The sequence below is a fragment of the Sorex fumeus genome, unplaced genomic scaffold, assembly GCF_029834395.1.
Source record: "Sorex fumeus unplaced genomic scaffold, SorFum_2.1 ptg000128l, whole genome shotgun sequence".
NCBI classification, from domain to species: domain Eukaryota; kingdom Metazoa; phylum Chordata; class Mammalia; order Eulipotyphla; family Soricidae; genus Sorex; species Sorex fumeus.
The window spans coordinates 59,041,548-59,112,537 of NW_026606185.1; the positions used below are offsets into that span (position 1 = coordinate 59,041,548).

The 70,990-nt window shown below is 51.3% G+C and overlaps 1 protein-coding gene across 1 annotated transcript; it reads left to right on the forward strand.

Annotated features, from left to right (window-relative positions):
• Positions 1-8,391: 8,391 nt before the first annotated feature.
• Positions 8,392-50,824, forward strand: ONECUT2 (one cut homeobox 2). Its single transcript, XM_056138192.1, has 2 exons — positions 8,392-9,646; positions 50,207-50,824. Exons 1-2 carry the CDS (start codon positions 8,392-8,394, stop codon positions 50,491-50,493), a joined length of 1,542 nt encoding a protein of 513 aa, XP_055994167.1. The 3' UTR covers positions 50,494-50,824.
• The last annotated feature ends 20,166 nt before the right edge of the window (positions 50,825-70,990 follow it).

Here is a 70,990-nt window from a genome sequence, read left to right on the forward strand (position 1 = left end):
AGCGTGGCGGGTGGCCAGTGGGGGGGGACCTGATGCGGGGCGGCAGGACCTCGCCCTTCGCTGCTGGGCCTGGCCGCGCAGGGGACACGCGTGCGGGACGCCGGGTCCCGGGGCCGCGGAGCGCGGGGCGGCCGGGCCGGACTCCAGGCCCCGCGCTCGAGGTGCGGGCACCGGAAGCGCCCGCGGCTGCCCTTCCGCCGCCCGCAAGCCCAACGCCAGGCCCGGAGTCTTTTTTTTTTTTTAATTTATTTTTTTCCCTTCCCCCCTGCCGGGCCGGAAAGGAGCCCCCGGCTGCGCTTCTGCCCTTTGTCTTCCAGCCCCCGCCGACCCCCCGGGAGCGAGCGCCCCGCAGGAAGCCCACCGCGCGGGGCCAGGGACCCGGCGACTACGCGGCCCGGTTGCAGGGCACCCGAAGGCCCAGCGCCCACGCCCGCCTCCTCCCCCACCCCCGCGCCCCGCGGCCTCCCCACCCACCCACCCCACTCCACTCCACCCCCCGCTCCTGCCCGGAATCAATAGTGGCCGCTGATTTTTCACGACAATTGCAGCTGTCTAATTCATCAGTGAATAATTAAATCAGAAGCAGGCCGGCCTGCCCAGAGCGGGCCCGCGGTGGCGTCGGACACTAGCGGCTGCGGCCGTCCGTCCAGCTCCGGCCCAGGCCACAGCGGGCGTCGGTGGCAGCTTCGAGGGCGGCGGGACGGGGCCAGGCTTCGCCCCGGTCGGGGCTTGGGCACGCGCCCGCTCCCCCGGTGCCTTTCTGGGGGGGTTGGGGGCGCGGGGGTGGGGGGCAGCCAGAAGTCAGGAGGTGGAAGGGCGTGGGGGTGGGCGACCTGGGGCCTACAGGAGGACAACGGGAAGGGGTCCAGCAGGGCCACCCAGTCCCCCCGTTTCCCTCCAGCCCGGTTGATTCCTGCTGCCCCTTGTCCCGGGTACCCCGGCGTGGGCCGCGTTGCCCGCCCTCTCCCCGGGACCGCGCTCTGGCCTCGCTCTGACCACGCGAAGGGAGAGGAAGCCCCCCCACGGCCCCCCTTGGGAGGCGATTTGCCTTTGAGGAAGATGGAGAGGGACCGAGAGAAGCGCCTAGAAACGGCATTGATTTAGACATCAATCCTGCCGGGCTCCCTCCGCCTGCCGAGCCCGCGGGGCCGTGCAGCCCCCCTCCCGCCGACGCTGCGGGGCCCCGGACCCCAAGGTCGGGACGCGGGCAGCGCCAGGGTGCGGGCGGCCCCCTACATCCGCGGCCAGGACGCCGGCCTCGTCGGACCCCGCTTCCCCGAGCCAACAGGTCGCCCCAGCGCCCCGCGCGTCCTCCGCGGCGACGTCCGCCAGGCTCCCGGTGGCCTGTGGCTGGACGCTGGCCCCAGCCCCGGGACCCTGGAAGCGGCCCGACCACCTGTGCCCGCCGCGGCCGGGCCCCGCGCGAGCTCCCGCGGGTCGCGGAGACGGGGACTCCACGGCCCCCACGGTCGCCAAGGTCCCTAAACGGCCGCCTGGGCACCCTGCGGACAGGCACACTCGCTTTTTTCTTACACGTTTGGAAGCCACACAATTTCAAATTCCTAGAAAGTGGCACCGAGACCACTTTCCCAAAGATAAGCCGCTCCTAAAATACGTGATCTGAATGCGCTGTTACTTTTGATTAAGTTCAATCAACGCTCAACTCGAATTCACTTGATCATTTCTTTGGGAACTGATAACACGAAAAATATTTTGAAAATGTCTTTTTTTTGTCTTTACAAGAAAAGATCTGTTTCGCATGAATATTTGTAAGCCCCTCGGTTAGTTTTGTTCGTTTTCAAAGAGAAATGTCATTGGAAATCGAAAATATTTCTCGAATTTAAAATCTGACCCATTCCTTTTAAAAACCTTTCTTTCTTTCAAAAAAAATCATTTCATGGGAGAGAGACAATTGAAATGGTACAAACTGGGATTAAACTCTCCTCGTTTTCATAGACAGGGTAAGTAGCAGGTAATTGTATTAATGCCTAAACAATATTGAATCCTCAATCAAAAATGGTTATGTCCAGAGCAAATAAATGATCGTTTTAAGACGGTAATAAATAAAAGGCGACGTCGTGCTTCAGTGTCTCAGGGCAACTTGAAAACAGTCCCACTTTCAGAGAGTTAAATTTGTCCCTTTTACAATCAACTGCAACTTTTGCCTCCCCTTTGAGAGGACAACAAAAAGATTTCACGCACAACTTGGCCAGAACAAAAGGACCTCACGCCAGTTTTTCTTTTGTGGGACGACAACTGGAGGAGAGGAAAACTTTATTTGAGGCGCACTTGGATGGCACTTTTTTGAAAACGCAGCCCCTCTGAGCCACCCGGCTTACAATCAGGCCGCTCTGGCTTTGGGGGAACAGAACGCTTTCTGGAAGTGCAACGGTTTGGGGGGCGAGGAAAAGCGTCGTTCTGCTGATAGGCGCGTTTCCTGCTCCCCTACACCGCCCCCATACACACACCCCAAAACAAGAAGAGAAATACTCTGATCTTTCTGCAGCTTGAAATTTTCATTCCCTTTAACTATTTTTTAAAAAAACGCAAACCGCCTCCCAGCAAGAATGAAATTATTTCACTCATTGCTTCCGCACCAGTAGCCGTCGCAAAACAGCTGAACTAAAGTGGGGGGTCCCCCAAAAGGGGTCTGCAGTAGACTGCGAATTCGGGGGGTGTGCTGTGGGGAGAACCTGCCGACTCAGCACCCAGATCTCCCATCCTGCCCAACCAAGAGGCCCACTTAGGTGCAGACAACCTCTGGACAGGAGCCCGCGGGAACCGAGAAGGGGGTGGAGGGGGGGGCGTGTGAGTGTGTGTGTGTGTGTGTGTGTGTGTGTTTTCTGTGTGTGTGTGTGTGTGTGTGTGTGTGTGCGCGCAACCCCCCACCCCCTGTCCAGTTGGGTCTCCCTGACAGTACTGGGGACCGGTCAAGGTCTCCCCGCCGACCCGGCTTTCTTTAAAACCAAACGCAGAGTTTGGCAGAGCTGAGGCCTCGCGTGCAGCGGCCAGTGTAAACTCGCCCCAACGGAGCAGGTGCCCGTACTCCCGGGATGGGGTCTGCGCCCCTCCCCCAAGTCCGCCCACTCCCGTTCCCGGACCACCGAGGCTGCGGTGTGAGTGGACGCGGGTGGGGAGTGCGGCCGGTTCCGGGGCGCAGCGCCTCTCCCCACTTGCGAATTCGGACCCAGGCTTGGGGGGGGGGTCTCCCCCGGAGGTCGGGTTACGGCCGCACCATTTTCTTTCCACCAAGAGGTTGGCAGGAGGGTTGGGGAAGAGACCAGCCAAACCCCACTCCACCTCCCCCCTCGTGGCGCTGAGTGGGGGTTTGTCAACCCAAAAGTTAGGGGCCGGGCCCCGCCAATCCTGCTCCCTGACCCGCATTTTCGATTTCTCTCCACACCGAGGCGGAGCGAGACGCAGAAGCACCCGTCGGCCTCATCCCCGAGAAAAACTTTTTCTTCTTTTTTTTTTTTTTTTAACTTTCCTGGAATCTGTAAAGTGTCGGTGAATTTCCCAGTCCCGAGGCCGAAGGGAGGTCTTGGGGGGTGAGCTTTTGAGTGTCGTTTTCTTCCCCCCCCCCCCCCAAGCTCAAGGTGCCCGAGATTTCGGGGCAGAAGAAAACTGAAGCTGATGGAGATATCAAATAGCCACAATGGCTAAGACTCCCATGTCCACCCTGAGCAGCCACCGGGCTCTGCAAAGCAAACCTACACGTGCGGGGGTCCTTAGCACCCCGGCCAGCCTGGAGATCTGGGGAGCGAGTGGTCTGCTGTGAAGAGGAATCCTCGATGAGCATAATTATTATTTGTATACAGCAAGAGAAGAATGTCCGCCCACCCCCCTCACAAAAATTCCCCACAATCCTGCACCAGCATTGGTTGTCTGATTCATACAAACGCTTGAGGCCTTTCTAGAAAACCATTACCATTCAATGGCCAGAAAATTGCTCTCCTTCCTCTTAAAAAAGGGGGGGGGGGATTGGGGGTGGGGGCACACCCGGCTGTTGCAACCTCAGTAGCAGCGGCGGCGACAAAAACTTTCTTCCGAATAATCCTCCCGCCCAGAATGACAAAGAAATGATATTGACTTACCCCTGAACGGATGATGTGTTTGATAAGGGGGGGGACTTTTTTGAAGATTTCTGTTCGGGAGCAGCCGAGACAGCTGCGATTCATAGGCGACGCTGATTGCCAGAGACGCTATGGATTGGCATGGTGTCCTGGAGCTCACGGATCCTGATCAATACCCCTACACTCACACGCCAGATGGTTTGGGGAAGGACAAAAATAAAATCGTCCAAATCAACCCACCATTATGTCTTTTTTTGTATTGCTCTGATAAACGTAGTTGTGGCACAAAAGTGTTCAGTCCAACACAAAACCTTCAGGATTGCGAACACTTGGATGGAAATAAGCCATCTCTTCTTGCTGGGATCTGGCCTGTGGTTACTGTTGTTTAGTAAAAGCAAAGCTCAGGGACTCCTTATCCAGATCGGGTTTACTTGTGGTCTGTTTATTTTTTTTCTTGAATAATTTATAGGGCTTCTGTTTTAATTGAACATTCACCTCTCTCTCTGTTTCTCTCTGTTTCTCTCTCTCTCTCTCTCTGAGCTTCGAAAAAATTTAAAGTATGAAGCACATATGAAAAGCTCTGCTCATAAATATTTTCAATCTGTCCTTTGCAACTGCTAATTCAAGTTCATATTTTTTTCTTTCACACTGTAATAGCCTACAGAGCCTAGTGTTAATACCACATTTCTTTACGTATGTCTTTTGATGCAGTTCAGTGTTGGATCTTAAAGAAAGTAGCACCTGCAGCTCTAAGATCCTAAGAAATTAGTATCCTGCTTCTGAGAGAATGACTTGTGCAACTGTTTGTCCAGATTCTGATAGTCGTGAGCCAGCATTTCCACCACCACATTTCTATACAGTGAACCAAATGCTGAGGGGAAGGGAAAATGGGAATATAACTACGAATATAACTACGTATTACACGGAAACATTCTCAGCCGCAGAACTTCAGGAGGTTGAGAAGACAGAAAGAAAACAGCTCCTGCTTTAATTTCCCTAACTATAGAGGGAAAAAAAAACAAAGATGATTTCAAAACATATTTGAAAATCTAATTAGTACTGGTACTCTTTAAAATAACCTTGAAGTAGAAAAGAAATATTTCTTTTTTTCATTATCAGAAAGAAAGGGGAAAGAGCACGCAAACCTCATTCGGTAAATAATACTAATTTAAATAAATCAGGATGTTGCCGAAACAAGCACATTCATTTTCCATTTAAAGGGGCTCTGGATGGAATAGAAAAACCTCAAACCACCATTAGAAAAACAACATGAAAAATCTGCTTTAATCTAGCCCAATGAAATTATACACAAAGAAGCCAATACGATTTCATGATTTCCCTGAGATCGCCAATATTGATCGAGGAAGGAGGAGGGATGGTGGGAGTAAGAGGGAGGGAGGGAGGGAGACAGAATATGCAACTCACCTTTCAACTCCCCGGCACGTGACTGCTCCCAGCACACCGAAATGCAATTCCCAGGAGCAGATTTATCTCGGTGGCCTGGTAAATGACTTTATTATTTTGAAAAATTATTTAAATGACAATTGATATACTTAAGTTTCTGCAGGGGGACAGTGCCTACGAGTTGTGGTCAGCCTGAGGTTAGCGGCTACTGCTTGGCCCTGAAACCAGGGCCGAAGAGACTGAGTTCCCAGCACACCAGACAGATCTTTCCCTTGGCCTTACTCCTCTCCGGCCCTCTTGTAGTCTCTGAGTACACCTGCCCTAACAGAAGGTTGTAATCTGGAGAACTTTTGCTTAACTTGGTGCATATTTCAAACATTAACTAATCCAAATTCTCCCACGTTTCCTTCTAGCCTAAGATGCAGAGAGGGGAAAAGAGAGAGACAGTACAGAGGGTGAAGGGCCCGGGTGGGGAGGACGGGGAACCAGAAAATGGAATTATTTCACTTGTCAAGTATTGCAACATTAAAGATCTGGGCAGCTAGAAATGTAGTTCTTGTAAAGCAAGGCTTCTGCCACTTTCTTGTCTAGGCTTTGATAGTGCAGCGAAGAAGCTATTTGGAAGAATAATTGGCAAGGTATTGGCCAGAGCTCAATAAAGTTGATCTATGAATAACGTCACCGCGCATTCCTGCCACAGGATGGTGTGTGTAACAGGGGTGGAGTGGGGGGCTGCCCTGTAGCTGGAAGAGAGAGGAGAGCAGCTGTAAAAGGTCACAGCGAGGAAGAACAGTTTTCCAAATGAATTAAACCTTTCTCTAGAGCCAGGAAGACACACACATGCAGTGTTCCAGGCTATGTCCTTGTTTTCTTATCAAGTTTTCTCTAACAGCTGGAAGTGGTTGGAGGGGGCTGTCTTAAGAAGACCCCCTGCTCTTCTTTTGACAGCTGATCAAAAGAAAATAGGTCACGCTTCTCAAACTTATGTCCACCCTGTCTTTAATTACTGTCTCTTTAAACAAAGGCAACATCTGCGCAACCTCAGCTCGCTTGAATCTTCGGAGGCAAACCGGGCACAACCTGCTTGGGAAGAATCTGTTACTTTTAAGGCTTTCAGTACCGGGTGGCTCTGGCTCTTCCGCCACCCCTCCACCCCCACGGGGGTCGCCAACGTCTCCACCTCCTCCTGCTACACTCCCAAGTCCCCGACCTGGGACTACCAAAGCCCAAAACACGGAGATCCTGGAAGACGAAGATGCACTTTTAAAAGCTGCGGCTAGCGAGTGTTCTAGAACTCCCCATGGCTCTGGTCTTTTCAGAAACAAGGTTTGAATAGACAGATGTCGGCCAAGGTTTCATGTCAGCTGCCCACTGCCAACCGGGTCGTTCTCTCTCTCTCTCTCTCTCTCTCTCTCTCTCTCTCTCTCTCTCTCTCTCTCTCTCTCTCTCTCTCTCTCCTCTCTCCCCCCTCCTCCTCTTCTTCCTCTTCCTCCTCCCTCCCTCTCTCTCTCTCCTTTCCTTCTCCTTCTCTTTTCTCTCTCTCCCTTGACACTCGAGTGTGTGTATTTGTGTGTGAGTGTGTGTGTATGTGTGTGTAAGGCGAAATCTGCGGTATTATCCCAGATGGTTCCCTTACACTGCCTCCCCAGAAGTTTGCTCACTATAGGCATCTGCACCTGCAATCCTCCTGCTGCACGGCCGTCCCCCACCCCCTCCAGCCCCCCACTTCTTTGCTGATGGGACAGACACGCTTTTGGTCACCTTGAAACCGCAGTTCCAGGACTTCTAGTTCGGTTTTGCAATCTAGCAGGGTCCTTCTGAAGTCTCATAACTGGGAGATTTATGGGCTCGCCGTGTAATTAAACGATGTTATTGTGTTAACTTTGCATGCATTACGGAGGCTGTAGTCTTCCCTGGGCTTTTTTTTTTTTCCTCCGCGGCGAGGGCGCTGGAGTTCCTCGCGCCGCCGGCTAGATTATGCACGTCCCGGGCTGGGGAATTTACTCTGCATTCGAATGCATTAGCGCCAGCATCTTAAAAGGCTCAACTACCGGCTGGGAGCTCGGGACGCCCGGGAAGTGGCACGCCTGCAGATGCGTGTTTGTTTTCTTTTTTTTTTTTTCTTTTTTACACCAGCCGTAGAGGAGTCCTTTTTACTCTTACTACCGTGGACAAAACCTCGGGGCGAGGAGGCGAAGGGAACCGAAGCAATGTCCCTTTCCCCAGATCGCGGCTGCCCAGAGGGACACTGCGCGGCATCTTTAACATAATTTCTCTCCCTCGCCCTCCTCTCGGCCCGACTCCCTCCTTCCCCTCCCTCCTTCTCCTTGACGTTTGATTCCAGTGGCAGAGCAGGGAGGGGGGGGGAGAGAGCACAGAGCCGTCAGCCAAACATGAAACGCGCGGCCCCGCCCTCATCGCGACCATTGGTCGATCCGCGCCTCGGGCCCGCCCCCTCGGGTAGCGGCGGCTCCGGAGTGGCCACCGGCGGAGCCCATCGGCCGCCGCCCCGCCCCGGGCCCGGGAGGGTAGGTTGGCTGCCCGGGCGAGCGGCAGAGCCCTTCTGGACAGCTCCCGCTCACCCAAACAGAAGACGTCGGCGCCGGAGCGGGCTCGGACATGGCCAGGCAGCGCGCCGGCCCGAGCGGCGGGGCCCGGTGATCCCCTCCCTCCCTCCCCGCCCCCCTCCCCATCTCCCGCCCGCACGCCCCGTCCGCCCCCTCCCCGCCCCCACTCGGGGCGCGCCCGCCCGCCCGCGCGCGCACACACACGCGCACACACACACGCACGCACACACACACACACACACTCCCGCACTCGCGCGCCCGCCCCCGCGGCCGCGGCTCCTGCTCCGCCACGCGCGCCTCGCCAGCCGGCCGGCCGCCCCCGCCGCCCCCGGGCCCCGATGGACTGAATGAAGGCTGCCTACACCGCTTATCGATGCCTCACCAAAGACCTAGAAGGCTGCGCCATGAACCCGGAGCTGACAATGGAAAGTCTGGGCACTTTGCACGGGCCGGCCGGCGGCGGCAGCGGCGGGGGCGGCGGCGGGGGCGGCGGGGGCGGCGGCGGGGGCCCGGGCCATGAGCCGGAGCTGCTGGCCAGCCCCAGCCCCCACCACGCGGGCCGCGGCGCCGCCGGCTCGCTGCGGGGCCCGCCGCCCCCGCCGCCGCCGCCGCCGCCGCCGCCGCCGCCGACCGCGCACCAGGAGCTGGGCACGGCGGCGGCGGCGGCCGCGGCGGCGTCGCGCTCGGCCATGGTCACTAGCATGGCCTCGATCCTGGACGGCGGCGACTACCGGCCCGAGCTCTCCATCCCGCTCCACCACGCCATGAGCATGTCCTGCGACTCGTCCCCGCCCGGCATGGGCATGAGCAACACCTACACCACGCTGACGCCGCTCCAGCCGCTGCCGCCCATCTCCACCGTGTCCGACAAGTTCCACCACCCGCACCCGCACCACCACCCGCACCACCACCACCACCACCACCACCAGCGCCTGTCGGGCAACGTCAGCGGCAGCTTCACCCTCATGCGCGACGAGCGCGGGCTCCCGGCCATGAACAACCTCTACGGCCCCTACAAAGAGATGCCCGGCATGGGCCAGAGCCTGTCCCCGCTGGCCGCCACGCCGCTGGGCAACGGGCTGGGCGGCCTCCACAACGCGCAGCAGAGCCTGCCCAACTACGGGCCCCCGGGCCACGACAAGATGCTCAGCCCCAACTTCGACGCGCACCACACTGCCATGCTGACCCGCGGCGAGCAGCACCTGTCCCGCGGCCTGGGCACCCCGCCCGCGGCCATGATGTCGCACCTCAATGGCCTGCACCACCCGGGCCACGCGCAGTCCCACGGGCCCGTGCTGGCGCCCAGCCGCGAGCGGCCGCCCTCGTCGTCGTCGGGCTCGCAGGTGGCCACGTCGGGCCAGCTGGAGGAGATCAACACCAAGGAGGTGGCCCAGCGCATCACCGCCGAGCTGAAGCGCTACAGCATCCCGCAGGCGATCTTCGCGCAGCGGGTGCTCTGCCGCTCTCAGGGGACGCTCTCCGACCTGCTCCGGAACCCCAAACCCTGGAGTAAACTCAAGTCTGGCAGGGAGACCTTCCGCAGGATGTGGAAGTGGCTGCAAGAGCCCGAATTCCAGCGCATGTCCGCCTTACGCCTGGCAGGTCAGTGGGGAGGGGCGCGCGCGGCGGGGCAGAGGGGTTTGGGGCGCCTGTGGCCCCCGCGGCCCTGGGTGCTCTCCTCTCCCCTCCCTCCCTATTTCTTCTGGACTTTAGTTCCTCTTGCATTTCCTCTCTTTTCCTCCTCCTTGTTTCTCAGCGCCCATTGACACCACCACCCCCATCTTCTACCCTTTCCCTTAAGTGTGCCAACTAGACCCTCGCTTTGCGACCTTCCCCGGTCGCGGGAGGCGGGATGGACTTAGGCAACGTCTGCTCCAAGTACCGTCTTTCCCGGACTTAAGGCCCGCCGCTTGCCCTGAAGTCAAAAGCCCAATCAGTGCACTTGAACTCTTGTTGAGACAATACAGTTTGCAGTTTCGCGGGCTGCCAGGCTGCTTAGATGGGGGGCACGGAAGGGCCTTTGCCCTTCAGAAGGGAGAACTTCCCTCTTCTCTCCTACCCATCCTCGCAGGCAAACTTCTTTGGCCATTGGCTGGAGTCACAACCTGGCCGGCGGCGCGCAGGGAGCTGGTGGTAGGATACAGCAGCGCTTCCCCAGCCCATCCCAGGCGTTGGCATTGGAAGAGGGGGACTTTTCTGGTCCTCTGAGCGTGCAGGGGTCAGCTCCCATCTTATTGCCCCGAGCATGGTGGGGACGGTGCAAGGAAAGTGAAACTGCCACTTTTTTTTGGGGGGGGGGGGACGACGAGGGAGGAGAAACTGAGAGTGAATGCTCCCAGGTTCGCTCGCCAGCCGCCCTAGCCCGGCTCTCGGCTTTTGCTAAGAGGAATGTGCCGAGGCTTGGCTGGGTTCCGGAAGAATCTCAGCGCTTGCGGGCAGAGGTGCTGAGAAATTAAGATGCAGGTTAGTTAATGTATCTTGGCCGCAGGCTAGAGGCTCCGCCTTTGCATTAAGCGAACGGAGCGCGGCGGCTGGGGAGAGCTAGCGGCCCGCGGGAGGGGACGGGTCGTGGCGCTGGTTACATTGTTCTGGAGCGGGCTTGGCTCTTTGTGCCTCCTCTAGCGGCCGAGCCGCGAGGTACAGCCCTCTATTGTTCTAGGAGCACGGAAACCTCCTGTGTGGGCGGCGGGAGCCCGAGAGAAAGACGCAGCGGTGGCTGCGACTGGCACGCAGTTGCGCGCTTTTGTGCGCGCAGACCTGGCGCGGGGCGCGTGGCAGTTGCGCGGCGCCCAGGTCCGCGCGGCGCACCCAGGGGCACAAAGTGGCAGGCTCCCCGCCGGGAGCACACCCGTCCCCCGCAGCTGGCCGCGATCGGCGGCCTCTGTGGGATGGATGTGATCTCTCCGGGTGGGCGCGCCTTCTGGGGCGGCAGGCGGTGATTTACAGTGCCGCGGGGAGCGGGACGCGCGCGGGTCGGAGCCGCCCGCACACAACGCGCTTCCGGAGCCGCGAGCTCGGGCTTCCTCCTCTTCCCGCTCGCGGGTGCTCTGGCAGAACCGCTCAATCCGCTTGATGAGATGCACGGACGGGGCTGCGTGTGCTCTCAGGCCTGAGGAGGGGGCGTTTCTTTCTGTGGACAGTTGGAGGACCCTCGGTCACCAGCCTGTTCTCGCCCTGCACTGTGAATCTGTGAAGATAAAACTAGCTTTCCCGAGAAGATCTTCCCCAAATCGGGGCGCTCCACACGCATCTTTCCCCGGGATCAGAAATCTGCTTTTTCTTTCTTTCTCCTTTTGCTTACTTCCTCTCCTGCGATTTCCTCTGATTTCCTCTTGGTGGGCAGCAAAGAGGAAACAGTGAATTGGGAGTAGTAAAGACATTGAAAAGTACATTTCTGAGCCGGCTGGTATCTGCTTTGTTTTAGGCCCCAGCATTGCGCTGCCAATCCCTCTGGGATGAGCCGTGGCGCTAGGCTGGCTTCCGGGGCACAGGGGGACCCGGGGAACTTGGCAACCCATGTTGGGGGGCGGGGGTTACAGTGAAAGGCAGGATGACAACTCGCCAACTCCGGGGAGATCTCTCGGAGCACTGCCGCCCCCTCACGCCCGGCGAGCAAAGGACAGAGCTTTTTGAAAACACGTGCCTTCTGCCTGCAGTGTCTGAGCTGAGGGCTGGCGGGTGCCGGGCGCTGGGCAATTTTTACAGTGGCCCCGAGTCGCAAGGATAAAGGAAGTGTATGGTGTCTCCTAGGGACCCGCTTCCCACCCACCCCAATGCGGGGAGGTTCCTGGGGGTGGGGTGGACAGCCTCAGGCACCCGAGGACTCTTCCAGAGGATCCGGGAGCCACCGCCTTAGCTGGAGACTGTAGAGGGACCGCCTTCAGGCCGTGGGAAATTCCTGTCCAAGCACCGCGCTTTGCTTGTGCATTCAAATCTATGTCTGTTTTATTACCCCGAGTTGAAAGGGGACATGCACTTTTGCCTTTTTATCTGGCCATTTTATCAGCAACTACAAGTGTGTCGAGTGGTTATTATTACACCGGAGCCCTTTCAGTTGGGGGTCAGTAGATCAGTCTCTTCCTAAGCGGGGGCTGGGAAGTAGGTATTATGTGCCCAGGAGCGCTAGGGGCCTGCGGCCAGCGAGGAGCGGAGTATTGATCGCAGCCCTCGCCGGGCGCCGCGGAAGGCTCGCACTGAAGGGCTTAAACAAGCCAGTGGCTCTGCGGGGAGCTGGGCCCACACGCTCGCCCAGACCACCAAGCCGACCCCCGCCCCCATCTCCTTTTTCCTCCCTCCTGGCTCTCCTCTTCCCTCTTGCCCCCTCCATCTCTCTATTTCTGCTCTCCCCACTCTCTCTTTCAACCCTCCCCTGCATTCTGGCTGCTCCCCAAAGTCATGCCAAGGCCCTAGCAGGACTGGAGTTTGTGAGCCCTCAAAACTGGTGTCCGATTTCCAGAGACCCCCCCCCCCACCTTCTTAGGTAAAGTATTATCAAGGCACGGACAGGCAGGCCCACTGCCATCACACCCGCGCCCCTGACTCCCAGCAAACCACTGAGCGTGCCCACAGCCCACAGGGACGTTTTTCCCGGGAATGGCTAAGGTTTCGGGGAACCCCGATCGCTCCAACAGGAGGGTTGGGAGCATGGGCTGGAGGCGCGCCGCTTCCCGGAGAAGGTGGTGAGGGCGGCCGCGCTTTTGGTTCTCAGATGAGCGTGTTGTTCATTCGGGGCCTGGAGGATTTTCTTTCCCCGGGTGGGCCGGAGTGCTTGAACTCTCACAGCTTCCAGAACACTCTTGGGCTTGGAGCCCAGCAGGCCTTTCACCAGCACCAGCAGAAACACGGAGCGAGTGAGCAGAGCGGGCAGGAACCTGGATGGGTGCCCTGCGGAGGGACGAAGGGAGGATTAGAGCGACGCGAGCCCAGGTGCCCACCATGCGTCCGGCGCTCGCTTACACCAACCTCACCTGAGTGGCCTGGCTGGGTTCCACTGACCGGGCCACGGAGTGCGCCCTTACCGTCTCCATCCCCTCCCGGCCGTCTCCTGCGCCCCAGGCGGAGCTCTTCTGGGAGAACGCTGGCCGCCTGTGGGGTGCGCTCCCGAAACCTTTGACCACAACACACCCCACTCCCCCAGCTCGCTGCCGGATATCGGGGCCAGCCCAGCCACTTCCCCAGCTCTCGAGCTCAGAGGGCTGAAGGCCAGCGGCGGAGCACATGACGTTTCCGCCCGCCGGTTGGTGGGATTGATCTGGAGAAGCTCGAGGCCGGCCGGCCGGGTCAAGTCCCCCCGGGCCTGGAAAACACTTTCCCCGCCGGCGCGGGGCATTGCGGGAGCAGTAGGCGGCGCGGGGCCGAGGCCCGATCCGGAGGGAGGGTCGGTCGAGTAGCGGGCGCAAAGGAGACCCAGCGCCGGGCGCCCTCGACGCGCGAGGCGGCGCGTTTATTTTTATTCCAGGCTTTCCACCGTGTGTGGTTATGTCACTTGCTCAAACAAATGTGTATATGGAGGGAGATCGATGCTGATAATGTTTAGAAGATTAAAAGAGCATTAATGCTGGCAACAATAACGTAAACGTGTGGACCCAGATTTCATTGATCTGGAACCTGATCCGGCGCGTTTCCAGTAAGCCCGACGGCGCGCGCTGCTCTTCCCAGCAGAGCGCTCGCCAGAGCCCCGACTCCCCAGCGTCCTGGCTCCCAGGTCCGTGCCGGCGCGGCCCCGGCCTCTCCTCCCCCGCTCCACGCCGGCTCCTTCCCGGGCTTTCTCCGTCCTCCAGGCGCGGGGCCGCCTGTCCCCGATCGCGCGCACACCCCACTGTTGGTGCTCAGGATTTCGGCCTCGCTAGCGGCAGATTCGAGCAGGTGTCTTGCGCGCGCGCGCGCGAGCCCCGCGCCCGAGTCCCTCAGCTCCCTCTCCAGGGGCCCTCGCCATCGACCGTCGCCCCCTTTCCTAGCAGGAAACCATTCCGGAAATTCGCTCTCCAGAGGCAACAGCCTGGAGAGGGAACCCAACTTAGGAGCGGCACAGCCTCTTGTTTCCTGGGCCTCCGCCCATTCGCGGAAGCCCACCCTCCCGAGCCCCTCATATTCGAGAACATTCCCACTGAAGATTCCCCTCCGCAGAACTTCCACTCAGGGTCAGAGGCCTGGGGACTTCATGCCTGGATCCACCCACTGTTCTTGGGACTAATCGCATCAGCCCCTGGAGAATTGGTTTCCTACCCCCATAGAAAGTTTGCATTGGGGATCCCCTCAGCTCCCCCCCAAATCTGGTGAGAAATTCTGCCCCGAGGCCTGGGGAGTGAGCCTGTGAGGTTTGCTTTGAGACTCCACCAAGCCACCTCCCCCCCACACCCACAAAGCCACCTTCCTCCTCCACCCCCAGAGAGATCTAGCCCTGCTCGAAGCTCTCCTGGCCTAAAGGGTGGCTTATTCTTCCAGAATAACCTACATCTGGTTTGACTGGAAAGAAGGAAAGAGCTGGGGGTGGGAAGGGAGCCACGTGGTGCGTCCCATCTGAAACTCCTCCCGGAGAAGTCTCTGTCTTCCGTGAGTCTCCCCGCTCCTGAGGAGACCAGAAAGGAGACCAGAAGGGGAGAGAGAAAAGCCAGCAGGGTAATCTTCTGCTTCTTCCCACCCTCTGCAGAGGTGAACCCCGCAAGTGGCCTTCCTTGAAGAAGGGAGCCTTGATTCAGCTTCTAGGCTCCTAGGTCCACCCCCACGCCCCCCTCGCCTCCCCTACTCCCCAGGAAAATTGGGCAGCAAGTCAGGGAAGGGGATCAGATAGAGAAAGGGAGGAGGGGTGAGGCTTCTCCCACCTGGGAGACAACTGCCCCCCTCCCCAGTGGCCCCATGTGAACTGTCTTTGGGGTGCAGGAAGAGCCTTAAGGAGTCCCCACCTCCATCTTAAAATTCACAGACAAATGAATGGTGGGGGGAGGGGGAGACTGAGCTCTCCCTGCAACCTCCCACCCCCACACTCCATTCTCCTTGCTCTCCGGTAGCTCTATCCAGCTTTCGGAACTCCAGCCCTGAGATTCAGGGGAAGGGACACCCACATCCTCTGTGGTCCTCAGGCTGAGGCTTCCTTGCCTGGCCTGAAAGGAAGGGCAGAAAGAGCCTTTTCAAGTCCAGATACACGAAGGGCCCCAGGGGAGTTGCTGTCACCCCAGTTTCCTTTGGGGACTCAACCTCATCTCGCCTGATCTCTTGGTCTCAGGCCTTTGGAGCCATCCCCCCTCTTCTCCACCCCTCCCCCACCGCGATCTGGCTCTCTCCTGGCAAGGCTGGGGAACCTTGTGTGGTGCCCTGGATTGAACCTTGGCTCAGCTGCCTCTGCCGCACTCACGCCTTTCCAGCCTTTTCTAAATGGCAGATGAGAGGAAGGGGATTGTCGGGATGAAAGTGCCTGGCCCACCCGGGACTGCTGGTGGTGTTGGCAGAAGCTGTGTCAGGAAAAGTGGTGTCATGTAGGAGAGCCCTGGGGAACTGAGTGCCTCAAAGCAGAAGCAGCGAGATGCTTGATTTTTGTGTCTGGATTTTTTTTTGCCAAAGGAAGGGAATTGAGCCAGAAATGAATAGAATGATTGTCTGGAAAAAGGGCAGGGGGCCATGGAGGTACCCCAGGCCTTACACTTCACCTGTAGACCCCAGGGGCTCGTACACACACACACACACACACACACACACACACACACACACACACACACCCTTGTTCTTCCCAAGGTGGAGGGCCGCACGTCACTTCCTTCATCACTTCCTTCCGGAAGAAGCTATTCTTTGTGGAGAAAGATGATGGGTGAGGACAGCCCCTTGGCATCCCGTTTGTCTCCCTAAACCACTTCAGAGCCTGTGTGGGAAGGGCTCTTGGGCTTCTCGGTCTCGGTCTCGCTCCAGACACAGTTGAGAATGCGCATGCCCAGTGTTTCCAAGGGGCAGGCAAGGAGGAGGTAGGTAGCAGGTGTGGGCGCGGGTGTAGAGGGGCCCAGCACGGAGGCAGCTGTGGGTAGTGCCCATGGAGCGAGTCCCACTTGGGAAGCAGGCTTCCTAGAAGCTGTGGACATTTGTTATGAGAAACTGCCCCACACACATTGTCCCAGAGGGGAGGGAGGTTCTGCATTCCACCTCGGCTCCTCGCTCGCCATTTGAAGATCCATTACTCTTCAGTAGCAAGCAGACTTTGTTTGGGTTGGAAGCACACCTCCAACGTAATTTAATCAGCATTGGACTTTGGCTCGTGTAATCAAATATACATATACTTTCTCCTGCAGGAAGAAAAATAATTTCTCAGTAACTGGTATCGACTTGAAGTCATGTAATCTCTGCAAAGCATCACATTTTTAAGAGGAAAGGGAAAATGAAGGGGCAAAGAACCCATAGTTTCAGTGATTTACCTTGTCGTTGCTAAGAGAGCCAGTTACCCCCCAAAGAGAGGATAAGAGGAACATGCAGAAGCCCAGAGACTCAGACCGCCCCAAGTGTAGATCACTGCACCCGGGTTTCCTCCGGGTGATCAGCCTCGCCGATCTGGTGGGAAACAAGACCAGGCCGATTGGCTTCCCATGCCCCAGGAATCTGGCCATGGGGGTCAGGTTGAGACTGCCTTGGAGGAACCTGTGTTTCATCTTCCCACCCTCTTTGGAGAAGCCACAGGCCACAGCATCAGCAGCAGGAACTCACCACCCCTGTGGGCAGCTGCCCCTCTGTTAAGGACGGAAATAGCTTCCCACCCCCACCCCACCCCCAAGACTTCAGTCTTGGACCTGAAGAAGCTGTGCCCGGGAGCAGTCCCCCAGAGCAAGCCTGGGCTCCCCACCCCCAAAAGGGAGGCTCTGGGCTTTACCCAAGTTGAGTCTGTTAGGGAATCTGTTGTAAACACAGATCCATTGATTTGCATTTGTCAGAGAGTAAAGTTAAACCAGTGAAAAGAGAAGCCCTTACCCTTTTATGCAGGGCCAGGGAAACCTTTCATATTGATCCTATTGATCCAACCTTTCCCTTTAAGGAAACCACATAGTTAAAGACCCTCGTTCAATAGATTTACCCTTCGCGCTTGTGATATTCCTTTAAGTGTTCTCATCTAGGATAGCTGGGCATTAAGCCCACACTCCAAACCAAACAAAAATGAAAGGGGGTTGCAGGGAGGGGTCAGGAAGCAGAATTGTGGGAAGTGAAATTAAATCAGACTGAAATGGGCTCTGACTGGTTGAGGATGTTTTTCCTCCTTCTTCTAAAAGGACATGCCAGGGTAAGAACAAAGCCAATGCATTTAGCATCTCTGTCCCCCTACCCCAACCCTCCCCCTGCAAAAGAAAATCTGTTTGTATTCATAAAACGGGACCTTCTTGGGATATCATTCTCTGTTAAATTCTTTAAATCAAGCCACTAACCTGGCTCTTTCTATTTTGGCTCACAGGGAGTAATACTTTCACAGAAATTATTTTGGTTCATCTAGAACCATTCAGGACTAGAATTGTCCCAGAAATGCCATATGTTGGACTCTGTAGTAGGCTGTGTGGACACTGAAGCCACTTGAGATGATGGAGGGCTTGAGTTTGTGTGCTCTGATGGAAATGGGTAGAAACTAGACTAGGAATAAGATACTTTCCAGCATGCCAGGGCAGCTGGAACAGGAATCGCGAAGTATTGTTCAGTTTTCCTCTTGCAGATATGAAAATGAAAGTACCCTTTGTTTCGAGAGCTGTTGGAATCATTCATTTCATTTCTTCCTTGACCTCTTTTAGTTCTGTAAATAACACCCATTTCTGATCCTCCTCTGCCCCCAATAGGGTCTGTGCGCCATTCCTAATTGGCCATCTCTTGGGCTGTGTTCCGCCATTCATGTTTGTTTTATGTGATTGAAAAATATTAATGATTCCTTAGGTGAGCTAATGTATTTATCTTCTGAGTGAGTTCAAAGGGCAGAGTTCAGTTCTGGTTCAGGTTAATTGAACAGGAAGCAGTGAGCTCTCCAGGCTCTGCGGAACAAGGGACCAGTCGTGTAAAATATCACACTCAGCAAACACACAGTCCCACCGTCCTCATCGTGGAGTCTGATGTAAGCTCTCCAGAGCAACTGGGGCTGGCCTGTTTAAAAACCCAAAGCAAAGCCCGGCAACTACAACAAAACCCTCAAGTCCCCCTCCGGGGAAGGCGAGTTTTCTCATTGGCTAATTGCTTTATTGGTAGCTCTGACCTGCAGAGCAGCTGCTGGCCTGGGATGGAGGCTTGCGCCTCAGAATAATGTGCTCCATTAGAACAAGGCAAGACATTTTTTGTTTACTCAATTGGAGCTCCTGCAAAATGCCATTAACCCCAGCCCAAATGTGTCAGTGCTACCAAAGCCAAAGGTCAGGCCAGTGGGACCCAGGGTGAAGCCAGTGCAATCCTGGTGGGAGGGAGGCAAATCCTACTGGCAACTGGCATTGCTCTCCCAGGCTTGGCCCAGCCCCTTGGGGTTGGGGGGGAGGGGGGAAGGGGGGACCCTCCCCGGCTCTGACCGAAGCCTGCAGTTGCACAAGTTGTTTACATTTCCCAATTGCTGAATCATGTTATTGATGATTAAACAGTTTTGTTCTGAACACCATCCATCACAGCAGGCAAAAAAAATAAAAAATAAAAGTGCTCCTACTGACCCTCTCTTTTCTATTTATGTTCCCTTCATCACTGTGCATTACAGTAAAAAGGATTGTGCAAACGGTGCTTTTTAGCGGGAATGTCGTCTGGATAAGTGCTCAGATCGGGAGGGAGACAGCCTCCAAACATAGCTGGGGGTGGGGGTGGGGGTGGTGATGGGGGGGGATTCAGGCTGGCGCGTCTTGAGCGACAGTGCCACCTGCTGGTGTACCTTGTACCTGCTTCCTAGCCTCCAAGTCCTTGTCTGCCTACCCCACCCTCTGTGCACTGCCCTCAGCTCCAGGGAAGTGTCCCAAAGAACTTTTCCTGGTCCTTTGGGGCTCAGCTGCTTCCAAGTCAAGGAGAATCCGTCCCTTTGGCTGTGAGGGCAGTGGTCAGGGCCACCCCTATAGTTCGAGGTAACAGCTTCCTGCTTTGTTGGAAGGGGCTTTGGGGAGCTGCAGAGAGGGGAGACGGCCCCGCCCACAGTGCCGGGGGGGGGGGGCGATGGTCTCCGCCCTCAGGGTGCTCTCAGGAATGGGGAGTGTACCAAGGAGAGGCGTTGGGGGAGAGCCCTGTGGGTAGGGACATGGGGCGACACCTGCAGGGAAATCCCCCGGGCGGAGGAGGAATGCACGGGAGTGAGCCCGCCGGCCAGCCTAGGAATGGGAAGATGAGGCTAGCCAGGGCCCTGTGGGTCACGACTGTTTGCAGACTCACCTCCCCCAACCAAACGCGCCGCGGACCCCCCCCACCCCCACCCCACAGCGGTCCCTGCAGCTACTCGGCGCCGTGGGCTTCAGCACCACGAACAGCGCCCCAAGCCCTGCGCCTGCTGTCTCCGGAGCCTGCACTTGGTTGGTTGACTGTTCGCATCCCCAGAGGGTGAAATCCCACCCACCCAGAGCTTCACTGCTTCACTGCCTGGGCCCAGTGGGACCTCTTGCACCCGTGACTGTTTCAGTGTGAGCTCAGCAATGATCAAGCAGAAGAAGGCCAGTGGGATGGGCCCCCGGGGTGGGAGTGGGGGGCACTTATAGAGAGAGAAGGAGCCAACTATTGGGGGTGGGGACTGAGGAATAGAATTTCCCAGGGCATTGTGGGATTTCCGGTGGGTGCTACCAGCTCACCCTGGGTATTTCAGACTCAGGACTTCCTTGGAACATTCTGGTTGGCCTCTTCCTGGCACCCCCACTCCCCACCGTACACACACAAAGTGTATGTGTGTTCACGTCCTCCGCTACTTGTCCCTGATTATTGGAAATAGGGTTTTTTTATTGCACTAAGCAATAGTCTGCCACTATAGCAGCTGTCACTAGCAGGGACCCAAACTGGGGACATTATTACAGCCCCTGATAAAGTTCCAAATGGTGATTGGGCTCCTGAGACTCTGCCTTGATGGGACGCTGTTGCAGGGGATGGGTCCTTTGTCACAGCTAAGAGTGTTCTGGGCTTCCTTTTGATCAGGGGTTGCAACTGGTGAGGCTTGGGGACCCAACCCAGAGCCAGACCGTTGAGAGAGTGCACCAAACCGTAGATATAGTCCAGCGAGTACTTTCCCCATTGGACTGTCTCTGTGGTGGGACACTCTTTAAGGAGATGCCCTCTGTCACTTCCTCCAGGCCACAAGGCAGAGCTGCACATGTGGTGACATGGCCCTGGGCAGAGTGAGAGCTGACATCAGGCGCTGACCCCAGAGTCTGGGTGTTTTCCTTCTGTTGTTCTGCTATTGTTGTTTTTATTCCCAAGAAAAGAGGCAGGTGGATCCTTTGTTCGATCTTGGACCCAACTCACATCTCTTGCTGTCTAGTAAAATGGCCCTTGACTTCTCAAAGCTAATTAAAATGTAAACCTTTTGCTTTATTTCAAGGAACTTTAATTCAATCCTAATTTAGTGCTAAAGTGTTCTCAGGAAGGTGGAGCATAGGAACAGACAAGTGTGTCCCCTTTGAAGGAAAGTCAAGGGGGTGATAAATGAGTTTTTTTCCCCCTGTGACAATTTATCTTTAAATTCCAAGTGTCTAGGGTAAAAAGGAAGAAAAATCCAACCCCAAACAGAGAAAAATCTGGTAAAGCATCCAGTCTCCATATCAAAGAAAAAAAATTCTCTAAGTACCTAAAAATTTGCCCTAAAAATAAGCAGGCTTATTTTAAAATAAAATCCAAGAACTGATTTCACATCTATGCAGTAAACACTGATTAAAACAGTGTCTTCAAGCCATGTGATCCCTGGATTTGCAGACATGCATTTCTTAAGTAGTTGTTAGGTTGCAGTACCAAAACCTTTCCCAGTAAGACACGGATCTGACAGCGTGCCAAGCCTTTCTTTGTGGTTTGCTTTACGGACCACTGTGTCTTACTCAAACAGGCCCTCTCTGTCCCTCTGCTGTTGCCCTCCCTGTGACCATACCCAGCTTCAGGGCCATTGACTGACCCCACCCCCATGCCTAGTCTCACCTTGACCTGTTCATTTCCCAGACTGAAACCTGAATGATTTTTCTAGAACCCAAATCGAACCACATCACACCCCAGTTAAGAACACCTTATTAGCTCCCTGAGACTCTTTGAAGGAGGCCACCCAGGTGTTGCGTACATGGGCCCCCACTCACCTGTAGCCGCATTCCCTGCCACCCTGTTTCTGTCCCCCTCATCCTATGCCCACGTTAGCAACTAGCACACGGCCAAGAACCATCCACTCTAGAGCCCCGTTTGGTTTCAGTTCTTCCTTTTGCAAAGTTCCATGGTCTCGATGTCCTTCCCCACCCTCCAATCCCCTTGAAGCTAAGCTACTGCCAGGATGTGGGCGCTGTAGAGGAAAGCGTGATGTGGGTTCCAGTCTTTCCAAAGCTTTGAATTTCTCCAAGGAGGTGAGGGATGTCACGTTAGGCACTAGAGACTGGACCCATTTCCCCACCTCCCTACACCAGCACAGAAGCCTGTTCTAGCCAGATAGGTCTCCTTGGAGCTCTCTTCACGCACGGCCCCCTTTACCACATCTGCCTTTGCACCCTCTGTTCCTCCTGCCTGGAACACCTTACCTCGTCTGCTTCTCTCCAGTTCTCAACCCCTCCGGACCACCTCACCCCTTTTTCTGAAACTTCTGTGATTAGCACACATTAGCCTATTCTTTGGGGGGTGAACGAGGGTATCCTTAGGTAAAGGGGGTGGGACTGAACTCACTGGTGCCAACGGAGCACCCCTGGCAGTGCTGGGGATTCAAGACAGGCACCTTAATCCCTGTCCTGTCTCTCTGTCTCCATCGCCTCTTCTTTCTCCCCCTTTCCTGCACTCCCCATTGCACTTACCTGTCACCAAATACAGAACAGTTTCTTAGCACTGATCCTCCACCTCCCTGGAAGTCACCCAAGTGTCCTCCCTTATGGCTCCAGAGAGGAGAGACAGGATGTCCCAGCTTCCCACAGCACTCGTTCCTGGCTGCACCCAGAGGAATTTTTGTCCAGTCAGTGACTTAATAGAGTCCTGCTACTTCTCAGAGAGTCTCACTTGGAACACCGGGAGTCATGGGGTGGTACATATTTACTTAGAGCTGGCATTCTTTTCAAGGCTCTGCTTTCTAAAAGGGAGTATTGTTTACCACCACCGTTGTCATCATTGATAGAAATGCTTGTGTCGTCAAAAATGGATTCCCACATTAATCTGAACTCTGAAGAGAGGCATAAAGATAATAGGGAGAAAGCAATGTTAGTGGGAGCCGTGCTAATAATCGGGGACTTCTGCATCCCAGTAGAGCCAGAGCCATGACCCACCCCCTTTAGGACAGTTGAGCCAACAAGCAATTCAGAGGTGCTAGTTGCCTCTTTCACTCATTTACATCTCTGATAAACTAACTTTACGTTTAAATGCTCCTTCCTGGTTTATATTGCAGATTCTCAGATTGCTTCAACCCTAATTTACCTGTTAAGAAAAATGGCAGAGATCAGGATTTCTATAGGTTTGCTCCTTCTATCCCAATTCCTTATCTTTTCACAGATGAGTACATAAATAACCTTACGTGCCATCTCTGAGACCCAGTAGTCAAAGTTTTCGGGGATGGGATTAGAGCCACGGGACAGGAGGGAAGGTGCACATGGTTGGCTGGGTTTGTTCCTCAGCATCTGTTCCCTGAGCATTGCCTAGTCTGATCCCTGAGCACAGAGCCACGATGAAGCCCTGAGCATTGCTGTGTGCAACCCCAAACAAGAAAAGTTTTTTAGGAGATGTACATGGTTTTACAAACACAGTACTGTATGGAGTTGGAACGTTGTGTGCCTGAAACTCTATTATTAACGGCATTGCATATCACAGAGCTTAAATGAAAAATAAAATTTAAAAAGAAAAAAAGGAATGTGGAAAATAACTAGTTCTTTTATTTGTTTATTTTTACTTTTTATTTTACTGGATTTTAAGGACTTGAGTGAATAGATCCTTGTCTTCCTTTACAACATTCATCCTGGATTATGGGAAACCATATTTTATTATTCTCTCAACTTCAGTAAAGTATTAAGCCAGGCTCATTTTCTAGACATCTCAAGTGGGAAGTGTATCTTGCTTTGCATAATTTTCTTCTTTCACTGTTAGGTTTTGATGTCCATACCTGTATGTGTAACAAACTCTGGCAGCCAAGAGAAGTCAGGGAGAAATGAAAACATCACAGTCTTTTTTCCCTTGCAACCTTTAATTGGATACATTGCTCTTCTGCATGATAATTAGGTGTGCTCCATAAGCAATTGACTTAAGTGACTGTCACTTGTGTGACTTGCAAGCCAGCTTCCTCTGACACCGAGTTGAGGCGGGCAGAGCTGGAGGAAACTTGGAGGCCTGTCTGAAAAGCCTCAGATGTCCCCCCCCCCCCACCGACTCTAGCACACAGCTGGCCCCACTGACGACACTCTCCATGGTCCCCTGCTGCCCACATGCTCCTCCTGCTCCTCCACTGCCCTCCTCAGACCTTCTGGTGAGACCGGTCAGAACTGCTGCTGGGGGTGGGGGGGAGGGCGGCGCTGGAACGATAGCACAGCAGGAAGGGCTTTTGCCTTGCACGCGACTGACCCAGGTTCGATTCCCAGCATCCCATATGGTCCCTTGAGCACCGCCAGGAGTAATTCCTGGGTGCAGAGCCAGGAGTAACCCCTGAGCATCGCCAGTGTGACCCAAAAAGGAAAAAAAAAGAAGAAGAAGAACTGCTGGAGGCCAGAGTGGTAGTAGAGCAAATAGTGCTGGCTTTGCACCAGGCAGACCTGGGTTCAATCCCTGGCACCCCAACTGGTCCCTGAGCACAGAATTTCTAGGCTCAAATCTCCCTGACAGTTCTCTACCTGGAGCTTCTGATGCTTCCACGGGGCTATTCCAGAGTCTATTTAAAAGTCCAGATGGGGAGTTGGTAGAAGAATGGGTTGGAGGGGAAAGGGGGTAATCTCCACAGTAGACATTAGTGAGGTTTTATACTATCAGACATGCCAACTCAAGAACCTGCATCTTTTGGCGCTCTGGGAGTCCTCAGGATCTGAACCACCACACACTTCTCCCTGCTAGATGGGCAGGCACCTCCGGCTCAGAAGAACGGGGTCTGCCGAGGGGCTAATGGTGTGTCTAGGACACAGACCCCTTTCTCCCAGGCTGTTGAGGAGGGGTTGGGGGCACCAGGCACTCCCTTACACCCCGTATCCCCTCTCCTCTCCATGCCCCAGTTCCCTCTAGTCCCTTATTGAAGAGGCTGCCCCAGCATCTAGCAAGCATAGTGCGTGGTTCGTTGGCTGTGGACTCAGACAGCTGGGGCGTCAGTGCTCACTTTGCTGCTGGTAGTTATACAACCAGACCTGTCAGGCTCAGTTTCGTGTCTGCCTTGGAAAGCAAATGTGAGTATTAGAGATGGTCTGGTGTCAAGGACTTATCAAGGAGCAGACTGGGAAGTTGTCTTCAGGACTTCCCCTTCCTGCCTCTCTCCCACAGTATGGTCTGAGGGACCAAATGGCTATGGATAGTAGGAGGGAGTGAGACACCAAAGTACAGGTTTCTTGAACTTCTATTATGTTTAGAGTATCAGATGCCTAGTGCCATTGAGGGCAGGGGCATACCCAGAGGTGCTCGGGAGTGACTCTTGACTGTGTTCAGGGATCATTCCCTGGCTGGACTGAAGCTGGAGATGGAACCTGGGTGGGCTACATGCAAGGTTCCCCTGGCTTGAGCCTGTGTTGGCAGTGGCTCTACTCACCACCTTTTGCATTCTAGCATCTCTGGGGTGACCGAGACATGCCCAGCTCATAGTGATGGCAAAGCAGCCACCACATCCTCTGATGGTACCCCAGTAAAAGCAAGTTACATGACTGAACCCAGCCATTGAGAGGATGCGTGCCGTGAAAGGTAACATTGTAAGGAATGTGGGCATGAAGGAAGGTGAACTGGAGGGTCTCAAAATGACTTTCACCAGCTATCTACTACATACTCTAGTTTACTGTGATGATTTCGGGGAGATGTGGAGGTAATCTCCGGCATTGTTCAGCAGCCCCTCCAGACAATTCTTGGAAAATCAGGCTGCAGTAGGGCCTGAGGATGCCATGCTTGGGATTACACAGCCCCACCTAGAGGTGCTCCATATCTCCAGGGCTGCACCCCATGGAGGGATCATCATCCCTGATGCTCAAGAGACTATGTGTTGCCAGGGACTGTGTCAGGGTCATCTACAAGCCAGGCCTGCACCTGAGCCACTGTCCTGTCTCTCTGGCCTCCACGATTTCTCCTTAGGAAACCAGAGCTGGGGGTTGGAGAGACAGTACAGTGGGGAGGACACTTTCCTCGCATGTGGCCAACCTGGTTCTCTCCCGAGGGCCCTGTAGGGTTCCCTGAGCTCTACAAGGAGTGATCTTGGAGTGTAGAGACAGGAGTAAGCCCTGAGCACCACCAGGCGTGGGACCGCCAGAAAGGGGAGGCCTGTGGCAGACAGAAGATAGCAGCGCGGGGTCAAGTGACCAAGAATGGCTCTCAGGGAGGAAGCGCTGCCAGCCCCAGAAGAACCAGCTTCTCTGACCCCAGTCTGACAGTCGGAGCTGCTGCCCGGGACAGACGCTGGTGGCATGACTCATACTTTGCCCACGGAGTTTCCTGTAGTGCAGTTGGCATCAGGAAAGGCAGCCTCCAGAGGATCCAGGGTCACACTGATCTGTCACCAGTCAGACTTTTCAGTGGCCTTCAGAAGGTCTCATTTGTAGCCTATCAGATTAGATGGTCTCTTCTGTGGCCTATTAGATGATATCTTCCGTGGCCAATCAGAAGATATTTTTTGTGGCCAGACAGTCTCTTTTGTGGCCTATCAGATGGTCTCTTCCATGGTCAGATGGTCTCTTCTGTGGTCAAACAGTCTCTTCTATGGCCTATCAGATGGTCTTTTCCGTGGTCAGGTGGTCCCTTCTGTGGTCAGATGGTCTCTTCCGTGGTCAGCCAGTCTCTTCCATGACCTATCAGTCTCTTCTGTGGCCTCTCAGATGGTTTCTTCCAAGGTCAGATGGTCTCTTCCTTGGCCCATCTGATGGCTGATGGTCTCTTCCTTAGTCAAACGGTCTCTTCTGTGACCTATCAGATGGTCCCTTCCGTGGTCAAACAGTCTCTTCCATGGCCCATCAGATGGTCTCTTTTGTGGTCAGATAGTCTCTTTTGTGGCCTATCGGACAATCTCTTCTGGCCACACTTGTGACTGCTTACCGCTTGACATAAAATATTCAAACCAGACTTAATTTTCAACTTTTCCCCACCAGACCATGAAAAATCTCAAAAACAGAACTTCTAGCCTCAGAACATCAGCCATCCAGTTCAGAGCTTGGTTTTAGGTGGCCAGTAGCGCTCCATGGCTACGAAGTGCAAATGTTCTACAGGACTCACCAATAGATGAGTTGCAATCTGGAAACCATAGAAAAAGATGTGGGGAAAGATTTGATCTCCAGCACTGCCTGTTCCCCCGAACACTGCTGGGAGTGACTCCTGAACACCGAGCTGGGGGGCGGGGCACAGCCCTTCATCCCCAGTAAAGATTTATTTATTCGTAACTATAACAAATGAGTCAAAGGTGTGTTTGGTTTTCTGTTCTTAGGTTCAGCCAGTGGGGCATGATTTTTCTTTTTTTTGCTTGTTTTTGGGGTCACACCCAGTGATGCTCAGGGGTTACTTCCAGCTCTGCACTCAGGAATTACTCCTGGCAGTGCTTGGGGGATCATAGCATACTGGGGATCGAACCCGGGTCTGCCACATGCAAAGCAAATGTCCTACCTGCTGTGCTATCACTCCGGCTCCTTTCTTCTTATTTTAAACCATAAGCAGTGTTAAAAGTGCCTGACACTTTTAGTGTGGGTTCTTAATGTGGGTGAACTGGAGGGATAGCACAGTAGGTAGGGCGTTTGCCTTGCACGCGGCCGACCCGGGTTCGATTCCTCTGGCTCTCAGGAGAGCCCAGCAAGCTACTGAGAGTATCCCACTCACACATCAGAGCCTGGCAAGCTCCCAGTGACATATTCGATATGCCAAAAACAGTAACAACAAGTCTCACAATGGAGATGTTACTGGTGCCCACTCGAGCAAATTGATGAACAACGGGTGCTACAGTGGGTATGATGCTTAATGTGGGTATGAGGAGAAACCTTCCGGTAGTGAGTGTACCCCAGATAATGTATTTATTTGTACCTTCCTTCATTTATGCCTGTCCCCTATTGGTCTGGCCCGCAGAGGGCTGCTTGAGCTGATTTATATGGAGCTCGGCGGCTCTTATTTGTGCATACTTAATTCAGAGAGGTGATCACATCGATTTCTGAGCCCCACTTTTCAAGACATTGTAGATATCTCCTCTGCTCTAACTACATTGTCTGAAAAGGAAAACATTAAAAAAAATCCTTTGGAAGCAATTTTGATGGACATTTCATTGTGTTCTATATTACGTGCCTAATTAAGTTTCCTTTGCATTGAGGTCTGTTTAAAATTAAATTGTAAAATATTTTTGAGTTCCATTGGGCAGATAACTTGGTTTAGCGGGATTCATTCTGCATACATATGAAATGGCAGCCTATGAATCAATACCCAGTGTCTAGCCTTCCAGTGGCTGTGAAGAAATCACACCCTTCGTAGGGAGATAGAGTCTCTGCTTATTCGTGACCACCTGTCCCTGATGACGGGATTTGTTTACCCAGTGATTCCACAAAAGCCCTCGCCTCCCTGTGCCACAGCTGGAGAAGTTGGGCACTTCAGCCGAGGCGCGTTATGAACGGAAGTTGTCCTTTTGTGCATGGAGTCCTGGGCTCCTCTTTACAGGCTCACCATCCAGCTTCCTTTTGAGTCTTATATAAGTCATATCTGCGCAGGTGAGGGGACAGGAACCCTTACGGGGGTTGACAGCAAGGAGGGTGAGCTGCCCGTGGATTCTTCCCCGAATGAAGATGTAGTTGGGAGACACAGGAGCTAGCTCTCCTCCGGGAAGCCCTACCCGCCCTACTTCTGAAGATCAGAGACACAGACGCTCTCTTTTGGCAGGAGAGCTGGGTGGAGAATCTGCACTCCACAAGCACCACTTTTCTATTCTTTGTTGGTTTTTTTTTATTGTTGTGTTTTTGTTTGGGGACCACACCCAGCTGGGCTCAGGGCTTACTCCTGGCTCAGTGTTCAGGGATTACTCCTGGCTGTGCTCAGGAGATCGTTGGTGTGCCAGAGATTGTACTCAGGTCAGCCGCGTGCAAGGTTAGCACCCTATTTACCATACTATCTCTCCGGTCCCTCTGCTCATTTGAAAAAAAAAAATAGTCCTTGGCCACTACAGATTTCTTGAGAATCCTCAAAATTTATCTTGTTTCTTTTTTTTGTCCATGCAGGTAGCCATAAAAAAGTAGTAAAGATTTGATAAATAAAATGACATAACATGACTGCTTCCTGGAGGCTGGAAGTTCAAGACCAGGACGAGTATGGTGGGGTTCAGGCCTTCTTCCATATAGTAAGGGTGTTAGGTTCTCTCCAGAGACTTGTATTTGAAAGACAAATTCTGTTCCTCAAGGACTCTCCTTTACCCACTTCCTGAAGACCCTCCTGCTAATAAGCACCTTTGGAAATTTCAGTGTTTGAAATTTGGGGGTCACAGACCTTCAGTTTGTAACAAACTGTTCAAATATAGAGTTCCTGAGAGAGATCGGTTACCATGAACCAGGAGGAACTGAGGCATATTGATGCTCAGAGCAGCTGGTGCAGAGCAAATACTTGCTCACTTAGCTGCTGGGGGTTGTTCGTTAATAGCATGTTAATAGCATGACAGAACTGTCACTTCCTGTGATGGGCCAGAGGTTTGCCTTGTGTTGCCCGCTCTCCCCTAGGGTGTGGATAGTCAGAAGTGTGGGCCAGAGGAGAGCCCAGAGGGCTGGAGTGAGGCTTTGCAGGCAGGCCCAGGTTCAGTTTCCTAAGTCAAGAGTGACCCCTGAGCATAGCCAGGGGTGGCTCGTCCCTCCTCCAATAATCATAATTTTAAAAAGGGCATTGTTAGTGTTGTTACTAAAAGCCTAATCTTTAGGCTTAGACCATGGAAGTGGATCCTCTGTGGCCTTGGACAGGCCCTGAATGTGGACACCCTCAGTGGCGCTCTCTCTTAAAGGGAGTAGGGTTGGTGTCCATGTTCTCCAGTCCAGTGGGAGTTTAAGTGACATGCCCCAATGTATGTAGCACCACCTGGGCTCCCTTTTTTTTTTCCACCTGGGCCTCTTGGCCCTTCGTTTCCTGCCCGGTACACACAGTGCTGTTACACACAGATGCATCGATGCTTCCGCACCATTTATAGGGTGTTTGCAGAGGTGGATGCAGTGACTGAGAATCCCTGGAATCCCTGGATTCTATATCAGCCCCAGGATCTGCTGGTTGCCACTGGTCAGACATGCAACTGGGCTTTTTACCCCCAGCCTGCTCTGTCCTCTTCCATAGCTCAGACATTGCACTGAGAAACCTGTTCACCTCCTATTCGGTCTCCTCACTCTCCTGGCTAACTCCCTCCTCCATGCATTGATTGTGCCAAGACATCGTCCATACTGCAAGCACTCACCATTAGACAGAATGAGGCCAGTTGACCTGGAAAATTGCAGCGTGGGCCCTCAAGGCACCAGCAGGACGGCCATTCTGGGGGCTTCTCAGAGGTGGTGTCCAGGTGGTTGAAAGGCTGGAGGTGCCAAGGAGAGCCGTGTCCTGGTGAGACTCTGGTTTCGGCTCGCATTTCTACCACCGCCTCGAAATCCATCCATTGTCGGTTCTCTGGGGTTCTCCTCAGATTTCCCTGAAGGGCTCCTGTCTGGGTTCACACCATCCTCTTTATTCCTAAAACCAGGAGCTTGCGCCAGAAGTGAGAGAAAACCCCCCAGGTGCCCGCCCTGTTCCTTCTGAGGTCGTGGTGTACCTGCCAATCAGAGTCAGGTGTCGAAGGTGGGGGTGGGGGGGAGCTCTGCCTTCTCAAGTCTATTTAAACAGTCCCTCAGATCCTTTCCTGACCCCAAATTACTCCCAGGCATTAATTGTCCTAGTGGTTTCCTGGCCACATTATTTTATATTCATTAGTGTTTTCATGAAAAATTATAACACTAATTAGAACGGCTTCCAGTTAATTCACTGGGTGATTCATTACTCTCTCCCCTCTTGGTGCTCTGCATGTGGTCATCCTGGAGAAAGCAGCCAAGGGGTAATTGCAGCTCTATTCCCTGAGTGATCGCCTAATGCCATTAGTTCTGATCCACAGGCGCAGCTTGGGCAGTGCTGGTGGGGTCTGGTTACAGCCGCACCAGGTCCCTGGCCCGTGCTGGGGGCAGAGAGCAGCCTGCAGTGAGGCCCCGACCTCTGCTGGACAGGGTTGAGCAGAGGGAGCATCATCTGGGGGAGAGAGAGAGAGAGAGAGAGGGATGGAGGCAGAGGGAGGTTGGCGTCCCTGCCGTCTCTTCCCCACCCTGGAGCCTCTGGCAAGGACCCGGAGTGTCTGGCAAAATTTGCTCTGAGAACCCTTTTCTGGGAAAGGAGAACCATTCTCTCTCCTGGTTTAGCCGCCAGGTAGCCAAGCCCTGGTGAGACTCTAGAAACCCATTTCTCTCTCTCGGCTCTGCAGTCCAGTTCTTTTCATAGAGTTTATTTGACCTCAGACCTCTGGATGAGGTCATACCAGCCAGTGAGCCAACAGAACACACACGCAGATAATAACAAGTGTCGGAGGTGGAGAAATGAGAACCCTCATACGACGGTGGTGAGAGGAAGGAAAAATGATACGGCTGCTACGGGAAGGAACATGCAGCTGCTACAGAGGTTAAACAGAGGATGACCCGCGGAGGGCAGAAGAATAGGGGTAAAGCGCTTGCCTTGTGTGCAGCTGACCTCGGACCCATCCCTAGCACTCCACAGTCCCTTGAGCACTGCCCGTGTGCCCTTTCGAAGTCCCCACCCAAATAACAAGTAACACTTCTGGTAATTCCTCCGGTTGTGGAAATCAGGGTCACAAAGAGATCTTTGTACCCCTGTGAGTGTAGCAATATTATTGTATAATAGTCAAGAAGGTGGAAGAGGTTCAAATGCCCATCCATGAATGACTAAACAAAATATGGTATATAGACATGAAACGGGACATTATCCATCCTTTAAAAGAAAAGAAATCCCCAGGCATGCCATAACATGGATGAACCTAGAGGACTTTATGCACAATGAAGTTATCCAGTCACCCCAAAAAATACATACAAGTATCTGCAATGGCTAGAGGCATAGAAACAAGAGGTAGGAAGGTGGATGCCAGATGCTGGGGCCAAGGGGTTGTGAGGGGCTGTAGTAGGTATAGGGTTTTCTATTTTACCCAGTACAAAAGTTCTGGAGATTGAGTGCATGTTAATGCTCACATACTTCATACAGCTGAAGTGAACGCTTGAAACTGGTAAGATGATATCACTGTATGACTGTATCACTCCATTATTCATCGATTTGCTCGAGCGGGCCCAGTAACGTCTTCATTGTGAGATTTGTTGTTACTGTGTTTGGCATACCCAGTACGTCACAGATAGCTTGCCAAGGCTTTGCCATGCTGGTGAGATACTCCCGGTAGCTTGCCGGGCTCTTCGAGAGGGGCAGAGGAATCGAACTCGGGTCGGCCATTTTGGTCACGTGCAAGGCAAATGCCCTACCCGCTGTGCTATCACTCCAGGTAAGATGGTAATATTTATATTCTGTGAACTTCACCTCAAATTTTTTCTTTAAAGATTGCCAATGCGGGGGCTGGAGCGATAGTACAGTGGGTAGGGCATTTGCCTTGCACGCGGTCAACCCGGGTTCAATTCCCAGCATCCCATACAGTTCCCCGAGCACCACCAGTAGTAATTCCTGAGTGCAAAGCCAGAAGTAACCCCTGAGCATTGCTGGGTGTGACCCCCCCCCAAAAAAAGATTGCCAATGCAGGAGGATGGTGGGCTGGTAAGATTGGTACAGAGGTTAAGGCTCGTACTGAAGTTTCCTTTGATGGGGTCAAATTAATCTGCTGTTTTACTTGAATGTTTTGCCTCGTGGACTATTTTAAACCATGTCTATCTTTGCTGTCTTTCCTCTTAAGAATTTTTTTTCTAGAGAGGGGATAGATTTACAGTGTAATTGAGATAGTAGTATGGTTATATTCCATCTCACTTCTGCCCTCACACACGAATAAGCTCCCCATGTTCAATTTGACTCACCAGGGAAGTGTCTCTCGTTGGTCATGCAAGGGTGGATCTATACTGACACGCCATAATGCCCCAAATCCCTGTTAATCAGGGTTGTTAACTAGTGTCATCCAGCCTTGTGAGTTCAGACAGATGTACACTGACTTGTATTTTCCATATCATAAAATAAATGGTGCCCTCGGCCTTCTCCCCCCCGCCCCGAAAGTTCTCTGTGCTCTTAACTGATCATCTCCTCAGCCTCCTTCCCCTGGGCAGCCACTGATCTCAGTGCTCTCTCTTAGGCTTTGTCTCTTCCAGAGTGTCAGTTACTTGTGGCTTTACTGTGGGGAGCCGTTTCGTATTGGTTTCTTATACTCAGTGACATGCATCTGCGTTTCCTCCATGTCATTTCCTTCTAGTGACGAGCAGGAGTCTGTCACCTGGATAGACCATAGCTTGTCCATTCACCCACTGGACATCACAGCTGCTTGTGGGTTTGGGTGGTTATGAAAAAATCTGCTGTGAAAAAATCCATGTGCAATGTGTAAATACATTTTCCACTCTTTTGGTTAATCACCAATGAGGCAAGTTGTTGACTTGTAGAAGAGCACATTTTGTCTTGTAAGAAACTGCCAAACTGTCTTCAGAGCACATGCACACAGGCTAGGTATGAGGATTTGTGTTGCTTCCATCTTTATCAGCATGTGGAATAATCCATGGTCCGGATGTTGGCCCTTATATAGGTAAGGTAAGGTAAAGGCCCTCCCGTTGTTCATCGATTTGCTCGAGCGGGCCCAGTAACGTCTCCATTGGAGACTTTGTTGTTACTGTGTTTGGCATATGGAATACGTCACGGGGAGCTTGCCAGGCTCTGCCGTGCGGGCGAGATACTCTCGGTATCTTGCCAGACTCTCCGAGAGGGGCGGAGGAATCGAACTCGGGTCGGCCATGTTGGCTGCGTGCAAGGCAAACGCCCTACCGCTGTGCTGTTGCTCCAGCCCTAGCCCTTATATATATGTATATTTTTTAAATATTTTCTTAATTTTAATTTTTAATTGATTCATCATGAGATACATAGCTTCAAAGCTGTATATAATCATGGGGCTGGAGCGATAGCATAGTGGGTAGGGTGTTTGCCTTGCACGTGGCCAACCCGGGTTCGATTCCCAGCATCCCATATGGTCCCCCAAGTACCGCCAGGGGTGATTCCTGAGTGCAGAGCCAGGAGTAACCCCTGAGCATCGGCTGGGTTTGACCCAAAAGGCAAAAAAAAATAGCTGTATATGATCGGGGTTCAGTCATACAATGGTCCAACACCTATTCCTCCACCAGTGTCCATTACCCACCACCAGTGACCCCAGTTTCCCTCCCGACACCCCTCCCCCACAGCCTGCCTCTGTAGCTCTATTGCGGCCCTTTCCTTTGCGCGTGCTCTCTCTCTCTCTCTCTCTCTCTCTCTCTCTCTCTCTCTCTCTCTCTCTCTCTCGGCCCTTTTAATGTGTGTGTCATTATATCACAGTTTCATTTTAATTTGCCTTTTCCTGGCAATATAGCATGTGGGATGTCTTTTCGTATGCATATTTGACACTCTCTTTTATTTTATTTATTTATTTATTTTGCTTTTGGGGTTACACCCAGCAATGCACAGGGTTACTCCTGGCTCTGCACTCAGGAGTTACTCCTGGCGGTGCTCAGGGGAACATATGGGATGCTGGGAATCGAACCCGGGTCGGCTGTGTGCAAGGCAAACACGCCCTACCCGCTGTGCTATCTCTCCAGCCCCTCAACCTCATTTCAAAATTAGGAAGTTATCTTCTTACTGAGTTTTAGGATTTCCTTGTACATTTTGAATAGTATTTCTCCATTATAGTTGTGTTTCACAAATAGTTTGTCTAGCTTGTGGTTTATTATGTCATTTTTCTCGATAGTGTCTATTTCAGAGCCGAAGTTATTCATTGTTTGGGGGGTTATTTGTTTGGGGGCCACACTCAGGTGTGGTCAGGGCTTACTCCTGGTTCTGTGCTTGGAGGTAACTCCTGCAGACTCAGGACCAAATGGGGTGCCAGGGATTGAACCTGGACCTACCACGTGGAAGGCAAGTGCCTGGCCACTATGCTGTCTCTGCAGCCCCAAGAACTGATATCCTGACAATAATAAGCCTTCATACTCATGTGCATGGAATCTCTCCATTCCTTTCTCTGATGATTTTATTCATCATCAGAATAGTGTTGTTTTCGGGCTGGAGCGATAGCACAGTGGGTAGGGCGTTTGTCTTGCACGCAGCCGACCTGGGTTCGATTCTCAGCATCCCATATGGTCCCCCGAGTACTGCCAGGAGTAATTCCTGAGTGTATGAGCCAGGAGTAACCCCTGTGCAACACCGGATGTGACCCAAAAGGCAAAAAAAAAAAAAAAACAAAGAATATTGTTGTTTTCCTCCTAGAGATCTTAAATGTATGCTATTATATTTCAGCCTATTTAATTTTTTTTTCTTTTTGGGTCACACCCGGCGATGCACAGGGGTTACTCCTTGCTCTGCACACAGGAATCACCCCTGGCGGTGCTCAGGGGACCGTATGGGATGCTGGGAATCGAACCCAGGTTGGCCGCATGCAAGGCAAACACCCTGCCCGCTGTGCTATTGCTCCAGTCCCCTATTTAATTTTTCTTAATCTAATGCATTATTGTAGTTTTTATTTCAAATCCCTGTTGTTTATTATTGGTATGCAGGAAAGTAATGGACTTTTGATTCTTTAATCAGTGTCATTGTTTTCTCTAAAGGAAATAGATTCTCTTGTCCATATTTCTTGTCCTTTAATACAGAGTCACTTGCCATAATCAATTCTTAGTTCCGGGAGGTTTTTCTGCTTAGTTCCTTTGGATTGTCTACGTAGATGATCATATTATAAACATATACCGGGATGAATGGAGACATTACTGGCACCCGCTCGAGTAAATCGATGAATAACGGGGATTAAGTGATTAAGTGATACTTTATGTGAATAAAGTTTTACAACTTCCTTCTCAGTCTGTATACATTCCTTTTCCTTTTTTTTTAAGTACCATTTTACTCACTGTGGTTTACAGTGAGACCATGAGAGGGTCTCAAGCACACGAGATTCCGACTCGACACCCCCACCGCTGTCTCCTGCTTTCCCCCCTCAGAGTCTCTTCTCTGTCCCCTCATAAGCTCAGTTTTACAGATAAACGTTCAGATTCTGTTGCTTTCGGCCATTTGCCATTCCCTGTCTATGCTTCTTTCTGCCCCATATGTGCCAGTCCCTCTCCTTCCTGCCAGCTGCACTCAGCGTGATACCCACAACCTCCATCCACAGAGTGGCAAGTTGTGTGATTTCATCTTTTCTCGCAGCCAAACAGTATTCCACAGTGTATATGTATCCTAGTTTCTTCATCCTGTCACTTGCTCTTGGACACTTGGCTTGTCTCCAGATGCCAGCTGTCATGAACAGTGCAGCAGTCATCATAGGGGCTCAAATGCTTTGGTTTTTTTCCCCCCAGTATTACAGGTACATGTTGGGTCACGGTCCTCCCGTTGTTCATCGATTTGCTCGAGCGGGCCCAGTAACGTCTCCATCATGAGACTTGTTGTTACTGTGTTTGGCATATCGAATACATCATGGGTAGCTTGCCAGGCTCTGCCGTGCGGGCGAGATACTCTCGGTAGCTTGCCGGGCTCAGGTAACTTTTTAAAATTTATTTCGTTGGATGTTAAAGCACCATGATTTACATAGTTATTCTTAGCAGAGCTTCAAGCATACAATGTACTATCCCACCAACAGCGTCGACTTCCCCCCACCAGTGTCCCCAGGTTCCCTCTCATCCCCCCCAGTCTGCCCCCTTGATAGTTTTTACATTTGCCCTTTGTAGCTTGGGGCTCCTTACAGTGTTGGTGGCTCTAAACCTCACCTGTACTCTGCCAGTGTATCGGCTCTGAGCCTCACCCCGATTTCCCCATCCTTCTCTCTTTTTTAAAAAAAAAATCTTATTTTGTTGCTTTTTTGGTCACACCTGGTGACACACAGGGGTTACTCCTGGCTCTGCACTCTGGAATTACCCCTGGCAGTGCTCAGGGTACCTTAATGGGATGCTGGGAATCAAACCGGGTTGGCCACATGCAAGGCAAACGCCCTACTGCTGTGCTATTGTTCCAGCCCCAACCCCTATCCCTCTCTTCTGATTAACCCCCTCGGTGTCTTTCCTTCGAAACTTCTCATTCCTGTGCTCAAGGGCTGGGGTAGTCTGGATATCCCCCTTAGAGAAGGTGCATTTCCATTTCCTGTTACTCTGTAGACCACAGGTAAGTGGGATGACCTGTGTCTGTCCTTCTGACTCCCTTAACAAGGCATCCTCCATCCAGGTTGCAGTGAAAGGCATGATTTCCTCATTCATTTCCCTCCATCACATTCCACTGTGTCTCCATGCCACCTAACATTCCCCAGTCACCTGTTGTCGGACACCTCGGTTGATCCCGTACCCTAGTTGTTGTGCAAGTGCTGGGATGAATGTCCTGTGCCTTGTCCTTTTGAATGTTTTTGTGTCCTGGCAGTACATTGCTGGGTCATATAGGAACCCTATTAATACTTTTTTTTGGGGTGCGGGCACAGAGCGATACTCAGATCTTACTCCTGGATCTTTGCTCAGGAATCACTCCTGATGGGGCTTGAGGGATCATGTGCAGTGCCGGGGATCAAACCCAGGTGGGCCATGTGTTAGGCAGGCCCCCTACCTCTAGACTATCGCTCTGGCCCCAGGTTCTTACCTTTTTGAGTAATTTCCTCGAATTTTCATAGAGTCTGGAACTGATAATGTTCCCACCTACCGTAAATGACCGTTCCCTTGGACGGTGTACTCACCAACACTGGCTGGTTTTCAGTCTTTTTGATACTGGCCATTCCTGCTGGTGTGAGATGATCAGAAAATAGATAGCTTTTGAAAAGCGTGGTCTTGTGAAGTGAAGCGTATGTGTACGGAGAGCACAGACTGTCCATGGACACTTACAGAGCTCCTGTGAGGCGTGCAAAGATTCAGCCCTGCAGAGGCCAGTCCCCTTCCTGTGTAAAGACTCCCTCCCTAAACCATAGCTGCGGACACTGGTTTCTGTGATAGCCACCTCTCTGCTCTGTTTCATAGTTCTGACACTCAAGTTTATATCTCACCATGATCATCTCCTTCTTCAGATTTTTTTTTCAATTTGTATAGACTCTGGGTACTTTTTTCCTTCTTTTAAGAATATTTTCTCCATCTTGTTCTATTTCTTCTTTTCTTTTCTTTATTTTTTCCCATACCTGTTATCGCTCCATCCCTGGGGGGTTTGCCTTGCATGAGGCCGACGTGGTCGGCCTGAGTTTGATTCCTCCACCCCTCTCGGAGAGCCCAGCAAGCTACCAAGAGTACCTTGCCCGCACGGCAGAGCCTGGCAAGCTCCCCGTGACATACTTGATATGCCAAACACAGTTACAAATCTCACAATGTTACTGGGCCCGCTCAAGCAAATCGATAAACAACGGGAGGACAGTGCTACAGTGATACAGTGCTGCAGTGCCCATACCTGATGGTGCTCAGGGATTACTTCTGGCTCTGCAACTCAGAAGTCCTGCATGTGCTCAGGGGAACTATAGGGGACGCTGGGGATTGGCTGCATGCGAGGCCAGTGCCTTACCCACTGTCCAATCTCTCCAGCCCTTCACATTTTCTTCCAAGCTATTTTCTTCTCCTCATCCCTTACTCGGTTTTCAAGTGGCTTTCTGCTACTAGAGAGTTCTCTCTGCTTCCATCTCTGTTGGGTGTTGTTCCTGCTCCAGAGACCCTTTTTGCTTGATACTGACAGATGCCCTTGGTATCTCCATAAGATCCCTTCAGCTGAATTTGCTGATTTGCACACCGTCTCCTCTTGTGCTGTTTCCCTTGGTTTCCTTTGTTCTGTTCATTCATTCTCCATGGGCCGGGACTGGTCAGGTCTGCTGGGTCGGGGTTGTGTGGGGGGGGAGGGGGGCTGAACTTTCCTCCTGGCTACCTTAAACCAGGTGCTTCCGCTGCCCAGCCCTGCATTGAGTCAGCCCTTGGCGTCCGGCTCCCACGCTCTGAAAACTTCATGCCTACCTCCACTCCAGTCTGCAGGTCAGCAGGTGCCCAGCCCACCCCCACCAGCCCCCTGGCCCACCTGACACATTCTTGGAAACTGTGGCTCCAGGTGCAGGTTGATCTTTCCTCCTCGTTTCCCTCTTTCCCGGACCCCCCTGCCCGGGTTCGAGTGAGTGGTTTCCTGAGCTCCAATTCTCAGTTTAGCTGACTGGAGTGAGAAAGCAGCCCCTTGCCACCCACCGAGGCAGGGCAGGGCAAGTGGGGGCCACGGGATCGGAATGTCTGGGCAGTCAGAGGTGGGACGGCGTGTGCCCAGAAGTCCTGATCATCAGTTGGGCGACTCTGACCTTTGAGAGCAGGTGTCTGAGCGTGGCGGGAAGGAAAGCGAGGTGCTGACCTTCGTAAGCCCACAGCCGGCACTACGAACTGCCGCCGTCTCAAATCCAAGTGGCCCCAGGGGATTTGCATCACACACGGGAAAGAAAAATGTGACGGGAATGGCTCTGGCTCTAGGGGCCCTGTCCCTGCCCATCATGTCCCTTCCCAGAGGTGGCACCTGAGAGAAAAGCCCAGAGAGACCCAGCAGGAGTTACAGTTCTTGCCTAACGCGCAGCTGACCCTAGTGCCATCCCTGGCACCACAGATGGGTCCCTCGCCCCATCAGGAGTTACCCCTGAGCACAGAGCCAGGGCATCAGCACCGAGCACTACTGGGTGTGGCCCTCAAACCAAAACAATAAATAAATAAACTGTAAAAAAATGTAAAAGACTAGGCCTTCCCTGAGAGCACTGTTGGCGGGAAGCTGATGCTGGGAATAGGATTGCTGCTGGAACACTGCATGTCCAAAACTCAACTGTGAATAGCTTGGTCAGTCACAGTGCTTTGAACTGTCGTCCCGTTGTTTATCCATTTCCTCGAGCAGGCACCAGTAACGTCTCCATTCATCCTAGCCCTGAGATTTTAGCAAGTGCCACACTGGAGGCTTTCAGGGTCAGGGGAATGACACTCATCATTGTTACTGGGTTTTGGCATATCAAATATGCCACGGGAAGCTTGCCAGACTCTGCCACGCGGGCAGGATACTCTCGGTAGCCTGCTGGGTTCTCTGAGAGCGAGAACTCCACGGTGCTTTAATAAAATAAAATAAAATTCAAAACCAGTAAAGGAGTGGGCCCTGGGGGAGAGCAAGGGAACGTGGGCTGTGACTGTATGGACGTGGGGTCATGGTGCTCTGCCCTTGGAGTCTGTCCCCGGTCACTGTCATGTCTGGTCAGCATCTGGCTGGCAACCGAGTGCGAGCTTGTGTGCTTCGATCCCCGGGTTCCATCCCAAACCAATCCCACCCCTTAAAGTCAAAGATTAGGGGCTGGGGCAATAGCACAGTGGGTAGGCGTTTGCCTTGTATGTGACCGACCCGGGTTCCATTCTCCAGCATCCCATATGGTTCAATTCCCAGCATTCCATAGGGTCCCCTGAGCACCGCCAGGAGTAATTCCTGAGTGCATGAGCCACGAATAATCCCTGTGCATCGCTGGGTGTGACCCAAAAAGCAAAAAAAAAAAGTCAAAGAGTAAATTTGCAAGTCCCTTGAGTCCTACCATGCCAGGGGCCGGTGCCTTTGCCAACTCGCCAGGAGCATTTGCACTTAGAAGCCTGCTTCTCGAGGCTCCAAGGTCCCCTTTTGCTTTCAGAGTTTCTGAAGGAGAGTCAGGGAGACCCAGAGCACTTGGAAGTGACAGTGGCAGAACCCCCCGGGAGCTGACTCATCAGGTGTGAGCCCTCTGTGGTGAAGGCACGTGGAAGGTGGAGACACGGCGTCTCTGTGGGCACTGAGCATGGGGCCGCCTGCCTGCCTTTCACTGACCATGAAGGGGCATGGCTGGGGGCAGGGGTCACTGTGCCACTCAGGCCCCAGGGAAAGCAGAGGCAGGGTCTAGGGGAGCAGAGGAGAAGGGGCACCTCGTGCAAGCCAGCACCTGCCCATCAGCATCCAGGGGGGTGGGCCCTGTTCTCTTCCTCGCTCCTCCTCCCTTCTTGCTCCCACACACCCCACCCCCACCCCCTAATGCTTGATCTGCTGTCCCCGACCTGCGGGAGCAGCCTGGGCGTCCAGGAGAATGTGCCAAATGGACGCGAGGTTTTCGGGGCCAGGCCCTGCCTGCACTCCCGGGCAGGGGAGCCGAGCATGCAGGAGCCGAGTCCATTTGCAAGGTCCGGCCGCTCTGTCTCTGCCCGGGGCCTCCTAATTGCCTGTGGGTTAGGATGCTGCCCCCCGTGCCCCTCCCAAGCAGGTCAGCCCAGGGCCTCGAGGAGGCCGCTTCCGCCCAGAGACAGAGCCCTTCCATGTCCTGGCTGCCCGGGAGAGGTTTTGGTTTTGTTTGTTATTTTATTTTTATTCTATTTTTTTTTCTTTTTGGGTCACATCCTGCATTGCACAGGGGTTACTCCTGGCTCTGCACTCAGGAATTACTCCTGGTGGTGCTCAGGGGGACCATATGGGATGCTGGAGAATGGAACCCAGGTCGGCCACATGCAAGGCAAACACCCTACCCACTGTGCTATCGCTCCAGCCCCTTGTTTGTTTTTTTTAAATAGTTTTTTTGGGGTTTTTTTTTATTGAATCACTGTGAGATAGACCCTTACAAAGCTGTACAGGATTAGGTTTCAATCATACAGTGTTCCAACACCCATCCCTCCACCAGTGCACATTCCCAGCACCAATGTCCCCAGGTTCCCACCCATCACCCCTCACCCCAGCCTGCATCTATGGCAGGCACTTCTCTGTCTCTGTCTGTCTGTCTGTCTGTCTGTCTGTCTGTCTCTCTCTCTCTCTCTCTCGCATTGTGGCTTGCAATACAGATAGATTGTGTGGGGCAGAAGGTAGGTAAGGTAGAGAAGAGACCAGTATGACAATCATTGTTGGAAACAATCACGCTGGGCAAGAACTGACTGTTAATATACGTGGTGCCCTGGGAGACTTTGACTCTCACAGAGACCAGGTCCATGGTGGACTCAGGGGGCCAGATTGGGCACCAGCGCCCAGGACTGCCCGTCTCCAAGCCTGCGAGGGCAATAGCTCATCAGGGGGTGATGCGCCAAGTCCATCTCCTCTGGCCACCCAGCCCCCCACAGTGGGGTGTCAGTATCCCCAACACCCTCACCCCCCACACCTCTCCACATGCCTGCAGGAGGACCTGCACCTCCCTGTCCCTTTGCTGGCTTGAGGTGGGGGGTGGGTGTGGGGTAAAGCCAACCTTCTCCTGTGGCCCTAAAAGCCCCACAGACCCTTCTCAGTCAGCGGCACAAATGTGAACTTGCTTTCACCACCAATTCCCCCCACCCCCCGCCCAGCCCCTCATGGGTGGCTGATGATTCCAGCGCGCCTCAGTCTCTGGCTGGTCCACTTTGCCAGGAGGGTCACTCCCTCCACTTTACACTGACCCCTGGTGTCGGAAGCCAGGCTCAGTGAGGGACCCAGAGCCCGCCCCCCATGTTCAGTGGTAAAGTCTCTGGGCTCACCGATGAGCCCCTCATGCTGTTCTTACACACACACACACACACACACACACACACACACACACACACCAACGACCCTGCAGGATGGCGTTGGACGGCTCAGGGAAAGTATTTACTGCAGCGGGAAGCAGGGCTGTGCATTATTTATCATGGGCTAACAATACCAGCCTGTGTGGGATGTATCTGGACATAAATTAGCGATGCTAGGAAACACGGGTCGTCCAGGACCTATTAGGATCTCCGACACGCCTGTGAAGATGTGAGATCTGAGGGGACTGGCAACCGGACAGCTGCCCCGTGCGCGCACAGAACAACCATTAGCTGTCCGTTGGCCATTAGACCCCCGTCCCGTCCACACCCCCACCCTACCCCACCCCCCCACCCCCATGAGCTGCTCAGCTACCAATGGGCAAATCCTGGGAAATCAGATCACAAATTCCTGACGTTGCCCTTTGAGATGGCCTCTCTTGTCTGGTTTCTCCACGAAGGCTTATGGACAGGGGCCACGCATGCCCTGGGCCAGCACCCCTGTCCGGCCGTGGGGAATCGGACCCAAGTCTCCACTTCCGGCTGAGACTTCTTGCTGCCCCTGTGCTCAGAACTCAGGCTGGTCTGTGGGTGCAGTGGTACCCCCCTGTGTTGGAGGGTGGGCTGGGCAGGAGGAGAATTTGGACTGTTTCTTACAGGGAGTTCACCTCAGCCTCTCCCCCCTGCCCGCCCCCCCGTGGGGCTGACCCCACTTCCCTTGGGTGGATTCTTCTACCCTCTGCCCTCACACCAGGTTCTGCCATCTTTTCTCCTTCCTACAGAAAGACTGCCTGGATTTTTTTTATTTGTTTTTGTGTTTGTTTGTTTGTTTTTTGGGTCACTCCCGGCGATGCACAGGGGTCACTCCTGGCTCATGCACTCAAAAATTACTTTTGGTGCAGTGCTCAGGGGACCATATGGGATGCTGGGAATTGAACCTGGGTCAGTCGCATGCAAGGCACAGGCCCTATCCGCTGTGCTATCACTCCAACCCTGTATTTGTTTTTTTGGAGGTTTGGAGCCACACCCATTCATGCTCAGGGATTGCCCCAGTGGGTGCTCTGGGGACTTTATGTGTTGCGGGGAGTTGGGGGGGGGGGGGGGAGATCAAACCTAGGTCGGGTGCGTGCAAGGCAAGTGCCTCTGGGTCAATTTTTTTAAAAATTTTTATTAGACACCATGAGGTGCAGTTGTAGACTTACAAATTTTTGTGCTTGGATTTCAGTTATACAATGATCAAATACCCATCCCTCCACCAGTGCCCATTTCCCACCACCATGGATCCCAGTATCCCTCGATTTTTTTTTTAATGTAGGAGTACTGCTATTTATTCAGCCACTGATTAGCTGATTGAATTGGGCATGAACTCCACAGTATCCCTCGATTTTAAAGGAGCCTCTGCCTGAGGGGACGTTGAGGACAGTTTGGCTGGCGGGATTTGAGCCTTCAGCTATCCCATGAGTCCTCAGCGGCCTGCAGAAGGCGGGCAGCAGTCTGGGCGCAGATGGGTCCCCTCTGCCCATTTCGGGATGGAGGGGGGCCCTGGGACGGTCCTGATGCTAACCTTGGGTGTTTGCTCACGGGGCAGGAAGTCTCGTCTTGCTGCCCCTCCCAGCTCCCTGGTGGAGCATGTGCTAGGACCATGGCGAGGAGGAGAGTTTAGAAGGAGCCACTTTCCCAAGACTCAGCGCACAGGGTGGGGGTGGCTGGGGGTGGAGGCTGAGGACCAGAAAGCACAGGACGGAGAAGGGAGAGGGAGAAGATGGGCCGGGGACTCAGCTCGACTGGCTGAGCACGAGCCTCATCTGCTGGCGGCCCGGATTCCAGCCCAGCACCACACGCTTCCAAATACTGCCAGGGGCTACGCCCGAGCACAGAGCAGCCCTGTGAGCCCTGCCGGGGGCGGCCCCAAACCAAAGGTACAGAGTGGAGTGTGTGACAGCCCGATGTCAGCTGGGCAGGCTGGAGAACCAGCCAGAGGAGGCCTTTCCGGACTCTCTTTCTCGGCCGCTCCCCTGCTCTCTGCCCGCACCTCTGGGCCCTCCAGGAGCGCCTGGAGGTGGGTGGTGCCACGGGCTGAAGATACGGACCCCGAAGTATCCAGTCTGGGAGGCCAGGCCCCAAAAGATCGGGACCCAGTACCCTAATCGCTTGCTGGGCGCTCAGTTTCCCGGAGGGGCCCAAGCAGGGCAGGTCAGCGCCACTGAGAGGGGCTCAGCCTCCCGGTCTCACATCTGGGGACCATCAGTAGACGTGGGGCAGGCCCCCGGAGCCCAAAGGTGGCCTGTGTTTGGGGAGGGGGCTCCGGCCTGAACTTGGCCAGGGTCGGAGGCAGGCTGAACGACAGAAGTAGTCCTGCATTTCTGGGGCTGGCATGAACTTCCGGGGCCCGCCTGCATTTGCAGGGTGTAGAAGATTGGAGGGGTGCCTGTGCCCTGCACTTCCAGGGGCCAACCACTGCCTGCCAAAAGTAGACCCATGGCCCTGCACTACCTGGGGTGGTGGGCACCCAGGAGAGGCCTGACTGTCTGGGCGTTGGGGCGGGGGGAGAAGGAGGAGAAAAGGCAGTGGGGGGGGGGGGTTCCCCTGGTGTTCAGACCTTGGGAGGGATGCGTGCAGCCCTGGAACTGTCCCCACCCATTTCAGACAGAGGAAGACATGGGGTGGCGGGAGGGACGGCCACATGGCGTTCCCAGCCTGGCCTGAGAGTACCTTTTACTGAGTCACCCCCAGAGCCCCTTCAGGCTCTGTCTCTCCACATAGTGATGGGCTCTATGTGTCCGCCTGCTGGGCCCCGCTGACCCGGAGGGGCAGCGAAGCCCCATTAGAGACACACAAATGACTCCTCCCATGCATCACCAGGGGCCCTTAGAACCTAGCTCTCAAAATGCTGTGGCCCGCACAGGGCTGGCTTTCCCATGGAAGGAGGGACAGCAGGAGTAGCTGGGGACTCATCCCCCCACCCATCCCCAGTTTACTGCACACACCCAGCACCCAGCCGTGCGCCTGCTTTGCTCCTGGCAACTGTGGCCCTACAGAGCTGGGGCCAGAACACGCCTCATGGAGCCGAGGCCTGGAGAGCTGCGTCCACGCGGGAACACGGTGCACTGGTCTCTCACACGTGTTCCGGGGTCGCAAGGAGCCACCTGGCCCATTCCAAGCTGTTTAGAAACCAGGAGTTGACTGGGGAGGGGGATATTCCAACAGCCCCCCTCCCCAACCTGTCACGGTGCCTGTGGGAATAATCGCCTCACTCCTCGCTTCTGAGTGGTTCTGAGGTGCCTGGCCCGGCCCAGCTTTCGGGCATCCTTTGATCCATCCCAGCCTTTCACAGCATTTTTTTTTTTGCATCACACTAAGCAATGCTCAGGGGTTATACTTGGCTCAGCACTCAGGAATTACTCCTGGCTGCGCTTGGGGGACCATATGGGATGCCGGGGATCGAACCCAGGTCGTCTGCGTGCAAGGCAAACACCCTACCCGCTGTGCTATTGCTCCAGCCCCACATCAGACATTTTCTGTCTTGTTTTCTTTTTCCTTCAGCTCCTGCCCAGCTGCTTGTGTGCATGAGACTTGTGGGGCCTAATGCTGCGTTTTGTATATCTCAGTAACTCTTGAGAGCAGAGCGTGCAAAGAAGTGAAGCGAATACCTTATCACCAAAATGGAATGTGGACTGGGGGCGGGGATGGCCATGGCCAGCTCTCGGGGCTCTGGTGCGTGCACCCATGGGCTCATCCTTTTAACTTGTGGACTTGCTGTGCATTTGCAGAGGATGGAGCATCAGTTGGAGTGTGCTGGTGTGGAATCAGGGGTCTGAATGCCGCTGGGAAAAGAGGCAGTCTATTGATCATGTCTTTCTCTGCAGTTTTCTGAGCACTGAGCCTTTAATGTTTTTCCCTAAAAGTGTGTGTGTATGTGTGTGTGTGTGTGTGTGTGTGTGTGAGAGAGAGAGAGAGAGAGAGAGAGAGAGAGAGAGAGAGAGAGAGAGAGAGAGACTGACAGAGACAGGGAGAGACAGGGAGAGACTGGGACCAAAATCAAGAACCATCTGAGATGCACTGGCTGCAACTGTCTGGACATCCTGTGAGGAGCACAAGGCAGGCATTCTCTGAGCTCTAGCCAAAGGCAGGATGGAAGTTGAGGGCAGAGCCCATCATGCTTTACCTGTAGGAAGTCTGGGTTCCTTTCTTGGTACCACATGGTCCCCTGAGCACTGTCTAAAAAATACAAAAAGAAAGGAAAAATCGAGCGCTAGAAAGTTAATTCGAAGGAACGTGAGTTGGTAGAGGGCCTCAGCCAAGGTCGGTAGAAGATTCTGACTCAGGTTTAGTTAATAGGTGATAAGCAGATCCCACAGTAACTTTAAGAATCTCCACATAGAATATATCCCGAGGGAGCAAAAAAGCACAGTAGAAATGACATCTGCGCCTGTATGTTCATTGCAGCACTGAAGTTCACAGTAGCCAGAATCTGGACATAACCCAAATGCCAGAGAACAGAGACTGGCTAAAGAAACTTAGCTACGTCTACATAATGGAATACTATGCAGCTGTTACGAAAGATGAAGTTATAAAATTTGCTTCAAAGTGGATGGTCATGGAGAGTATCATGCTAAGTGAAATGAGTCGGAAAGAGAGGGACAGACATAGAATGACTGCACTCCTTTATGGAATATAAAATAACGTAATACGAGACTGACACCCAAGGGCAGTAGCCACAAGGGCCAGGATAATTGGTCCAAGGTTGGAAGCCTGCCTCATGAGCTGGGGGAGAAGGCAGCTGGAATAGAGAGAGGATCACTAAGTCATTGATGGTTGGAGGAATCGCTTGGGACGGGAGATGTGTGCTGAAAGTAGATAAAGGACCAAATGTGAGATAGCCTCTCAGTCTCTATATTGCAAACCATAATGCCCCAAAGTAGAGAGAGAATATGGGGGAAATTGTCTGCCATTGAGGCAGGGGGAGGGCTGGAAGGGGGGGATATACTGGGGACATTGGTGTGGAGAATGTGCACTGGTGCAGGGATGGGTATTCGATCATTGTATGACTGAAACTCAAGCATGAAAGTTTTGTAGCTGTATCTCACGGTGATTCAATAAAATAAATAAATATGATAAAAATAAATAAAGAGGGAAATCAGAAAAAAGAAAAAATAGTGCCCACATACGGGCAGCTGGGACCTGGGGGCTGGGGCAGGGACAGGAGCTGTCTGGAAAGTTGGTGTGTGCATATGTGTGTATTGTCTAATGTGTGTATTTTGTGTATGTGTGTAATATGTGTATTTGTATGTATGTGTTAATGTGTGTATTTGTATGTGAGTATATTTGTGTATGTGTGTAATATGTCTATTTGTGAGTGTATTTATATATGTGTGTGGTGTGTGTTTATGTTATGTGTATATTTGTGTAAATGTAATGTGTTTATGTGTGTGATGTGTCCAATGTCTTTATGTGTGTAATGCATGTACTGTGGTGGTGGTGGTGGTGGTGGTGGTGGTGGTGGCAGGAGGGTGTGCAAGGACACTGCCCCATGGCCCTGGAAGTCCCAGAGGCACCGGGCACAGAGATCCTTTCTGGCCAAAGGCCTGGGGGAAGTTTAGACAGAGAGGCAGAAGCCAGGGTTGGGGGCCAGGCTCCGCAGCCGACTTGTGACACCCCCCCACACATACACCCCTGAATCTCCAGTGCTGTCTATCTTCTTTTCTCTTCCTGCAAAGGCCACGCCTGGCAGTGTGCTAGCAGCCAGTGCTGGGGACAGGGGCCCAGACGCAGGGCCTCACACAGCAGGACACAGGCACGTCCCCGCTGATGTCGGGAAATGAAAACGAGTCTGCCTGTGTGCCTGTCTCGGGATCCCTGGAGGCTCCCACTCGGCAGGGGGAGCATCTCCAGAGCCTCGGGCCGGTTGTACAGACGGGCATGAGTGGGCATTGAGAATCCTGGAGGTGATGGCGCCTCGTTGGGGGGGTGGGGGTTCAGGCACCTCTGGCCGCAGAGACTCCCCTCCTGTCGGGGAGCAGGGTGCTCCCTGTGGGGGGGGTGGGGAATCAGAGGCTGCCTGAGAGCAGCACAGAGCCAGGAAGCTTGGGATAAGCCCAGGCAGGGCTCGAGACACAGCAAAGCAGGCTGCAGACCCGAGGGGCAACAGGGAAGCCATCTTCCCCAGGGAGCGTCTCCAGACCTGAGTCTTGGAGGAAGCGATGCTGAACTTCCCCTGCCAGGGACATGTGTCTCCCCTCTGTGCCCCTCCCTCCCACCCACCCCACCCCCCCATCCCCTACCAAAAGCCCAGACCACCCACAAGAGTGGGTGTTAGATGGAAATGAATTGTTTGGGGTCGGGTGGATGGACATACAATTTTTGGAGGGTAGCTTTGGCTTTTTTCAGACAAGAAGAGGAAAAGTCAGGAAGAATTCCGTGGCGCTGACTCGGCTTCCCTCCCTCAGTTTCCTCTCTTGAGGGCTCCCCCTTTTCTGCCCTTCTTCGCCTTGGCTCATGATGTGTCACTGATTTAAGGAGTGTTTCTTTGGGGGTTGTTGGTTTGGGCTTGGGTTTGGCGCCACACTCTGCAGTGCCCAGGGGTTACTCCTCTGCAGTTAGGGTTCACTCCTGGCAGGCTCGGGGGAACCATATGTGATTCCAGGGTTTGAAACTGGGTCGGCCTCTAGCAAGGCAAGTGCCTTATCCCTGTACTATCACTCTGGCCCAGAAGTGGATCTTTGTGACAGGCGGTGTTCACCAGGGAAGATGACCATGGCTATGACCATCTGGCACACCTATGTCTTCAGTGAGTGAGTGTTGGTCTGCAGGGCACAGCCTTGGCACCATGTCAGCCCACACACACACTGGCCTTCACCCACGTTTTGATGCCCCTGTCTTAAGAACCTGCCAGAAATGCCCAGATCCAGGGCTGCAAAGGGACACTTCCTGGCCAGGGGCTGGAGAAGTCTGAGGACGCCAACAGCCTGCACCTGGGGCGCTGGCCTTGGAGAGGGCAGCCCAGCAGTCAGCCAGTGGGAGGAACACTCCATCCTGGGTGACCCCTGGGTCTGCTGTACAGCTGCTGAAGGCCCCAGGGTCTAGTGAGGTCTTGCATGACCTTGACTTTGTTCTCGTCAACAGTCGGCTACTTCCTTGTACCATATTATCTATCCCTTGTATGATGCTTTCCTTGCTGTCGTCCAAAGCAGGGACTGCAGACGCCAGTGGCCAGGTCTGGGCCCTCCCGTCTCCATAGTCATAACTGTCAGTGCTTCTGTCACCCTTGGCCCTGCCCTTTGCTTTCCCTTGTGTATGTGTGTGTGTGTATGTGGGGGTAGGGGGAGGCATGTCCCACCTGGTGGGGCTTAGGGGACCATGCAGTGCTGGGAATTGAATCCAGGCCTTCCGCATGCAGTGCATGAGCTCAGCCCGTGAGCCATCTCCTCCAGTCCTTGGCCCTCAGCTTGTGCCGACTTCACTTCAGACTGGTCAGATTAGATGCCTTTAAAAAAAATCCCCCCAAAAGCCCCAGAGAAGTTCTTTGGGTTTGGGGTCAAGATGATACTGTCCTGGGGCTGGAGCAATAGCACAGCGGGTAGGGCGTTTGCCTTGCACGCAGCTGACCCGGGTTCGATTCCCAGCATCCCCTATGATCTCCCGAGCACCACCAGGAGTGATTCCTAAGTGCAAAGCCAGGAGTAAGCCCTGCGCATCACTGGGTGTGACCCAAAACAACAACAACAACAACAACAAAAAGATGTTACTGTCCCTCTGACACATCTGTTCCAAATCCTTCAAGTTCTTCGGGCAGAAGCTGATGATGTTGAAAAATCCCACACCTTTCCCATTAGATTTCAGAATGTAATTTCAGCTCTGTCTAAAACAGTGCTAGAAGCTGAATTTAAAAAAAAAATTGGCCAGATTCCACCCCTCCACACACATACCCCTTCCCTGCTTTCAAAGGTCCCGATTTCAGAGAAAAAAATCTGTTAAGGGAGCATTGGGAGTGGTGGATAAGTGTGGGTAAGGAGAGGAAAGAGGGGCTCCCACAAACCAGCTCGTCTCCCCTCCCCACCTCCCGCAAGCTTCCATCACCAGCAATGAACTGGGCAGGCCGGGTATCGACAGCAGGGCCGTTTGCACAGTAAAGCTTAACGGTGTACATCCCTCCTTACGGCTCTGTCGATGTTTCCCATGGATCACCTCCGAGGTGCCTCTTTTCCCCCACGTGCTAACGCTCCTCCTTCTCTTTGCCTTCCAGCGTGCAAACGCAAAGAGCAAGAACCAAACAAAGACAGGAACAATTCCCAGAAGAAATCCCGCCTGGTGTTCACCGACCTCCAGCGCCGAACACTCTTCGCCATCTTCAAGGAGAACAAGCGTCCATCCAAAGAGATGCAAATCACCATTTCCCAGCAGCTGGGCCTGGAGCTCACCACGGTCAGCAACTTCTTCATGAACGCCCGGCGCCGCAGCCTGGAGAAGTGGCAGGACGACCTGAGCACGGGCGGCTCCTCAGCCACGTCCAGCACGTGTACCAAAGCGTGACGCTCAGACTCTCCCTGGGGCACGCGGCACCTCCCCAAACGGTCGGCAGGTACCGGAAGGAAACATCGAGGGGGGAAGAGATGCCGGATACGGAGCTGGGGCCCTTCACTGGTGATCTGAAAGCACAATTCTGTTGAAAAGAAACTTCTAGCTGTAATCATAGGCCAGGTGTTCCTGTTTTCCTTTTAAATGGCTATGGAGTCCAAGTGCAAGCTGAAAACGCATCTCTCTGAACCGGACATTGTCCTCTGAGCACGCTGAGCATCCCAGAAACCCAAATGAGGCCTTCCTGGAGCAAGTTCACGTCAGCGTCGTGCCAGCCAAGCCAGTGTCAGCAGTCTCCCCCCACCCCCCCGGGGCCATTAGACTCTTGAAGTCGGGTCATGACGGGGACCTGCGCCCCTCTAAGATCACTCGAGTTTGGGCTTCCAAGATGCTACAGTAGAGAAAAATCTAGCAACAAGAATGACCTTGTTTGCTTTCCAAGTGCTTAGCCTCATATTCCACAGTCCACCCAAAGTCACAGCCATAACATTGAAAAACATCAGAAATGATAATTACTGAGCACAAGTTTAATATGGAAATTTAAAAAAAAAATCCAAGGACCTGTTTTTCCAACTCAGGCATCTTTTCATTGAATGGTTTAGAAAGCTTTAAGTTCATCCAGTTGACAATTTTCTTTTCCTTACCTCCTGGAAATCTCATGTGGTCTTGGATCCATCCAAAAAAAAAAAAAAAATCAGTTCCCTTGAGCTCAAAGTATCAAGCACAACGAAGAAAAACAGAGCAAGGAAGGAAGGTTCTGGATTTGCCACTTCTGGATTTTCAAGACGCCAATTGTGAAGTCATTAGGGAATCGATGGGGATATGGCTTCAAGCACATTTTGCAGTTTGCTACAAATTGTACATACTACAGACGCACACTCAGGAGGCCAATTTAACTGTTACGGTACATGGAGCAAATGCAGCATTTTAAAGATCTAGATTTTTTTAGATCATTAATGGATCCTTCTTGGTTATCAGTCACCTGGTTCCTTCTCTCGTGCATTACGACCACCTCATAGCTCATTCTCACTCGTTCAGTTTGGGGGTTCTTCCCATACCCATCAATCACATTGGTAGGGACGTTCTCAGTGTTTTCTAGTGAGGAAAAGAATTAATAATCCAAGATCTCAAAGCACTCTACATGTTACTCATGATTGTCATCCCTCCCAGAATCCCTTCCTTTGTTGAGTCATCCTCGTAAAACCTCTGACTAAACCTGGAGAAAACACAGCACACCAAAGAAGCAGAGTCCTGCAAACCAAAGACACTTACTACTTGCCATTTTCTAGCCTAAAAATACTGTGATTACCTTGAGGAATCAGAAACCCTCTGCAACTCCAAATGGCATTCAGCTCTTGCATTTGGCTCACCGTCTGGCTGAGCGGACCGGCCACGCCACGGACCGACGCCAAAGCCACTTGGGGAGCGGCCATGCCACGCCAGCTCTGACCCCTGGCTGCCACCTTCCCACCGCAGGCGGGAGAGTGCCCACAGAACTCTGGGAGATTGCGAAGGTCACAATGTGCATAGTTACCAGTGAATGGCCCCACATGGGCACCATGGGGGTGTTCAAAGCAAGCCAAACGCTGCAATGATTCTTTACAGACACTTGAGACTGACTTTTTTTTATGAATTACTAATCGAAACCAAAGAAAAAATTTTTTCTGCACCTACTTCTGCAGCAAACCAATTGTCCCATTAAAATGAATCAGTGGATGGATACCGATGTCAACAAGAACCACCACCGCCGAGAAGGAAGGACGCCAGCTCACAAAGCAAATCCAAACATGGGAACAGCGAGACGCACTGTGTTCAGACAGACCTCTTGGGACATCTTCTGGAAGCAGATTTGAAAAGAAAGGGTTGAGACAAGACTAGGGATAAGGAAGAGCCTCCGCGGCCGCTGCCTCACGCGGTAATCGTAAAGATTGTCTTTAATTTGTGCCTATGCAGTTTTTTCAAAAGAACACGGAACAGAGCAACAGAAACCTCAACAGCTACAATACCAAAGATGAGGATTTCTCACACCTTTTGTTTTCAGTTCATTATCTCCTCTTGCCTGGCTAAAATACTAATAGCGCCATCGATCAGTGTGAAGGTAATCAATTTTGTTTCTGAGCAACACAAGGAAAGGGTCATTTAACTTGATTTCTATTGTTTCCCTTTAATTTTGCTTTATGGCTTTCCACCCCAACTTGGAATCCCTCAAAAAGGTTCCGTGGACTCCAAGTTGAAGACGTTGGGATACTGAACGGTGGTGCTCCACAGAGCAGGGGAAATAGTACTGTCACTTGAACGTGCTTGGTCCTTAGACTGGGCTCTTTCTGTGTTCAGAGTCTCACATCAGGGGAGGGGAGGGGAGTGAGTGAGGATCAGGGGTAGGGGTCTTGGGGACACATTCTCTCCCGAGCCACAGAACCAAAGAGTTTATATAGAGGAAATGATAGCCTCGTCTTCGTATGGTTGTTCCATCCTAACAGGGCTTCATTAGTGGGTAGGGAGACACGTGTAAAAAGAATCGCCAGTTTCTACTTTTCTATTCGCTTTTTAAGAATCAGCTGTAAAGTTGCATTTCTAAAGAAAGAGAGATATATATAATATATGAATACGTATATAGATTCAGCCTGACATTGGTGATAACCCAAAATGATTGCTGTCTGAATCCATGTCTTCTTGTTTTTGTCAAGTGCTTCTTCTCCTTCTCCTTCTTCTTTTTCTCCCTTTCTCCCTCTTTTTTGTTAAGTATCCTGTTCCGAACTTTTCTCACTTCTCATGCCATTTCCGCATTCATTTGCCGCATTGCATCAGTGGGAGTTCAGATTTCTGTGGACGTTCCCGGGAAAGGTGGATAGTCATGCCAAAGGCTTTCCACGTTGAACGGGTTGATGAATGGCGCCGTGTCTAAAACGAGTTTTGTTTGTGTTTGGAATCATGTCTCATCTATGCCTCAGCAAGGATGGGGGTGGTGAGTGCAGGGCCAGCTGCCAAGACCAGTGCTTGGCTTCCAGGAAGTGCTGGGAAGGCACTGTGGGCCCTGCCCCCAGGTGATGCTATGGAGATGAGGCCAGCCCTGCTCCTCATGGGTGAGCAGGTTTCCTCAGGGTGCTAATCACCAATCTGTCAGTGTGGTCTCTGGGCTGAGTTAGTGTGGTGGGGGTCGTGGAAGGGGATGGAGTGGATTCCCAGTCCTGGGGAGGTGTCACAGAACAGCACTGGTGGGAGGGGGGTGGGAATCCCTCAGCTGGGCCCTAGGGAGAGTCATCAGTCTTGTGCCACCTCTGGGCGCATGCCCTGAAGGGTCCTCCCTCTGTGGGAGCACTGCCCTGAAGGAAAGCGCTCTCCCCATAGCCTTAGGGGCCTTCCCTTGACTTTCCCCTGCACCCCTCTGTCCCTAGACCAGAGCCCTTGTCTCCTCCATCCAGCAACCAAGGCAAAAAGCCTCTTTCAGCAGGGGAGTCTTCTCAGATGGGGAATTTGAAGTGAATTTCTACCTGGCTAGTTCCAAAGGGATCCCTGGAACTCCAGCCGATGGAAGCGGGTCTTGCCTGGAGATTCCATTGAGGAACCAGTAGGCTCCCTGTGGGCAGTGAGTCTCCCAGTAGGGTGTGAGTCTCCCAGTAGGGTGTCGGGGCTCCTCTGGAAAAGCCGAAAGGAACAGAGCTACTGTGTGGCCTGACATTTCAGTGCTGGCTCAACCAGACCTCATCCCCCAGGTGCCCTCAGTGTTCTGCTCACTGGAGGAAGATTCCAGAATGTGGTACAGGCCAAAACATCTCTTCCCACCCCAAAGACGTGGGACAAGGTCTCATACCAGATAATGTCAGATTGAAGAAAAGTGCTTCCTTTTAAAAAAAAATTATAAACACATGATATGTTGATATGTTTATGTGTCAAAATTTTAATCCTGGAGAACTTTGGTACAAATTTGGGGGAGGGGTTATTTTCCTAAATTGAACCAGTGAGTTTCCTCAAGCATTTGCAAACATTTTTAAGATTAATAACATCCAAAAAAATTAATAACGTCCGAGAAAATTACCGTTTATATTTGGTTATCTTTTAGGACTCATTTCCTCAACACCCCCCCCTAAATTCAAGCTTGCCTATCTAGCAGCAACAAAAGGGACAGTGAAGGGACAAGTGGGAACCCAATTCACATTCTTGCAAGAACAAAATCTAAATGCATTCTCTAGTGGACAATTAATTCTCTCTCTCTCCTCTCTCTCTCTCTGTTAATAGGCTTATTTTAGTTTTATCTTCATTATAATTTTGGTAGAGATACAATTCATTTCAGGATGTTTAAAAAGAGACAGTATGTCTCTTTTTTTTTTAAAGAGGAAACTAGCAACAACAATAAAAAACTCCGCCATCAGTCAAAGGCTTTTCAGCATGGGAAATGATGTTTAGACTTAGCCACACAAGGGCTCAAGGAGAGGGAACCTCGCCTGCTCAGCATGAAGGGAAATCTCTCCTGCCCCCTTCTCCCTTTCCCTCTCTTTCTCTCCCTGTCCTTCTCTCCCCCTCTCCCCTCCTTCCCTCTCTCCTTCTCTTTCTCCCTCCCTCCCTCCCTCTCTCAGTCCCTTCTCCCTCCCTCCTCTCCTCTCTCTCTCTTTCTCTCTCTCTCTCTCTCTCTCTCACACACACACACACATACACACACACACAGACATGCATACATTTTATTAAGTCAAATACGGTGTTTCAAAGTCAACTCCAGATGACCCATCATTTTCCCTTCACTCTGGAGGGTGTCTAGGACAGGGAGGGCATAACTCCTGGCTTCTGGAAACACTGATCAAAGTGTAGCCCTCTGTGGTGAACTCGATTTTAAGAGTCTACCTAGTCGTCATTTAAACTACCTGTGAAAGGAGCGGGTTGGATTCCAGTGTGGCTGAGGCACTGGGAATAGTGTTTAAAAGTGGAGGGAGGGAAAGAACTAATTAGGTGCTGTCCCGGTGGCATGTCACATCAGGTGGAGGAGGTCCTTGGAGAGATCTGCCCAGACACCCAGCAGATCCCAGCTGACTTTTTATTGTTGTTGCTGTCCTGGTGTGTGGATGGGACATGCTAGCCCAACTAGGAAGACGAGTGGAGCCTGGTACAGACGAAGGGAGAGAGCTGCCGTACTGGTCCCTTCTGGTATTGAGCTGCAAGACTGGATAGTGGGATGATTTTGTACCTAAAACTGAGAGCAGAACCCCTCTGAAACGACAGGAGGTTTCAGTTGCTGAATGAGGCCACACAATCCCCGATCCTGGCTAAAGGAATTTGGGTTCGAGTCCCAACACCCTCTTCCACCAGACTTGTTTTCTGCCATTTCTTTCTTTGTAAGGGGGAGGGGAGTTTAATTTGCTTTAGGAAGTCTCAGAATGCATTGTGAAATACAGAATGATGATTGAAATCATATCGAGGACCTCACCTAATGAGGTAGACACAAAGTTTCTGAGACAGATAGGCCATCATATGAATCCTAGTGAACTGGACATGCTCATTCTTCTCAAGTACCAAAAATGACTCAGTGGGCGGCCAGTGAAAGTGACAGCCCACACTTTCCTCACAGATCTCTCAGTCGGTCTCACTGGACTTAACTCAAGAGTACCTTTTCAGTGGAGAAGGTGTGGAAGGGAAAAGCCGTTGCTAGAGGTTGGTTCACCCCATCACAGTCTTCCACGCTGCTCCATCTGAGCGGCAGACATTTCACTAGCAACATTCAACCTAAGACCTTCACTGCTACATTCAACCTAAGACCTTCACTGCTACATTCAACCTATACAGTGTGTTATGTCGTGTCTATGGGTGTATCTTGTACATGTGTTCTCATAGGGGAGGCACACCCTACCTATGGGCGCAGGGCGTCTCCTGCGTAGACATCTGGGTACTTATGTACAGACAGACAGACAAACATACAGCCATCTGCTACAAATGGCTACAATAGACATCCAAGGATCATGCAACATGTAGGTGGCACTCTTACAGTGTACACTGTTTTTTATTATTTACTATAACATTGATAACTAAAGTGCAGCAGGAGGAAAGACAAAAAGTATCCCAGCATCTTCATTGAGTGCACTTGGAATCACTTTCATTCAGGTACCTCCAAGACACACTCAACTGTCAGAAAACCTTAGCTATTATTTAATCATCTGTGTATGGATGACATATGCTTGATGACTTCGGTTGAATAGCTTTATTCTGGATTTCTCATAACTAAAGCTAAATCCAAAGACCTGAAATAAGGACACCAAAAAAATGGGGGTGGGAGGGTGTGAGGGGGGAGAGAAAAATAATGGGAAAAAATAGCAAAGTAAAACTCAAACGAATAGGGGGAAATGGGCTGTGGTTTCCAGGGTGAGACAATAGTGACGTGATATTGTGGGGGCCGAGCAGCCTGGGGTGGGGAGGGTAAGTGATTTCTTTTAATGCTTGTCACATCTCAATGGTCTTGATGAATGTGAGAACATTTTATAGTTTATAATTTCCTGTTTTAATTTTATTTAGACTGTCACAAAAAGAGGTTACATGTTTTTGTCCATCATAAAAAAAAAATGAAGACAGTCAAAAGAAACATTTTTCCTTGTCTCTTTGGGGTATGACCCAACAATTTTAAGTATCATTAATATAATTAATTTATTTAAGTTAGTTTTCTAGTACACAAATGTATAGAGTTTGGGTAATTATTGAATCATACTTCCTTAGTTTGATTTTATTCCTTATTTACCTAAATAGACCGCATCAGAGGTGCGAGATCCCTGTAGAATTCTCTTAAAAGTTTGTTTGCTTTCTAAAGCAGTGAAATTCTGTTACAGACAGGGAAGAAATACAGGTTACAAAAAAAAATTGAGGTATTTTTCCTTCTAGAATTAACTTTTAAAAAATAGTTTTAATGCGTATTAAATTATTTAATTTAAGTTCACAGCCCCATCCAGAAACCAGGCGACCTTCACCTTTTAATTATTGGGGCCCTCAGAGCCTTCTTAGTATAACTTATTTATTTAACTTATTTGGCATCTCCAGAAGGTGCCCTGTATAGTTTGTTTGTTTTTTTATTTAAGACAACGGAGACCACTGCAGTTTGTTTGCTGTGAGAACCACCAAGCGAAGTGTGTGGACAGGCAATGACTATTCAGCCCGAACCTGTGTGTTCAGGAACTGTCAGCCGAGATCTGCTCTACCAGCCTGGACATCGGGGCTTCTATACAGAAACTGGAAATAAAAAAAAAAATTAAAAATTAAAAAAAAAACTACTTAAAAAAATATCTTAACAGCAAAAAGAAAGGAACCCTTACCTAGCTGCTTCCAAGAATGAACTCTGTGTGTAAAACAACAAACAAAAACGGAAGAAAAAAAAAAAGCAGAAAAAAATGAAAAAAAAAAAGGAAAAACTTTCTATTTCTAGTGAGAACCAAAGAAGGCTACCTCACTGACTTTTTCCATTTGTAATTTTAATCGTGTTGATGACACCAAAGATACCAAAGATTTCTTTCTCTGTGCGGTCTGCGGTCTGCTTGTGCTCTTTTATGATTTTCACTCTTCTCTCTGACACACGGCACGCAGTGCCACAGCTCAGATACCCCCGAGAAAATCCCGACCTGTGCGCCAGCGGCTGCTGATTTGGAAAGGAAAGTTTTCTGTGTTGCCCTGTGTGTCTCCCCGCCCCGCCCTGTGCCCAGGATGCAAGTTCCGATGCTGCTGTAATTGGGTTCCTAAAATTCCAGTTCCAAACTGGGTGGAGAAGACTGGTTGGAAGCAAGTGGCCTTCAGTACTAGCCGCCCCCCTGTCCCCCCCCCCCTTCCCCTTTGGAACCATCACAGTAGAGCGTTCCAAGCACCCAACCCTACAGACCCCCATCATTGAGCAGCAGGGTGGGATGGGGCCATAGGAATCGTGGGAACCCACCCCTCAGAGGTTGGAGGAGAGGTCCAAGTCCAGTAGGACTCAGGCAGGTTGGGGACACGGACCGAGCATCTTGCTCTCTCTTCAGGAAATGTGCCAGGGCAATCCAAGTAGAGGGAGCCATTCATTAGCAACGAGCAGGGCTGGGATCCACCAACACTTCCACACTGTCTGCCCAGTTTGGAATCTCAGTGTTGAGCCCCACATGCTTGAGAAAGTGGCCAACCTGGCAACACTAGAGCTCTCTGGCCAGGGCAGTACATCATAGATCGAGGGGGACCCCTTGAACCTCCTCTTTGCCCAGTCCAGGCTTTGAATTGGGCTGGAGGAGGCAGCTCGACCTTGGTCTGTTGAGTGTCATTGTTGTGACTGCTTCGGGCTCAGTGTTTATCAGGGAAAGGAGAGTTGGGCCCTGTTGGCACCTGCGATTCTTACACATTTTAGCTTTTTCTCTCGACTCGCAGAAGTTATTGTGCTTCTAGACCAGCTCTAGAGTTAGCAGAGAACTATAAAGCCCCACATCGCTGGTGGCTGAAAGAGCCAGTATTGTAAATGAAAATCGAAATCCCGAAAGTTTGTGGCATCATTATGGCTGTTTAAAGAAATGACCATTTGTGGTTGCTTCTCTCTTCCCTTCTCGTAACATTAATTGGTCTCCTTTGAGTTTCTTTTGATCCCATCTGTCCAAGTGGTTTGTATGTTAACCAGTGACTCATTCTCAGTTTTGGGTCAAGACAGTCTTAGACACGGGTGAAGATGTCCTGCTAGTCCCTGTAGCTGTTGAACCCAAGGAGTTTGCATTTGGCATCTTAAGTTCCATCTGAACTCCTAAGAGATCATTTACAAAAAGAAGCAAAGAAGGGCAAAGACCAGTCAACTTTCTTCTGTGCTTCAGCAGAGAGGGAGAAAAATCAGGAGGCAGAAGGGCTGACTCGAGACACTGGTGTCCCCTTCCTGTAGCAGCAGACAGACACCCCGACACTTCCCCACCCTGCATGCAAAGTCCAAACCCATCTCCCTTCCCCTGTGCAAAGTACTGGTAAGGCTCTTCTTCCACACAGCAAATTGCTTTGGTTTTCTCCCCCAAATTCCTATTGGAAATAGAACATTGAGAATCTGGGGCACCACGCCCGAGATGACCCAATCGTCTAACAGCATAATATTTTCCAGTCCAGCTACCCCCAACCTTTCCCAGCCTTCCTCTGGCTGGACCCTCTGGGAGGGAACCCAGCAAGAGTGAGGCACAGACCAGTGTAACACAGAAAACGCCCCCAATTGGCCGAGCCCTCCTCAGCAATCCCCAGCCTCATGCTTCACTTGCAAAGTGTGACGTAACCACGGGACGAGTGCCTTGCTTGAACCAAAGCAACGATTTAGCCTGTCTGGACCTCTCTGTGCTTTTTTTAATCCTTCCTGTGAATACCTCAGCTTCACCTGGGCCTCCATACAGTAAATTGGTGGGCTTATTGTACTGTGGTGCTTTGCAAAGCTACCCTGCAAGGAACAAGATGTGTACTAATACCAAAGGTTCTTCTCTCTTCCTCCTCCTCCTCCTCCTCCTCCTCCTCCTCCTCCTCCTGCCTCCTCCCTTCTCCTCCTTTTTCTAATTCTTCATGGTTCCAAAGCTTTAATATGAACCTGGGCATGTTGGCAATGCAGACCGCACAAATTCCTTACCGACTTTTCTCAGATATACCTCATAGATAATAGTGTTTAGAGTAATGTTATTATAGCGTATGTAATAAATTATTCACTGTTTCTTTTGGTAACTGTGATTTAAAAAAAGAAAAAAGGAAAAAAAAGCTTTATACGTTTTAGGTTGTGCTTTTGTAATAGACGAAAAGGTGCGCTTAAAAAATAATAATGTATGTTCTTTTTCCCCCCCCTTTGGATTTTATTTATTCTGGATTGGGGAAAGTTGCAGAATGAGCCCAAAGTTTACAGTTTCATATTTTGCTGAAGAAACAATCTGTGTTCATTTGCTCTGTTGAAAGAAATAATTATTTTCTACATTTGTGCTATTTGGTCTGAACAATAAATTGTTCTGTGTTAACAGTGTAGTATTATAATTAGCAACTGCCAATCAGTGCTATAATTTTATGCATGAAGCTAAAAATTTAGCAGTGTGATGCATTGTGGTCTTAATAGCAACACTTTTCATTTTGAACTAGATCTTCCCTTTGGTTCAATGGACTTTCTTTATGCATGGACACCTCTTGTTTGTTAGCCGTTGTGGAACAGTTGTGTATACATTAAACTGTGAAAATGTACACAGTTCAGCCTCAGACAGTGGTCCTATTGGTTTTATTGGGAGATGTCTCACCTTGAAAATACCTTTCCATTCTGTTGGGATTTCTAAATGAGTCAGACTGAACTGAGTTCACGTTCTCTTTCCAAGTTGGAGTGAGCCAACTTGGAGCGTACACATCAAGGTCCTCCCAGCCTGGACGGCTCATTCTATGTGAGAGGGGTTTGAGAACAAGCATTGACAAGCTACTCAATTTGACATTTTTTGTTCCCACCATGAGTTGCATTTTGGCTTTATGTTGATGCCCTTGGACTCCCTGGCCACAGTATGGAGAGGGAGTCTTGCCCAACAACTCTGGTCTCCTTGGAGCTCTGCTAGGGAGTGGTCACTTTTGTGGTTGGCTTCCTTGAGTCTTTGGTGGGCAGGCCAGCTTTAAGTAGGGACTCAGATGGCATCAGTAATTATTCTCTGGCCCTTTTGACCATTGTCTGGGCAACTCCCTCAACTAATTCCAGTGATCTGGGCAAAAATCAATGGCCGTCCCTCTATACCCCCCCCCAATGTGGTCCCAGTGTGGCTCTTCCTCCCCAGAGTCTAATGTCCCCTTTCCTGTTCAGCACCATCACTTCCACCCGAAAGGGCATTGGGGAAGAAATTTTGAGACTGAGTTTAGGGAAACCGCCTTGCTTTAAACTCCTCAATTATCTGAGGCCTCTGTAGCTCAAAAACTGGGTGGTTTTTGTTTTGTTTTTCTCATTTCAGGGCACCTGGTCAGATTTGTTCTTTCTCCTCTTTGGGTTCTGAGACCCATTTCCCAAACCCATATGCTTAACATAAAGCCAAACCAACAGCCAAGCACACTTTATTTTGCACAGGATAATGCAGCTTTGGAAGCAGTGTTGGGAAGGCAGCCGTCTGCTGTGCAAATTATTGGAAATCCCCAACAGGAGAGTGTTCATATTACCTGACAGTGGGAACAGACTGGGAATGCGGTCTCATTAATAATACAAAATGACATATTTTTATTTGGCCTTATAAACTAGATTGTGATAGAGAAAACTTTGTAATATATAGTCGGCTTTATTTTTTCCCCCTTATTTGCCAAAGATGGGAATGGATACAGGAATTTTTAAGTTGGCTTTTGTAAGACAGTTAATGATTGTAATAGTGTTTAATCTTCCAGAAAGCTTTATGTGTTCTTCTGCAATAAACCAAATCGATACTTGTTTCAGTGAAGTTCTCATACTCACAAGCCCACAAAGAATTCCTCCTGATGCACGGCTTGTAGTATCTACGAAGTTCAAGTGCATCTTCCATCCCAGGGAAACAGAAGGGTGTTTGAGACATGAGCATGCCCAGCCCTGCCCCCCTTTTAAAGAATTATCATGAGCAACGCATGGGTCTGTCTCACTAGGATTCGCCAGGAAGACTTGTCATATGAAACTTGAGGTCTGTTTTGTTATGCCATTTTGTTGTCTCTCTCTATTTTTTTTTAACTTTGTGCAAAGTGCTATGTTGAATCAAGTGTAAGCTGAGTTTTCCAGACAACTGAAGTAGCTACATGGTGAATGTTATTTTGTTATTAAAGGGTTTTTACTCAATACTTTGTGCCCGTGCATGTCCTTTTCCTCCAAGACACCTCTGCTAGGCCCGAATTTCTCTCCTGCTCTCATGAGGGAAGGTGGGCCTGGCCTTAAAATGCAAGTCTAGGCATCAAAAAGTAGTCATTGGCACTGGGATGAGCTCTCCATGACCAGCGGCTTTAAAGAGAACTGGACCAAAGCTCTCCAACCTCGCTCTCTGGACCCCAGCAATCCTCAGATCCCTTGGTCTTGAGCATGGGTCTGCATGAAGATAGACCTTAATTCTTAGAGGAGAGAAAATCAAGAGAGAGCGAATAGCAGCTCTACAGTCTGTTGTCACCCAGCCCCTCTCCTTGCTTATAAGCTGGGCTCTACCCAGCCAGGCAATGGGTCTTGCATCTGGTCAACCCTACCTGCGCCCTCCCTGAGGGTGTCATTCTCTGCAAAGCATCCAGGTCCTCACAATCTTGTGGGACTCTGACAAAATCAGAGGCTCGCTCCCCATCCTTCCTCTGTATTCCAAGTTAGCTCTTCCATCTCTTCCTTTTGGGAATTTTTTTTATTATTTCAGAAACAATCTTGGGCTTTTTTTTTCTTGTTTGTTTTGCTTCTGAGTTATATTTGAGCTTTGACTGGAAAACTACAAGAGGGAAAGGAGACACCTTTACCCACTGTGTGCCTGCCTTGTTCCTGTCTCAGGGAGCCGTGCACATTGTCCTTATTGGTGACCTTGCTTGGGGACAGCTGAACCACAGTGATGAAGCCAGTCATGACCCATACATACCTACTTGAGCTCTGCTTAAACATCCCATCTACAAAGATGGATGGAGCCATAGCACAGTGGGCAGGATGCTCACCTTGCATGCAACTGACCCAGGTCCAATTCCCCCAGCATCCCATATGGTCCTCCAGGCACTGCCAGATGTAATTCCTGAGTGAAGGGTCAGGAGTAAGTAACTCCTGATCATTGCCAGATATGCTAGCCCCCCCCCAAAAAAAAAGGCTATAGAACTTGGGGTTTTGGTTCCCTCTCCCTTGGTTTCCCACATTTGGGTGTTTAGCTTCAGAGTCAGTTTATTGTCTAGGCAAGTTTATTGGAGTACTTACAGTCAATGATGGGAACCTGATACCTAGAAAGAAAGACTATTTAAAAAAGACTAATTATTTACAGACTAGCTATTGGGTAGGTTGCCTGAATAAGACATTCCGGAGTTAGAATATTGTTTCCTTTCTCTACCAGGTCATTTTATGACGTGAGTTGAAATGTGATCAGTAAACTTATTAGCATGGAAGCTGGTGAGAAGCCTAGCCAATTGAAATATCTGGAGGTAGACCACCTTCACGCTAGCCAGTGACCAAGTACATCTTCCCATGGCAGGCAGAGACTGTGATGCTCGTAGGATGCTGATATTGGCTTCTCTCTTCATCCATCTCTAATCTCCAAAGTTTTTGCCCTCTCAATCTTAAAGCAGTTCAGGCCTCTTTTCTTAGGATACCAAAGAATTTAATTAGCAAATATGTTTAGTAACTGAGGGCCAGGGAGATAGTCTAGGAGCTAAGGTACTTTCCTTGCATGCAGCCAACACTGGCTTAATCTTTGGCACCGCATATAGTCTCCTGAGCACCACTAAGAGTGACCCCTGAGCACAGAGCCAGGTGTAGCCCTGAGTACCACTGAGTGTGGTCCCCCTCAGAAAAGAAGATATTAGTACTAAGCAGTCTTTCTATTTGTTATCTTCTCTTTTGTTTTTCTTAAAAAAAATTTTTTTAATGCTGATCTCAAAAAAGAGCCCAGTTCATTGTTTGACTATTGCCTCTCCTAATATCCAAATGAATTCTTTATGAGCACAACCTGTAAAATACTCTTTTTCCAATGAATTTTTACTGGAGAGACTATCCTTCTACCAACATGAGTGAGAGCAAGATCACATATCGTTTCTTTCTATGAGTTTCAAGTCAGTCTTGACTGTTTTCTTAATTTAGACCCTGACCTCAGATTTATTTATTGGGGGGGGGCATTAGAAACACCCTTTAATTTTACATGCTGGCTGGTGGAATTTGACTTCTTGCTTCTAATCTGTTGGTTCCCTTCTAATGTTTATAGTGATAGAGTGTAGGGAGGGAAGAAGGAAAGAGTTTTGCCCCAGTTCTATTTAAAGCTTTTAAATGGAAGAGACTCATTAAGCCCCGGCGTGGTTAGCCCAGCCCATGCTTTGCCACATGGCTTTTAGTCCAGCTCTTTGAGAAGCTCAGCCCCTGGGCAGGAATCTAGCTACTTCCCAGATCCCCAGAGAGCCAGAGTGCCAAGAGTCCAGATACACCTCTTGCTCTCTCGTTCTTACTTCCACGGCTATTATTTCCTGGAAAATCAGAGGGAGTGCAGGGACTTTAACCCTGTTTTTTGTCCCACCCAGCCCTTTGAAATGACCTTTCCTTTTTAAAATAAGGAAAATAACATTCTTCAAATGAGCTCTCCCTCGTGTTTTGAAAAAGAAGACCCCACACTAGTTATGTAACATGCTCACTGGCTCTCTGAGCTAGATTTCCAAAACCTATTACAACCCAGGTCTTTCCCCCTCTCAGACTCGTGAAGTCAAACCCAGCTGAAAGATTTCCCAGGGATGAGTCAGAGGGAAATCTTGCTTACAGGCTACCCTGAAATCCTGGTGGGAATGAGGGTCTGATGCGGTGAAGGGACTACTTGCCCCTTGGGAAGCTTCCAGTCCTGTGGAAGAGTTCGTTGACTATTAACCACATTTTCATTTTGCTCATTTCCCACCGTGATGTTCTGTCTGCAACATTGCTTACACTGGATTCTTTCTATTTTTATTCCTATCATTAAATGGTAGTGCTGTAAATTCTGCAATTATTGTCTAATAAACTGCTTTCATTCGTTGACCCTGGCTCCATTGGCTTCTTTCTCTTTTTCCCAGACTGCATCCTAACGTGGGTTCCAGAAATAGCAGTGATTCCATTCTGCTCAGTGGGCATGCGTGCACCCCCTTTCTCTGATAGGTGTGGATTCTAGTCAGCAGGTTGCCCATCCAGAAGTTTGGGCTTATCTTACTTGAACCCATTTAACTTTAGAGATAGCCTCTCCTAACCATGATCTGTGTCCAGATTCTGTGAGAACTCATGGTTGAAAAAAAAAAAAGGTTATTGTCACCAGATAGAGAGTTGAGGAAAACAAATTTGGGACCAGGAGAACTCACCTGCAATTGAAGGTTAACCACAGAGCCGTGATGTGGCTTTGAACCAGTCACTTAAACTATGGAAGGAAGGCAAAAAGAGGGAGGGGAGTGTAAAAATGAAGGTAGGGACCAGGGGCTAGCCCAAAGAGCTGGAGTTTTGCATGTCAGAGTCCCAGGTTTGTTCCCCAGCAGTTTGAAACTGCTGGAAGAGCCACCCCAGAACCACCAGCTCTCCCTCCAACCCGAAATAGAAAAAAGCAGGGAAGGTTGTGGCTTTTGGGGTCACACCCAGCAATGCTCAGGGTGTTTTTCCTGGTTCTGCACTCAGGAATTATTCCTGGCAGTGCTTAAGGGACCCTATGGGATGCAGGGCAGGTTGTAATGCCCTTCTGATACTGCCACCAAGTGGGCACACAGCTGGAGCCTGTGGTTTATGGCTCCAAACATGTCTGTGTTTCCGTCTCCACTCCCAATCTGGGATTCCATCCAGGACACGTGCATGGAACTCCACAAAGCTGGCAGCCACTGACCGTGGGCTTCCCACAGCACAGAGAGACTGAGAGCAGCACAGGTAAGATTTCACTGTTGGCTGTGTGTCCTTCAAGTGCCCACAAAAAGCGGAATGTGAAAATGATCCTTACTAAGGGCTGCAAAATTGAAACCACAGAGAAAGTACCTGGTGTTGTTAGGAAGCCGTGGCTACAAATCCCTCTGCCAGCAGAATTCTCTGGAGTAACCTCTTTTGAGCTTTAAACGGTCTTCAGCATCATCATTGTTTTTATTGTCATCGCCTTCACCTTCACCTCTCTGCCTGGAGACCAATAAATCACCTTTTCATCTTCTCCTCCTGAGTTCAGAACTAATTGAGAAATAAGACACAAAAATGAAACCAAGACCTTTTTCTCAATCCATTTTATTGGTAGAGCCGAAGTGAAGGACATGGATAGGATTTGTGACCAAGGCGCTTCCTAATACAATTCTCCTGAGTTGAACTTACTGCCTCTCCTGCAGAACTAGCAGCCCACTCTGCCCCTGCTCAATCCTCACCTTCCCAGAGGTTGCTCCCAAGAGGACCTCCCAATAAACCTCCTGCACACGAACCTTGAAATCTCAAAATCTGCTCCTGGGGAAATCTAACCAAGAGCACTTATTTATCTTTCTCTGCTCCATCCTGCCTTCCCCTAAAAACAAAGCAGGCACTTGGGGAAAAGGAAGGAAAAGGGAGGAAATAGGAAAGACTTAGCTATTTCCTAAAACAGATTTTTGTAAACCAGCAAGAGTCTGAGATACCATAAAACGGATAAGCTGTTTCTGCCCTGTGGCCGGGGAGATGGCACGAAGGGCTGGAGCACAGGCACGTAGGCATTGCATGTGGGATCCCTGGGTTCGATCCCCAGCACCACATGATCTCTACGCACCACCAGGAGTGATACCTGAGCACTGTTGTACTGGTATGGCAAACAAACAAACAAAAACAAACTTTTTCTACAATTTCCCCAAATATCTTGGCTTTTGAAGGCAGATCAGAGAATAAAAGTTGAGAAATTGTTTTCTTTAAATATCTAAGATTTAAACTGAATTAAAGATGATGCCTTCAGGGCCTGGAGTGATAGTACAACAGGTAGGGCGTTTGCGTTGCATGCAGCTGACCTGAGTTCAATTCCCAGCATCCCAGATGGTCCCCCTGAGCACTGCCAGGAGTAATTCATGAGTGCAAAGCCAGGAGTAACCCCTGTGCATTGCTGGGTGTGACCCAAAAAGCCAAAAAAAAAAAACCACAATGTCTTCCTACACAAATGGGGTGAGGTCCACATTGGACAAAGGCTGCAGGCCCTGGTATTCAGGGGCCCCAGCAGGGCAGACTCGCACACACGTGTCCAGCCCACTGGCAGGTGTGAGGATGGGAATGACTCTATGGCTAGCAGAGGATAAGGGCTAGAACACAGTCACAGTTTCTGAGCACAACTTCCCAAATTGGTGTCTCCAACAGTGACATTGAGACATTGAGACAATGAGGGGCTGGAGCGATAGTACAGTGGGTAGGGTGTTTGCCTTGCACGTGGCTGACCCAGGTTCAATCCCTGGCATCCCATATGGTGCCCCAAGCACCTCCAGGAGCAATTCCTGAGGGCAAAGCCAGGAGTAACCCCCTGAGCATCACTGCATCACTGGATGTGACCCAAAAAGCAAAAAAGAAAAGACAATGACTGAGACTCAGATGAATCAATGGTAAAAGAAGCCATACGTGGTCCACTTAGGAAAGGCAGCCAGGACCAGCTAAAGAGGCGGCCCTCTTGTCCACACGCAGATCGTCAGAGATTGGGCTGCCCCGCACCCCAGCCCACTCAGCTTGTCTCCCTGCCCTCTTCCCTGTCACTGAGAAGAGGGATTGGGAGTGTAACGAAGTGTCAATGGCTGGGTGGCACCCTCAGATAGCATGCCCTGGTCCCTTTCACTGGTGGGGGGCCAGGCATGCAGAAATACTGGCCATGCCAAGCTTGCGATGAAGACCTTGAGGCCAGGTTTGTTCTGGGCCTCTCGCCCAGTTTCTGCCAGTGTGCTGGCAGCACTTTGCATTCCACTACTTGTAAACACATCACCCTGAATCTCCATCTTTGCCTGCTTTGTATGTTCTGTGTGTGCATGGGTCCAAAGTCCTCTTTTTTTTTGTAAGGATACCAACCGCATTGCCCTAGGAATCTACTCCCCTTTGGTCTGACCTCATCTTAACTCCTGATTTCAAGGACGACCCTGTATCCAATGAAGGCTTCAAAACAACAATCAAAAAAAAATTTTTTTTAAAGGCAACTTTTTAAAAAAATTTTTTTAGTGAAACACCATGAGATGCAGTTGTAGATATACAATTTTTTGTGCTTGGGTTTCGATTATGCAATTATCAAATACCCATCCCTCCACCAGTGCCCATTTTCCACCACCATGGATAATATCCCTCCCACCCCCATCCCCCCTATCCCACCCTGCCTCTGTGGCAGGGCATTCCTAAAAAAAAAGACAACTTCTAAAGAAGATTCAATAACATTGTCTGCTGAAGGCAGTGTGCCCATCATCCTGAAATGAGAAGGAGTCCTTCTTTCCAAGGGTGGGTGGAGAGCCTGACAGCCAGTCCGCTGGGCACTCGGGGTGGGGTGGGGCAGGGCTCTCTGATGGTGTCGGAGCACTGGAGGGTCGGGAACAGCATCTTAGAACAAACCCCTCCACAAGTCAGGAGAGGGGCCTTGAGACTCCTGGGTGCTTGTCATCCGCCCCAGGACAAAGGGCACCAACAGGTCATCCCTGCAGGTGTGTTTCCATGAGACTTGGGGCAGAGCTGGGGGAGGGGCACAGAGGCCACTCCCCGCTCACCCCCTTAAGCCTCATGTCAGTGAGCAATCACCAACACATAGATTTCTCTATGGTGGCTGGCACAGATGCCACCCCCGGGAAGGACCGGCAGGATCTCCATCCTGCTCCGTCATCATTTGTTTTAGAGGGCTGAGAAGTCAATATGGCAAAGTCCTTGCTTCTATTTTGTTTATTTTCATTCTTGAAAATCATTGTTGAGGGCTTGGAGCGCTAGTACAGCGGGTTTTGCCTTGCATGCGGCCGACCTGGGTTCGGGATGCTGGGAATTGAACCCAGGTCGGCCGCGTGCATGAAGCCTACAAATATGCCAAATAATAACTGCAAGGTCTAAATGCAGAGGATAAACGGTGTGTGTGTGGGGGGGGGGGCAGATGGGTGAGGACAAGGCCAGACCTTTACCTGCCTGGGCTTGGGCAGTGGACAAGAGCTCCTGCGGACAGGCTAGGCCAGTGCTGGATACGGCGCGTGTCTACTTTGATCTGTACTGCCCAGAATTTCCTTTTCCCTGCTGAGTTCTGGGCTGAGGGTGAACTGCTAGAGAGTCTCAGATTTGAAAGACGGCAGTAAGGCAGTGCTAGGTGCCATTTTTCAAGCCAGGGTACAGGGTGCAGGGCATCCTGCTGCTGCTGGGCATCAAACATGTGCCCTGATCTCCTGGGATGCAGACCCCAGCCGCTCCAGCCCCCTCCCCACCCTACCCAATTCCGGCCCAGAGACTCAGGGTGGAGGCTGCCCGTTCTTTCTCCAACACTGGAAGTTTGTGATTTTAGAATCAGTGAGGGGGTCTTGGGGGAGCCTTGGAATAGTGACTTCCAGGGTCCTCTCCAGGGAAGGGAGCACAGTGAAGGAGGGAAGTGGTCATCTGGACCAGGTCTAGGTGTGGAGAGGCAGTAAAGTGACATGGGTTTTACCCTCTCAGTCACAGGAGGGGGACGCACGGTGCCTTGAAGGGGAAAAAAGGAAAGGAACAAAAAAAAAGTTCCTGCCACAGAGGCAGGCTGGGGACAGAAAGGAAATGGGGGACACTGGTGGAGGGAAGGGGACACTGGAGAAGGGATTAGTGTTGGAACACTGGAAGCCTGAAACTCAGTCGTGAGTAATTCACAATGATACAATTACAAAGAAAAAAAGCATCAGTGAGCGATGGGAATGTACACCGGGTTCCCCCATGGATCCAGCCCATCCCTGCCTCTCTTCCACCTCATGTCATCTTCTTCCATGATAATTTGTGTTCACTGTTAGAGCTAAGACACCCCCCAACCCCAGCTCACAGAGATGTGCACCTAGGATTCCTTCTAAGCGTGTTATAATTGCTTAGAAAGAATTATAACTTGGAAGGAATTATAACTTCTGCTTGCTGAGTTCATCTTTGTTTATGGAGTGAGGTACGGGTCTAACTTCATCCAGGCACATTTTCCCAGCCCCATAAATCTTTCTTCCTGGACCTGGAGAGATAGTACAATGGGCTAAGGTGCTTGATTTGCATGTAGCAGAACTGGATTTGAACCTCATCACCCCCCTCTGGTTCCCCCAAGCCCAGCCAGGAGTGATCCCTGAGCACAGAGCCAGGAGTAAGCCCTGAGTATCACTGGGCATGGCCCCCAAACAAAAAAATCATTTAAAATCTTTCCTCTTGAATTGTCTTGGCAGCTGCCTGATCATTCCTCCCCCTTCTCCTTTCTCGATGTCCTTGTCCACATCTGCCGCTGCCTGTCTCGCCATAGAATGAAGCCTCGCTTCTCCTCCCTGCTTGGATTTGCATTTCCCCTCATCACTGATGACGATGTTGGGCAGCTTCTCTTTTTTTTCCTTTTTGGTTCACACCTGGTGATGCACAGGGGGATACTCCTGGCTCTGCACTCAGGAATTACCCCTGGCGGTGCTCAGGGGACCATATGGGATGCTGGGAATCGAACCTAGGTTGGCCGCGTGCAAGGAAGACGCCCTACCTGCTGTGCTATTGCTCCAGCCCCGATGTTGGGCAGCTTCTCACATGGACAATGTTTGTTTTTTTGTTTTTTTAAATAAAGTTTCAAAAGAAAATTCAATTTATTTCCAAATAAAATAACAAAAATCTTTTGAGGAAACTTGTAGATGTACTGGAATACTGGGAGTGTGGTGCTGAGGGTTTCTGGGAGAGAGTTTCCACCACTAACCCAGCTTTCCTGTGGCGCAT

Coding starts and splice junctions, on each gene's coding strand:
- ONECUT2 (XM_056138192.1), top strand. CDS start 8,392: ATGAAGGCTGCCTACACCGCTTATCGATGCCTCACCAAAGACCTAGAA. Junction 9,647..50,206: donor GTCCGCCTTACGCCTGGCAG/GTCAGTGGGGAG, acceptor TTTGCCTTCCAG/CGTGCAAACGCAAAGAGCAA.